Raw genomic sequence first — 72,089 nt, 5'->3', positions numbered from 1 at the left:
TTGGTGAATTGATGAAACCCTAAGTGCTAACCTAGTTATCAAGTAATCATGAGATAGGTAGCACATTTCAAGTGGTGAAGCAAATGAAGATCATAACATGATGATGATGCCATGATGATGATCAAGTGCTTGGACTTGGAAAGAAGAAAGAGAAAAACAAAAAAAAGCTCAAGGCAAAGGTATAAACCATAGGAGCTATTTTGTTTTGGTGATCAAGACACTTAGAGAGTGTGATCACATTTAGGTTTGATAGCCGTACTATTAAGAGGGGTGAAACTCGTATCGAAATGCGGTTATCAAAGTGCCACTAGATGCTCTAATTCATTGCATATGCATTTAGGATCTAGTGGAGAACTAACACCCTTGAAAATATTTGTGAAAATATGCTAACACATATGCACAAGGTGATACACTTGGTGGTTGGCACATTTGAGCAAGGGTGAAGAAGTTAGAGATGAAATGGTGTTGGTCGCAATGATGCTGGCATCGGTCAAAGGACCAGACGCTAGGTCACTCAGCGACCGAATGCTGAAGGGCTACGTCCGGTTGTGTTGTCGGTTGGCACAGTGATTAGGGTTAAGCACCGGACGCTGGGCTGTGTCCGGTCAAGCATGACCAGATGCGTCCGGTCGACCAAAACTTGTTTTGGGCCCTTACTATAAACGACCGGACGCTGAGGGTTCAGCGTCCGGTCAACTCGATCGGAGCGTCTGGTCAATATGTCAACCATTGAGATCAAACGTTCCCTGTTGAACGCAAGAGACACGTGGCCGCCATCGGGCGACTGGACGCTGAGGAGCAGCGTCCGGTCAGTTGGATCGGAGCGTCCGGTCACCCCGCATTATGCCCAGTGAAGGGGTATAACGACTCTATTTCATGGAGGCTTCTATTTAAGCCCCATGGCCAGTTGTAGCTCATACTCTTGGCCATTTTGCATTGACATAGCAACCTTGTGAGCTTAGCCAAAGCCCTCCCACTCATCTCCATCATTGATTCATCATCACAGTGAGATTGGGAGTGATCCAAGTGCATTGCTTGAGTGATTGCATCTAAAGGCACTTGGTGTTCGTGTTTCACTGTGGATTTCGCTTGTTACTCTTGGTGGTTGCCGCCACCTAGACGACTTGGAGCAGCAAGGATCGTTGAGTGGAGGGTGGTGATTGTCTCCGGCTCCGATCGGTGTGATTCTAAGGGGGTTCTTGACCTTTCCCCGATGGAGCGCCAAAAGGTACTCTAGTGGATTGCTCATGGCTTGTGTGATCCTCATCTTGTATTGGTTGTGCAGCACTATATTGAGGGTTTGGCGTGTGAAGCCAATTAGCGCGTGAACCTCAAAGTGAGTGAATCGCCACAACGAGGACTAGCTTGTCGGCAAGCAAGTGAACCTCGGTAAAAATCATTGTGTTCATCATTGATTCTGAGGTGATTGGTCTTCATTGTTATTCATCTTTGTGATTGATTGGTTCTTTCATCTACACGGCGGTATAACCTTCTTGATCACCCTCTTTACTTTACCGCAAACTAGTTGACAAGCTCTTTAGTGTAGCTAGTTGTGAGAGCTTGGTTGGTTGGTTGGTGTGGCTCTTTAGTTAGCCTTTGAGAGCACACTAACATAGAATAGTGTCATAACTTTTATGTGAATAGACACTATCTAAACTAGAATTATGGTAGGTGGCTTGTATTTTGAGTAGGCTAGCGCAACACTTGCTTCGCCTCATAATTGTCTAACCTTTTATTAAGTGTTGTTGTAGAAATTTTTATTAGGCTATTCACCCCCCCCCTCTAGCCATTAGGACCTTTCAAGTGGTATCAGAGCCGAGGTCACCGTTATTTGAGGCTTAACAACCTTCGCTGTTAAAATGGCTCAAATCAACAACACCAAGAAGCCACCCCAATTTGATGGCACAAATTATCCATATTGGAAGTCAAAGATGACCACACATATCAAGTCAATCAATAGAAGAGTGTGGAAGGTGGTAGAAACCAAAATTAAGATTGAAGATCTAGAGAATCCCACCGTGGTCGAAGAAGTGCTTCTCCAAAACAATGATATTGCTCTAAGTGCCATTCATGATGCAATTGATGAAAGAACATTTGAGCAAATCAAGAATATTGAGATGGCACATGAAGCTTAGAAGAAGTTGGAAGAATCATTTGAGGGCACTCAAGTCGTAAAGGGTGCTAAGGCATACATCCTCAAAGAAAAGTTTGCAAGCTTCAAGATGAAGGAGGATGAGTGTGCCAGAGATGTTCCATAGGCTTCATGTGCTTATTAATGATCTCAAAGCACTTGGAGAAGAGGTGAAGGACAAGGACTTCTCCCATAAGTTCTTAAGGTGCTTACCTTCAAGATTTGGCACATTGGTCACCATTCTAGTAAGAAGCGGTTTGGACACCATGACACCAAACTAAGCATTGGGAGATATAATGACCGATGATACTTATAGAGATGATGATGAGAAGGAAGAAAAGAAGGAGAAGAAAGATGACAAGAAGGATGATAAGAAGAAGAGCATGGCATTCAAAGCCACATCATCAAAGGGCAAAGCTAAGCAAGAGACATCAAGTGAAGAAGATGAATCTTGGGATGATGATGATGATGAGAAGATGGCTCTCTTTGTCAAGAGATTTGGCAAGTTTATGATGAAGAAGGGCTACCATGCTAGAAGGAAGAAGTCTTCATCCAAAAACAAAGAAGAGTTAAGAAGGTGCTTCAAGTGTGGAAGCAAAGATCATCTTGTTGCTCAAGGCCCATACGATAGTGACAATGATGATGACAATAAGAAGAACAAGAAGAAGGACAAGAAGGAAAAGAAAGAGAAGAAGGACAAGATGGCATTCAAGAAGAAGAAGGGTGGTTCATATGTAGTCACGTGGGATAGTGATCCTTCCTCAAGTGATGATGATGATGATAGTGATGATAACAAGACCACCAAGAAGAAGGTTCTTGCAAGCATTGCTATCAATGAGAAGCCTTCTCTCTTCGAATCTTCATCATGCTTCATGGCTAAGGCCACTAAGGTACAATCTTGTGATGATGAAAGTGATGAAGAACATGTTGACGATAATGAACATAAAAATGAAAATGATAGTGATAGTGATGATGATGAACCTACTAAGGATGAATTATTTGATATGCTAGAAGATGCTAAAGAACACTTTGACATTAAGAGAAGGGAATGCAAGAGCTTGAATAAGGAGGTAAAAGCCCTTAAGCAAGCCCTTGATGAGCTCAAAGCAACTCATGAGAAGCTAGAGGAAGCCCATGAGAAGCTTGGCAAAGCTCATAAAAAGCTTGAAAAAGCTCATTCTTCTTCGCTTCAAGAGCAAAATAAAAAGAAGCATGTTGAAACTTGCAATGTAGGTTTAACTTGTGATATAATTGATGAATCACTATCTATGCCTATCATTGTTGCTCCTACTAACCCTTCTTGTAGCACTTCCACTTCTACCTCATCTTGTAGTGATGGTCTCACTTGTGATACCTCACTAGTGGTTGAGAATGAGAACCTCAAGAAGGAGGTCAATAAGCTCACTCACACCTTAGCTAAAGCTTATGGTGGCAAGGACCGCTTGCTTATGTGCTTGGGTAGCAAAAGAGCTTCTCTCTACAAAGAGGGATTAGGCTATACCCCCAAGAAAGGCAAGGCGGCCTTTGCTCCTCACAAGACTAGTTTTATGAAGAACAATGGTTGGTTTTGCACTAGTTGCAAGCAAGTTGGTCACAAAGAGCATGAATGCAAAAACAAGAGCAAAAATGCTAATGTATCCTCCATTAAGCTTGATTCATGCTATATGCTTACTAAGGGCACAAATGGTGTGAAGGCTAAGTTCATTGGTAAACCATAGATGGGCTCAAAGAAGAAAGCCATTTGGGTACCAAAGAGCTTAGTGACTAACCTTCAAGGACCCAAGCAAGTTTGGGTACCTAAAAGGAATTGATCTTCTTTTATAGGTCAATTACAAAGCCAAAGGAAGGCATTGGGTTCTTGATAGTGGATGCACTCAACACATGACCAGTGATGCAAGAATGTTCAACTCAATCAACACCAATGGCAATGATGGTTATGATAGTATCACATTTGGTGACAATGGCAAAGGCAAAGTCAAAGGGCTTGGTAAGATTGCAATATCCAATGACATGAACATATCCAATGTGTTGCTAGTAGAGAGCCTAAATTTCAATTTGCTATCCGTGGCTCAATTATGTGATCTTGGATTCAAATGCATATTTGGGATAGATGATGTAGAGATCATAAGTGTAGATGGCTCTAATTTGATCTTCAAAGGCTTTAGATATGAGAATCTATACTTGGTTGATTTCAATGCTAGTGAAGCTAGATTATCTACATGCTTGTTCACTAAGTCTAGCATGGGTTGGTTATGGCATAGAAGGCTTGGTCATGTTGGAATGAAACAATTGAATAGATTGGTTAAGCATGACTTAGTTAAAGGCTTGAAAGATGTTGTGTTTGAAAAGGATAAGCTTTGTAGCTCTTGTCAAGCCAGCAAACAAGTTAGAAACACCCATCCTAAGAAAAGCATGATAAGCACTAGTAAAGCATTTGAGTTATTGCACATGGATTTGTTTGGGCCAACACAATACACTAGCATTGGTGGAAATAAATATGGATTTGTGATAGTGGATGACTACACTAGATACACATGGGTATTCTTTCTAGTGGATAAAAGTGATGTGTTTGCAACATTCAAATCATTTGTCAAGGGCATTCACAATGAGTTTGAAACAACCATCAAGAGAGTTAGAAGTGACAATTGTAGTGAGTTCAAGAACACTAGAATTGATGAGTTATGTGATGAATTTGGAATTAGACATCAATTCTTGGCCAAGTACACACCTCAATCAAATGGCCTTGTTGAGAGGAAGAATAGAACACTCATTAATATGGCAAGGTCTATGCTTAGTGAGTATAATGTGAGTCAATCCTTTTGGGCCGAAGCTTTCAACACGGCGTGCTATTGTAGCAATCGCCTCTATTGTCACCGATTGAAAGAGAAGACGCCATATGAGCTATTGAATGGTAGAAAGCCCAACATTGCATATTTTCGGGTCTTTGGTTGCAAATGCTATATCTTGAAGAAAGACACTAGATTGGGCAAGTTTGACAAGAAATGTGATGAAGGATTTCTACTTGGTTATTCCACTACAAGCAAAGCATATAGAGTTTGGAATTTGGATAGTGGTACTCTTGAGGAAGTTCATGATGTTGAATTTGATGAAACCAAGGGTTCACAAGTAGAGAATGAGAACTTGGAAGATGTTAGAGGCATTCAACTTTCAAATGCCATGAAGAACATGGATATTGGTGAATTGAGGCCTAGGCAAGTGAATGATGATGAAGATGATCAAGTGCAAGTGCTCTCTAACTCAAATGTGCAAGATGATACAAATCAAGTTAATGCAAGTGGCTCTCATGACAATGAACAAGATCAAGTGGCTAGTACATCATCTCAACCCAATGATCAAGCAAGTGCAAGCAATCAAGTTCCAATCCTCCAACCAACCAATGTTGCAAGAGATCATCCATTGAACACTATCATTGGTGATATTTCAAGAGGTGTACAAACAAGATCAAGATTGGCTTCATTTTGTGAGCATTTCTCATTTGTGTCATCCATTGAACCAAACAAGATAGATGAAGTATTGAAGGATGTTGATTGAGTGAATGCTATGCATAAAGAATTGAATAACTTCACAAGAAATCAAGTATGGGAGATGGTAGAAAGACCAAAGGGACACAATGTGATTGGAACCAAATGGGTCTTTAGAAATAAGCAAGATCAAGATGGGATAGTAGTAAGGAACAAAGCAAGATTGGTAGCACAAGGCTATACTCAAGTTGAAGGTCTTGACTTTGAAGAAACATATGCCCCGGTTGCTAGATTGGAAGCAATTAGAATCTTGCTTGCCTATGCTTGTGCCCACAACATCAAGCTCTATCAAATGGATGTTAAGAGTGCATTTCTAAATGGCTACATCAATGAAGAAGTATATATTGAGCAACCTCTCGGTTTTGAAGATGATAAGAAACACAACCATGTGTATAAGTTGAAGAAGGCATTGTATGGCTTGAAGCAAGCACCTATAGCATGGTATGAGAGATTGAGGGATTTCCTCCTCTCTAAAGGGTTCACAATGGGCAAGGTTGACACCACTCTTTTCATCAAGAAGATTGGAAAAGACATATTTGTATTATAAATCTATGTTGATGACATCATATTTGGATCAACAAATCAAGAATTTTGTGATGAGTTTGGAAAGATGATGGCTAATGAGTTTGAGATGTCCATGATTGGAGAATTAAGTTACTTCCTTGGTCTTCAAATCAAGCAATTGAAGAATGGTATATTTATGAGTCAAGGCAAGTACATCAAGGACATGATCAAGAAGTTTGGCATGATTGATAGCAAAGTCATTAGCACACCAATGGGAACCAATGACAACTTGGATAGTGATGCAAGTGGAAATATGGTGGATCAAAAGTTGTATCGGTCTATGATTGGAAGCCTACTCTATGTGACCGCATCAAGGCCGGATGTCGTATTTAGTGTATGCATGTGTGCAAGATTTCAAGCCTCACCGAGAGAAAGTTATTTGAAGGCTACAAAGAGGATATTGAGGTACTTGAAGCATACACCAAATGTTGGTTTGTGGTATCCCAAAGGAGCAAAGTTTGAGCTAGTTGGTTACTCCAACTCGGATTATGTGGGATGCAAGGTTGAAAGGAAGAGCACCTCAGGCACATGTCAATTGTTGGGAAGATCACTTGTTTTATGGTCATCAAAGAAGTAAAATAGTGTTGCATTATCAACCGCTGAAGCCAAATACATATCCACCGGTAGTTGTTGTACACAAATACTTTGGATGAAGGCCACTTTGTGTGACTTTGGAATCAAGTTCAAGAAAGTGCCATTGCTATGTGACAATGAGAGTGCAATCAAGCTAACCAACAATCTGGTTCAACATGCAAGAACAAAGCACATTGATGTCCGCCATCATTTGATAAGAGATCATCAACAAAAAGAGGACATTTGTATTGAGAGTGTAGGCACCGAAGATCAACTTGCCGATATATTCACCAAGCCATTGGATGAGAAAAGGTTTTGCAAGCTAAGGAATGAGTTGAACATATTGGATTTCTCAAATATGTGTTGATGCACCCTCTACTCATATGACATGCCTCTCCTTTGAGCAATCCAAGGTAAAAGTTGATTGACATGACATACATCTTTGCTAAGGACATGATTAGTGCATCTAGTCACATTTTTAATTTTATTAGGACCTTTCAAGTGGTTCTATTTTATTAGGCTCATTCATGAAAATCAAATGATTTTGATGTTTATATGATATCACTATTTCTTCTATGCTTGATTTGATCTAGTGATAGCATATGACATGTTTATGGGCTTGTAAACCTAGTGTTTAATCTAGAATATGAGCTCTAAGTGTTTAACTCAACATGGTACAAGATAACCCTTATTTGGAGGTGTGAAGAAGCTTGTCCTTGGATCAAACCGAGTTAAATATCTTTGGCAAATGATCTAGATTGGACTAAATTTGGGAAAATGATCCTCACCCCATTGATTGACATTGATAATCTCGACCCTACAAGTAATACTATCTATATTTTGAACCTTTGTGGTCATTAATGACAAAGGGGGAGAGAAACAAAGATAGTGGTAAAGATAGTGAAAAAGGGGGAGAAATATCATAAAGGGAGAGAAACATAAAGATATACTTGATGTATGAAATAGGGGGAGAAAAGTGAAAAAGGAAAGGGATAAATTAAAATTTTGAGCACACAAGTAGGGGGAGCAAGCTCATGAACTTGTATAGTGCATTTGAATGTGCATTTCATATGTTTGCTTGCATGGCACAAGTTTTAAAATTCAATATACATGCTTGTGTGGTGTATGCTAGTTGTCGGTTTAAATGATGAAATGTTTGAATGATGAAATGAAAACTAGCATACATAGGATATCTAGTGATTTCACTTCCAAATATTTCTAAAGTGGTATTAAGCTAACCATGGTGCTAAGGATGGTATATTGGTGCACTCCGATTGGTATCACGCTTCAAAGGTCCATCTTTTATACCTTAGCATCACGTGGTAGACATTGACTCCTATATTTCCTATCTAAGCATATGTACAAGCTATAATCCAAAGTCTTAGCACATATATAGGGGGAGCAATTGCTACCATTTGGGGTTCATGAAACTTGTCCATATCCTTTTACACATGGTAAATATGCTTGGACAAGCAACATGGATTCAATTGAATTTCAATTCATATCTTTGTGCAAGGGTTGTCATCAATTACGAAAAAGGGGGAGATTGAAAGCTCTAGTTTGGTTTTGGTGAATTGATGAAACCCTAAGTGCTAACCTAGTTATCAAGTGATCATGAGATAGGTAGCACATTCCAAGTGGTGAAGCAAATGAAGATCATAACATGATGATGATGCCATGATGATGATCAAGTGCTTGGACTTGGAAAGAAGAAAGTGAAAACAAAAAAAAGCTCAAGGTAAAGGTATAAACCATAGGAGCTATTTTGTTTTGGTGATCAAGACACTTAGAGAGTGTGATCACATTTACGTTTGATAGCCGTACTATTAAGAGGGATGAAACTCGTATCGGAATACGGTTATCAAAGTGCCACTAGATGCTCTAACTCATTGCATATGCATTTAGGATCTAGTGGAGAACTAACACCCTTGAAAATATTTGTGAAAATATGCTAACACATGTGCACAAGGTGATACACTTGGTGGTTGGCACATTTGAGCAAGGGTGAAGAAGTTAGAGGTGAAATGGTGTTGGTCGCAATGATGCTGGCGTCGGTCAAAGGATCAGACGCTGGGTCACTCAGTGACCGGACGCTGAAGGGCTATGTCTGGTCATGTTGTCGGTCTGCACAGTGATTAGGGTTAAGCACCGGACGCTGGGCTGTGTCCGGTCAAGCATGACCGGATATGTCTGGTCGGCAAAAACTTGTTTTGGACCCTTACTGTAAACGACCAAATGCTGAGGGTTCAGCGTCCGGTCAACTCTGTCGGAGCGTCTGGTCAACATGTCGATCGTTGAGAACAAACATTCCCTGTTGAACGCAAGAGACACGTGGCCACCATCGGGTGACTGGACGCTGAGGAGCAGCGTCCGGTCACCCCACATTATGCCCAGTGAAGGGGTATAACGGCTCTATTTCGCGGAGGCTTCTATTTAAGCCCCATGGATAGTTGAAGCTCATACTCTTGGTCATTTTGCATTGACATAGCAACCTTGTGAGCTTAGCCAAAGCCCTCCCACTCATCTCCATCATTGATTCATCATCACAGTGAGATTGGGAGTGATCCAAGCGCATTGCTTGAGTGATTGCATCTAAAGGCACTTGGTGTTTATGTTTCACTGTGGATTTCGCTTGTTACTCTTGGTGGTTGCCGCCACCTAGATGGCTTAGAGCAGCGAGGATCATTGAGCGGAGGGTGGTGATTATCTCTGGCTCCGATCATTGTGATTGTGAGGGGTTCTTGACCTTTCCCCGGTGGAGCGCCAAAAGGTACTCTAGTGGATTGCTCATAGCTTGTGTGATCCTCATCTTGTGTTGGTTGTGCGGCACCATATTGAGGGTTTGGCATGTGAAGCTAATTAGCATGTGAACCTCCAAGTGAGTGAATCACCACAACGAGGACTAGCTTGCCGGCAAGCAAGTGAACCTCGGTAAAAATCATTGTGTTCATCATTGATTCCGAGGTGATTGGTCTTCATTGTTATTCATCTTTGTGATTGATTGGTTCTTTCATCTACACGGTGGTATAACCTTCTTGATCACCCTCTTTACTTTACCGCAGACTAGTTGACAAGCTCTTTAGTGTAGCTAGTTGTGAGAGCTTGGTTGGTTGGTTGGTGTGGCTCTTTAGTTAGCCTTTGAGAGCACACTAACATAGAATAGTGTCATAACTTTTATGTGAATAGACACTATCTAAACTAGAATTGTGGTAGGTGGCTTGCATTTTGAGTAGGCTAGCACAACACTTGCTTCACCTCATAATTGTCTAACCTTTTGTTAAGTGTTGTTGTAGAAATTTTTATTAGGCTATTCACCCTCCTCTAGCCATTAGGATCTTTCAGATGGTTTCCCTAAACCTGAGGAGTGCATCATGATCTTCGACGGGTCATCCCTCCTGCATCGTGAGACTGGGACGCTACCCGCTCATCCTTGACCCCATCGTCCACAAGAAGCACCTCACCAAGGTGCTGATGGATGGGGGCAGCGGCCTCAACATCCTATATGTCAACACCCTCGATGCCATGCGCATCCCCTGATCGGAGCTCCGCCTGGTGGGCTCCCCCTTCCATGGGGTAATCCTGGGAGCGTAGGCATACCCGCTCAGACAAATTGATCTGCCTATCACATTCGGTGGCCGGGCCAACTTCCGCTCGGAGGTCCTCACCTTCGAAGTGGTAGACTTTCCGGGGTACTACCATGCCATCTTGGGGCGGCCATGCTACGCAAGATTCATGGCGATCCCCAACTACACCTACCTCAAGCTAAAGATGTTGGGACCAAACGGTGTCATCACCATGAGTAGCGCCTTCTCACACGCCTTTGAGTGCGACCGCGAGCACTATGAGCTCGCCACCGCGGTCATCAACTCATCCGAGCTCCTGCAGCTCGGGGAGTCGCCAACCCCAATAGTCCTAGACTGCAATAAACCAACCTCCTCAATAGCCTTCCGCTCGCTCGAGGAAACCAAAGCGGTGGGTGTCGACCCCACCAACCTAGCCAAGACGGTGCGAATCGGGACCCAGCTCCTAGCCCAATAGGAATGCGAGCTTGTTGACTTCCTGTGCGACAATCATGATGTCTTCACATGATAGCCTTCTGACATGCTGAGGATACCACGGGAAGTCACTGAGAACGCACTACACCTTATCCTGGGCTCAAGGCCCACCAAGCAACGCCTGCGTCGTTTCAACAACGAGAGGCGCAGGGCCATAGGCGAAGAGATTGCTAAGCTCCTGGCAGCCGGATTCATCAGGGAGGTTTTCCACTCTGACTGGCTTGCCAATCCCATCCTTGTAAAAAAGAAGACCAAGAACTAGAGAATGTGCGTCGATTACACCGGACTTAATAAAGCGTGTCCAAAGGATCACTTTCCTTTACCACCCATAGACCAGATAATTGACTCCACCTCGGGTTGCGAGATCCTCTCCTTTCTGGATGCCAGGCTATCACCAGATCGCGATGAAAGATTCTGATCAGCTCGTGACCTTGTTTATCACCCCATATGGTTCGTACTGCTACGTGACCATGCCTTTTGGTCTGAAGAATGCTATCGCCACCTACCAAAGGTGCATGCAGCAATGCTTTGCCGACCAAATCGACCTACCTAAATGGCCTGATCAGGCTGAACTGCTGAAACCAACAATTGCTATCTATGTTGATGACATAGTGGTCAAAACGGCTCAAGCTTGCGACCTGATCGAAAACTTGGCCCCAACGTTCGCGAACCTTCGAAGGTTCAACATCAAGCTAAACCCCGAAAAATGTGTTTTTGGGGTTCCAAGGGGAAAGCTGCTTGGATACATCATATCCGAGCGCGGCATCGAGGCCAACCCCGAAAAGATCGCAGCCATCTCCAACATGGGCCCCATATGCAATGTAAAAGGCATACAAAGGCTCACCGGCTGCCTAGCGGCCCTTAGTCGCTTCATCTCTCGGCTCGACGAACGGGGGATGCCACTTTATAAGCTCCTCAAAAAGATGGATGCCTTTGTCTAGACTAAGGAAGCCTAGCAGGCTCTCGAAAGCCTCAAAACATCCCTGACATCAGCCTCAATCCTCGTCGCTCCCGAATAGGGAGAACCCCTCCTCCTTTATGTCACGGCAAGTAACCACGTGGTGAGTGCTGCCCTGGTTGTCGAAAGGGAGGAATCAGGACACCAGCTCAAGGTACAGCGACCCATATACTTCATTGGAGAAGTACTTACTGACCCCAAGGTTCGGTACCCCTAGGTGCAGAAACTCCTATACGCCGTGCTAATGGCCACTAGGAAGCTCCTACACTACTTCACCGACCACGAAGTCATAGTCATCACTTCATACCCACTCGGAGACATCATCCACAACCACGACACCACGGGATGAATCTCTAAGTGGGCCCTTGAACTCATGGGCCATGACATTAGGTATACCCCCCGCACCACAATTAAGTCTTAGGCTCTCACAGATTTTGTCGCCGAATGGACGGAGGTCCAGCTACTGGCCCCGGACATCTCCCACGAGTACTAGATAATGTACTTCGACAGGTCTGTAATGGCACCCGGCTCAAGGGCTGGAGTGGTTCTGATCTCCCCAAATGGGAGTAGGCTTCGCTACGCCATCTGCCTCCACTTTTTGGCTTCAAACAATGCCATGGAATACGAGGCCCTTATCAACGGACTATGCATCGCCATCGAGCTCGGTGCTACGCGACTCTATGTCCACGGCAACTTGGAACTAGTTGTTGATTACGTCATGAAGGAGTCCTCTTGCAAAAGCCCCCTCATGATAGCATAATGCCAAGAGGTGCATAAGCTTGAGGACAAATTCTAGGGAATCGAACTACATCATGTCCCTCGAAGGGACAACGACGCTGCCGATTTCCTCGCAAAACTAGCCACCAAGCGGGATCCATCCTCGGGCGGAGTCTTCATCAACGACGTCCACAAGCCATCCACCCACATCCTAGGAGGTCCAACCTAGACACACCTCAACAGCCAGCCAGCGCTCGGGGGCTCCAATCCCAGTACCTCTATAACGACATCACCCACAGATGTCGCCGTATTGGCACTCGATCAAACTGATTGGCGAGTACCACTATACACCTACCTCCTCGAGGAGGTACTCACACCTGAAAGGACTGAAGCCTAATGAATCGCTCAACACACCAAGACCTTCATCATGCTCGGTGATGAACTCTACAAACGAAGTCCGTTAGGAGTGCTCATGAAGTGCGTTCCCGCTAGCCGAGGAAAACAGATCCTCCTCAAGGTCCATGCCAAGATCTACGGGCATCATACGGCCCCAAGGTCCCTGGTTGGAAAAACCTTTTGCTAAGGTTTTTACTGGCCCACCACACTACGAGATGCAGAGGAGGTTATCCGTAGGTGCGAAGGATGCCAGTTCTACGCTCGGCAAACCCATTTATCGGCGCAAGAGCTCCAAACCATCCCAATCACCTGGCCATTCGCGGTCTGAGGCCTCAACATGGTAGGACCCATCAAGAAAGGCCCAGGTGGCTTTACTCACCTACTCGTAGCAATCAACAAGTTTACCAAATGGATAAAGGCCAAGCCCATCACCAATCTTCGCTTAGAAGAGGCGGTCAAATTCTTCCTTGACATCATCTATCGATTTGGCGTTCCTAACTATATTATCACTGACCACGGGACTAACTTCACCGGGAAGAAGTTCCTAGACTTCAGCAATGGATACGCCATCAGAATTGATTGGGCTTTGGTCAGACATCCATGAACTAATGGTTAGGTCGAACGTGCCAACGGCATGGTCCTCCAAGGACTCAAGTCGCGTATCTTCGACCAACTCAACAAACACGCCGGGAGATGGGTTGCAGAGGTCCCAGTGATCCTCTAGAGCCTAAGAATGACCCCAAACTAATCCATGAGATTCACACCTTTCTTCCTGGCCTACGGAGCGGAAGCCGTGTTGCCCTTCGACCTCGACCATGGCGCACCAAGAGTAAAAGCTTTCAACCACGACCGAGCCGTGGAGGCTCAACAAGACACAGTCGACCTGCTCAAAGAGGCCCGCAAGACAACCGTCATCCGCTCCACTCACTATCAACAAACCCTCCGTAGGTACCATGAAAGGAAGATCAGAGGAAGGATTCTCGAAGTCGGCGATCTCGTGCTCCAAAGGACCCAATCGATGAAGGAAAAACACAAGCTCTCTCCACCCTAGGAAGGACCCTATATGGTAACTGAAGTAATCCGACCGAGCACCTACCGACTGGAGGACAACAATGGCAATGTTCTCAACAACACTTGGAATAACGAACAGCTATGTCATTTTCCCCTTAAATTTGGTCTAAACACTTTCAGTTAAAAGCACATGCTCCTTTAAGAGTGTCCCTGCCCAAACACTTTCAACCCGGGTCACTCGGGGGCTCCATAAGTGTACAAATATTGAGTATTACCTCTCTTTCTCTTTACTATCACATGGCATACAACTTTCTCCTCGAACGGAAACACATTCCATTCCTTTAACTACCCTACATAACCCTGTTCTTACTCCCAAACCGAACACGCCCCACCTTTCCCTATGGGTACGAGCAACCGAACCTCGTGGGCCACGCCCCAGGTGAAAGGATTAAGATGCCCAAGAGGGGGGGGTGAATTGGGCTAATTCTAAATTTTCTTGCAATAATCAAATCCTATGGTTAGCCCAATTAACCCCTTGTGCCTAGAAAAGTGTTTCCTATAAACTAACGCACAACAGACTAGTAACCTATGTTCCAAACTTACTCTAGCATGGCAATTCTATGAATGTAAAGACAAGTATTGAATTGCTCAAAGTAAATAGAGAGAGGAATGCGGCGATGTTTTGCCGAGGTATCGGAGAGTTGCCACTCCCCACTAGTCCTCATTGGAGCACCCGCGCAAGGGTGTAGCTCCCCCTTGATCCGCGCAGGGATCAAGTGCTCTCTACAGGTTGATTCTTCGACACTCCATCGTGGTGAATCACCCAAAACCGCTCACAACTTGAGTTGGGTCACCCACAAGCTCCGTCGGGTGATCACCAAGCTCCCAATCACCACCAAGCCATCTAGGTGATGGCGATCACCAAGAGTAACAAGCACAAACTCTCACTTGACCACGTGAAGCCTAATGAGAAGATGGATGCACACTTGTCTACTCTTGATTCACTAATGAGGCTACTCTCTTGGATTCTCAAATCTCAATCACCTCACTAGGACCTTGCTGTTCTTGACACTCACAAACGTGTTTCTCAGCTATTGGAATGAGCAAAAGTAACTCTACACACGAGTAGAGCTTCTATTTATAAGGCAGCCTAAAAAACGAACCGTTATGAGCTTCTACGGGGTGACCGGATGCTCTGGTCATACTGACCGGACGCTTTGGTCAGTTCAACCCATGAACCAGTGAAAATGTGTTGACCGGACGCTGGCAGGGTCTAGTCACCACAGACCAGACACGTCCAGTCACAGATTCCCTTCTCTAGAACCTTACTGGAGTCAACCGGATGCTGCCTCTCAGCGTCCGGTCACTTGACCTCTCCAGCGTCCGATCGCACCGAACACAATCTGCTTGATCAAATGAACTGACCAGACCCTGTGGCCAGCGTTCGGTCACACTGGGGCCAGCGTCCGGTCAGCATTTGACCCTCCATTCACTTCCAACTCTTGATCATATGTGAATGAAGTTTGCTCCAAAGGATCTTAGGCATTCGTAGGAGCTACCTAGAGCTAGTTTTAATAAGTGTGCACCACACCTAACTCACTAGACTCACCTAGGTCAAGCTACCCGTCCATACCCCCCTTAATAGTATAGCCAAAGTAAAAACAAAGTCCTAAACTACTCTAAGTGTCTCTCCAACTCCAATCGACACTTAGAACTAGTCATCCTTAGCCTTATCGTCCATCCTTTGAAAACTGAAACAATTTCCATCGTAGGGGCATGACAGCCTTGATTGCCCAATTGATCTCCATTACCATGACCTAACTTAATTGCCTCCGCAAAACACACGTTAGTCATAGTAATCTTATATCGTCATTAATCACCGAAACCCAACTAGGGGCCTAGATGCTTTCAATCTCCCCCTTTTTGGTGATTGATGACAATACCACCTCGAGTATGTGAAAGAGTGAGGTTTTTGATGGGCTTGGTTCATATAAGCTTTTGTCGATAAGAACAAAAGTGTTAGTCTTACTCAAAGGATATGAATTAAGCATGAGTACGAGTAACAAAGCTCATTTGCATCAGAGTATAAACGTGGAAGCAAAGGCAAATGAGCATAACACAAGTGATATGACATATAAATAATGTAAAGTAGAGAGCACACATGTCATATATCACAATCATGTAGATATCACTATCACATAGATATAATAATATGCATGAAAATAACACACAAATGCATAATAGTAATAGTGTATCACACAGATAAAACTCCAAATGTATATAATAAGCTAATACTAGATAACTAGCTCCCCCTAAATGTCGCTCCCCCTGAGTCTACATACTCGAACCCTCTCCCCTTTGGCATCAAACACCAAAACCTAAGGGTCGGTCAGTGGGGCTGCAGCGGACGAGCCGGGCGCTAAAGTACGTGGAGCAAGATGAAACTGGGTGCCATCATCATCTGACCCTAAGCTCTGTACTGACTAACCCTCTATAGCAGGAAGAGTCACTAAAGCAGTCTGGGTCTGAGCTAGGGCAGGTGCTGCCTATGATGCTGCTAGGACATCTATCATAGGATCTAATGAGGCGACAGACGAGGGGAGCCTCTGAGTAGTCATGACAACTAGAGCTACTGTAGAAGGACCGGCGGCATGCATATGAGGCGGTGTAGGCATGCCGATCAACTTGCTGAAGGATGCTCCAAGACTCCTGGAGACTGACGTGTCAGGCACAAAAAGCGAGGAAGATTGATCCGGTGAGAAGCCCATATGATATGGAGTGAACTGCGGGGCTACCACTGGTGAGGACAACCACTGGGACACCTAAACTATGGGTGAAGCAAAAGGAGCTAGAGGCTGTCCCTGACTCTGAAGCCCACTGGGCTGTACAGCTGGAGTCGTGGTGGTGGTGGCAGGCTGAGCAAGCTGAGGTGAAAGCTATGGCTGTGGGGCCCCAAGGGCTATTACTACATGCTGCATAAATCCCATGAGCTGCTGCTGCATATGTATCTGCTGCTGATGCATCTACTGCTGCTGCTGCTAAAGGAGCTGCTGCTACTACTAGAACTCGTCCTGACGAGCCTAAAGCTGTGCGAAGTTGGCAGCGGTCTCCTGAGCCTGTCGTGCCTGATCCTGCTGCATCCGCTCAAGAATAGCAATCAAGGCAGGGTCGGTCTACGGTGCAGGAGGAGCTGAGCTAGAACTGCCGGCCTCTGCATCATGTCTGCGTGGAGGCATCTGAGGAATCGGCAGATAGTCATCATCCAAGCTGTCACTAGACTCTGTCGCCTCCTGCTGTGCCTCAAGTTGCTCCTCCTCAGTAGCGGCTATGCCTCTGATGATCTCATCTTGCTGAGCTGCTGACTCTAGAACATCTGGACGATGGCTGGGCTAAGCGGGTGCCTATGGTGTGCTGTGCCTGATCCTCTATGCCATGTTATAAGTTGGAAACTTAGTGGTGGCACCCTTATACTCTACAACCATCTTAGGGGTCCTAACCTACATAGACTTGAGCATCAAGAATGTGATCCAATGTGCATAAGGAAGCTGCCTATGACCCTTGAAGCCCTCAGCAATAGTATCCTCCATCTCTGATAGAAGGAGGTCCCAAATGTCGAACACGGTCTGCTGCATTAGGGCATTAAGGAGCCAGAGCTGTAGGCGAGTCAGGCCCTCTCTGTATCCCAACCTAGGAAGTAGTGTCCTCCTGATAATGGCCTCTAGCATATGAGCTGTAGGAGTCAGGCCACTGGGGTTCCTCCTCGACCCCTCACCAAAGGGCTCCTTGAAGCAATGTCGCACAAGAGCAGTAGGGGGCACTAAACCTCCATGAGGACGCCTGGGAGGCTCCTGCTGTCCATAACATACCTCATGCAACTTGACAGGCTGATCCTGTAGCCTCAGTATCTCTCAGGCCCTAAAACTCATCACCCTATAGTCTCTGCCATTGAATGCAAAGTGTATGAAGTTGTGCTGCGGGTAAACGTAGAGCGAAGCATAAAACTGCCGAACCCAAGATAGCACATACAGTCTAGTCCGACCAATCAGATCTGACAACCCCAACAAATATGACAAGTAGGGGTGCATATGCTCTCCGGCTGCTGCCACAATAGACTCTATACTGCATACCCGCTGAGATCTAAATAATGCCCCACTGTTGAGATAAGTGTTGTAGAAATCCTCCTGCAGTGGCATATAGAAACCCTCAGTTGCTCTCTCATCCCTCCTCAGAGGGAACCACACCTCAAACTCAACAAACCTCAGCTGGCGAACCTGTCTGGCTGTGGCGGCCCTCAAGTCAAGATGTACTACTAGAGGCGGACCCTGTGGTCTAGGCGGTGGGCATTAACCCCTGCGCTGCGTAGCTAGCCTTAGTGGAACTGTAGCACTGGTACGACTAGAGCGGCGTAGCTAGGGTGCCGGCTCGGTCTCCTCGGCCTGCTGACCCTCCTGAGTCTCCTGAGCTGGCTGAGGCTCTGCTGGTGGGGGCTACTGCTGTGGCTCCTGCTGAGACTCCCCTTGACGCTGAGGTTCCTCAATAGCTAGATGATGTCTTACCATCATAACAGTCCCAGGTGGACTACCATGAAGTCGCTCAATCTCCCTCAGTCTGCCCTATGCGTTTGGTGCCAGCTGATCTGCTATGACAACTCCACTGTGGGCACCTCCTCTCTCAGTAGGCTCTGCGGCCTCAGCGACTACTGCTGCTCTCATTGTCTCTGCGTTGGGGTACTTGCGCTTCTTGGATGTCACCTGCTTCATTGCCTTGCCTTTTGATCCTACAGGCTAGCGAGGCGGGGGCCTTCGATCATCATCTCTTGGACCACCACCAACATTCTTGGTGTGAGCCATCTGAACTAACAAGAAGATGAACTGCCGCTGACGAAGATCAATTGTCAAACTAACACTCCCAAGGGTTGGCCTTGATTCGTACTCACGAGCTTGGCTTCGAGTTGTCTGACAACTGCCACAAGAACCTCAACGGCACTGACTCGCTGTATGATAGAATAGATGGATATACGAATAAATATAATACATCTAATAGATGCGAAAGACCTAGGAAGCAAGCAATGTAGGTGCGAAATTGAAGCGACGGGCTTTCTACCTAATGAACCGGCGATCCGAGAGAAGAAGAGACGTGTCACGTGGGGGAAACCTCGGAACCGGCTAGGGCTAGGGTTGCGAAGAACTGCGATGAACCGGCAGCCCTAGATTATATGAAATCAGTGATTTGCAATGGATTTAGGTTACAAGCAAGGCAAATTGAAACCAAGGATTAGGTCTTACCAACCAACGAGGAGGCAAGGGCTAGGGTGCAAGAACTGCTGCTGCGATGGCGCTTGGAGGCTGGCCCGAGCACTGTGGCCAATTAGCGCGGTGAAGGCGGCACGCTGGCTGGTGGCGCCGGGCGCACGGGCTTGGCTACGGCGGTGCAAAGGTCGCGGGAGGCGCTCGGCCATGGAGCAGGGGCGAGCGTGGGCAGACTTCGATGACAATGAAGCTCGGCGGCGTGGAAGAGCTGTGGTGGCGCGGTGGCTAGGGCACGGGCTAGGTCACGGCGAGATGCGGGGCAAAGGGTACGGCAGATGTGATTAAATAGGTCCCCCAACGTGACAGGAAAGGAAACAGAAAAAAGTCCTGATGCCGCACGAGATCCACTGACCGGACGCTCCGGTGGTAGCGACCGGACGCTACCACCCAACGTCCGGTCGATTCCAGAGAGGTACAGTTCCTCTGGAATCGTGACCGGACGCGTCCGGTGGTCCATGACCAGACGTAGGCAGGGTCCGATCAGTACAGCCTGTTCCTTCTTCAAATGACTGGACGCTGGATCCCTTCCTGACCGAACGCACAAATGCAGCGTCCGATCACTCCTTTAGCAGTAGTTCACCTCCTGTGAACTGACCGGACGCTGGACAGTAGCGTCCGGTGCAGCGTCCGGTGGTCCTTTTCCAGCAAATCTTCAAAGTTCCTTCGCGCTGCCTATTCCTAATCAAGTTCCAACTTGAATAAGATCCAAATAAGCACCAATTGGGACTGATGTGAGTGACCTCTCTCAAACCCTCATATTTTTCAAAATATTTTGCCTTAGGCTATAATTCTTTTTAAGAAAATAGGCAATAAGAAGGCAAATGGAACAAAACGACAAAACAACATTCATGCATATGCAATACTTGTATGTAAATCTAGTTGCTTGTCAAGTTTGATCCAAGGTTAAGCTTCTTCACACGCTTTTCGGCGGTTATCTTAACCATGTTAGACAAGCCCTATATGCATTGCCAAAAATTAAACATGTTGTATATTACAATGAATGCAAGAGACAACACAAGCTTAATTTTTAGTGAAGTTGCTAAAGTCAAGTACATTGAGCTCATTCCGCAATCTACAAAATGTAGCCTCATCCAGTGGTTTAGTGAAGATATCCGCTAATTGATCTTCGGTTCTTACACCTTCTAGTGATATATCATTTTTAGCAACATGATCGCTTAGAAAGTGATGGTGGATATCTATGTGCTTGGTGTGAGAGTGTTGAACCGGATTATTTGCATGTTTTACCGCACTTTCATTATCGCACAAAAGAGGTACCTTTTTTAGAACTACACCATAGTCTAGCAAAGTTTGTTTCATGTATAAAATTTGTGCACAACAAGCACCCGCGGTAATGTATTCCGCTTCGGCGGTGGACAAAGCCACACTATTTTGTTTCTTGGAGGACCAAGACACAAGTGATCTACGAAGCAAATGACACCCTCCGGATGTGCTTTTTCTATCAACTTTGCATCTGGCATAATCCGAATCAAAATAACCAGCTAATTTAAATATAGCTCCTTTGGGATACCAAAGGCCAATGCTTGGTGTGTGCTTAAGATACCTAAGGATTCTTTTTATGGCAATTAAATGTGTTTCCTTAGGATTAGCTTGAAATCTAGCACACATACACACACGAAACATGATGTCGGGCCTAGATGTGGTTAAATATAACAAGCTACCAATCATGGAACGGTAGAGTTTGATCAACCGGGTTACCTCCCTCATCTAGGTCGAGATGTCCATTGGTAGGCATTGGTGTCTTGATTGGCTTACATTCATCCATCTTGAACCTCTTGAGAAGATCTTTTGTGTATTTTTCTTGAGAGATGAAGATGCCTTCTTTCATTTGCTTGACTTGAAAACCAAGAAAGAATGTAAGCTCACCAATCATGGACATCTCAAACTCCTTCAACATCAATTCACCAAATTCTTTGCATGAGTCTTCATTTGATGATCCAAAGATGATATCATCAACATATACTTGACAAATGAAGATATGCCCATCGAGCTTCTTGGTGAATAGTGTGGTGTCGACCTTCCCAATGGTGAATCCCTTCTCAATGAGGAAGTCCCGAAGGTGCTCATACCAAGCTCTTAGGGCTTGCTTAAGCCCATATAGTGCCTTGGACAACCTATAAACATGATTAGGATATCTAGGGTCTTCAAACCCGAGAGGTTGATCAACATAGACTAGTTCATTAATAAAGCCATTTAAAAATGCACTTTTCACATCCATTTGATATAGTTTCATTTCATGATGTGATGCATATGCAAGTAGGATACGGATGGCTTCTAATCTTGCAACCAGTGCAAAGGTCTCTCCAAAATCCAAACCTTCAACTTGAGAGAACCCCTTTGCCACTAGTCTTGCCTTGTTCCTCACAACAACACCTTGATCATCTTGCTTGTTGCGGAACGCCCATTTTGTTCCAATGACTCTTGCACCTTTTGGTCGCTCTTCAAGAGTCTAAACTTCATTGCGAGTGAAGTTGTTCAACTCTTCATGCATGGCATTGATCCAATCTGGATCTTTGAGAGCTTCTTCTACCTTGGTAGGCTTATAGCAAGAGACAAAAGAGTGATAAGCAATAAATGAAGCAAGTTTTTTAGATCGAGTCATTACACCCTTTGATGGACTCCCTATGATGAGATCTTGTGGATGATCTTATAGGAGAGGTGTATTTCTTCTATTGACCACTTGAGGAGGAGATTGTGGAGCATCAACATCTTATGCTTGTACCACCATTTGCTCATGGGAGATATGAGTATCTTTATTTTCTACTCTTCCATCTTTTTCACCATCTTGTGGCACACTTGATGAAGAAGGTTGATCAATGACTTGTACATCATCTTCATCATCTTTTGGCTTGATGTCTCCCACCAGAATGTTCTTCATAGCCTCCCTCAATGGTTCATCACCTACATTATCAAGATTCTCATGTGCTCCTTGGGAGCCGTTAGATTCATCAAATTCTACATCATATGTTTCTTCAACCAAGCCGGTGGCATGATTAAATACTCTATATGCTTTGGACTTTGATGAGTAACCAACAAGAAAACCAATATCACAACGTCTTTGGAACTTCCCTAGGTGTTGCCGCTTCTTGTAGATGTAGCATTTGCAACCAAACACTCTAAAGAAGGAGACGTCCGGCTTCTTCCCATTGAGCAACTCATAAGGTGTCTTGCCAAGAAACTTTTGAAGGAATAGGCGGTTGGATGCATAACATGCGGTGTTGATTGCTTCGGCCCATAGAGCTTTGGGGGTGTTGTACTCATCAAGCATAGTCCTTGTAAGAGTAATCAAAGTCCGGTTCTTCCTCTCAACTATACCAATTTGTTGAGGAGTATAAGTTACGGAGACTTTATGTTTGATTATAACTTCATCACAATAAGCTTCAATGTTTGTGTTGTCAAAATTCTTTTTCGTTGTCACTTCTTATCTTCTTGAGCTTCACTTTAAATTCATTTTGAGCTCTCTTGGCAAACTTCTTGATGCAAGATGCAACTTCAGATTTGTCATGAAGGAAGAATACCCATGTATACCTTGAATAGTCATCAACAATCACAAGACAATAGAGATTTCCTCCCAAACTCTTGTATGTTGTTGGTCCAAATAAATCCATGTGTAGGAGTTCTAGCACTCTTGTAGTTGACATGAAAGCTTTGGTTGGATGAGTATTTGCAACTTGCTTGCTGGCTTGACATGCACTACAAAGCTTATCCTTTTCAAACTTCACATCCTTCAATCCTCTTACCAAATCATTCTTCATAAGCTTCTTGAGTGAGCTCATCCCAACATGAGCAAGTCTTCTATGCCATAGCCACCCAAGTGTTGTTTTGGTGAATAGGCAAGTTTTCAAGTTTGCATCTTCGGAGGTGAAGTCCACTAGATATAGGTTGTTGTATCTAAAACCATTGAATATCACTTGATTGTCATCTACCTTGGATACAACAACCTCCTTCTCGGTGAACAAGCATTGGAAGCCAAGATCACACAATTGCCCAATGGATAGCAAGTTGAAGCTCAATGAAGCAACATAGAGCACATTGGAGATGGAATGATCATTTGATATTGCCACTTTGCCCAATCCTTTAACCTTGCCCTTTGAGTTATCTCCAAATGTTATTTTCTCTTGTCCATCTACCTCTTCATCTAGTGAGGTGAACATACGAGGATCACCGGTCATATGTTGAGTGCAACCACTATCAATAACCCAATGACTTCCACCGGTCTTGTAGTTCACCTACACACAAGAGATTCAAGCTTTAGGAATCCAAACTTGTTGAGGGCCCTTCACCTTCTCAACAAGTGACTTAGCCACCCAAATCTTCTTAGGCCTATTCTTGTTAGGGGGTCCTAAGAACATGACTTTCATCTTTCCACTAGAGTCCTTTCTAAGCATGTAGTGAGCATTGAAGGCAAAGGGTCTAGCATACTTGGGCAAGGGTTGTGGCGGTGGAGTTTGACACTCATGAGCAAAGTGGCCTTCTTGTCCACACTCAAAACATCTCTTTGGCTTTGGCTTTGGCTTTGATTGTTGTTGTTGAACTTGAGCCTTCTTCTTCTCTATACTTGCCACATATCCAATGCCACTTCTATCTATCTTCACGACGGTGTTCATGAGTAGCTCACTTTGGAGATACTTGCCTCTAGCAAACTTGCTCAATCCAATCTTGAGATGCTCTTTCTCCAACTTGAGCTTCTTATTTTCTTCCTTTAGAGCATCATCTTTCTTCTCTTCCTTGAGCTTCTTGTTTTCTTCTTTGAGCTTCTCATTCTCAAGAATCATCTCTTTGTCATGATCAAGAGTTTCTAGCACAATGGTGTTGTGGCTTTTCATTTCTTCAAGATCTTTCTTGAACTTCTCATTTGTGTTCTTGAGCTTGACATATTCATCATAGTCATTGCACTCAACAACTTGCTTGCCTTTGCCACTAGATCCTTGCTCAATGCTCTCATCAATCAAATCATCACATGATGTAGCTATATCAATTTTAACAACATGGTTAGTAGCATCATGTGGCTCATTTGGTAAGAATTCTTGAGCAATAATAAGAGTATCATGATTGATCTTAAGAGTTGTATACTCATCTTTTAGCTTGTTGTGGCTAGTGATGAGCTCATTGTACACCCACTCAAGTTTATCATGTTTATCTTTAAGCTCTTTCTTAGAAGATTTGAGCTCCTTGAGTTTGGATGATATAGCATCACTAGTTTCTCTAAGCTCATCATTAGCATTTTCCAATGTATCGCACTTAGCTAAGAGTGAATCTTTTTTAGCATCAAGCTTTTCATTTGTAGCTCTACTCTTTCTAATGATCTTAGTGTATTTTCTTAGTATTTTGACAAGATCATCATATGTAGGTGAATCATCATCATTGCTATCGCTATCATCATCACTAGCTTACTCATCATCACTACTATCATCATTTTTAGTTACCTTGCGTTCACCCTTGGCCATAAGGCATAGGTGTGTAGAGGATGATGGCGATGGTGGCGGTGAAGATGCAAGATCAATAGCAATGGCGGCCACCTTCTCATTGTCACTATCATCATCGGATGATCCACTTGATGAATCAATGTCCGTGAGCCAATCACCGACAATGTAGGCCTTTCCACTCTTCTTCTTCTTGTAGAAGTCCTTCTTTTTGCCATCTCTTTTCTTGTATGGCTTGTTCTTTTTCTTCTCATCTTCATCCTCATTGCTTGAGTCATCTTTCTTGCCCTTGTTCTTGTTCTTGAACTTGTCTTTCTTGGGCTTTGTGCATTGATGAGCTAGATGGCCAAGTTCGCCACAATTGTAGCAATCCATCTCGGAGATTGGCTTTCTTCTTAAGCTAGTGAAGAACTTCTTCTTGCCATCAAACTTGATGCCACTCTTGTTTAGCTTCTTTAGCATTTTGGCGGTCTTCTTCACCATGAGAGCAAGACTTTCTTCATCATCTTCTTCATCACTTGAGCTCTCATACTCAAGTCTTGCTTTGCCCTTATCTTGGCTAGCTTTGAATACTAAGTTCTTCTCTTTCTTCTTTGTAGAGGATGAGCCATCTTGTGGTGTGATGTGCATGTACATCTTATGAGCATTGATCTTTCCCAAGATTTGTGTCGGTGTAGCGGTGGAAAGATCACCTTGATGTAGCACGGTCACAATGTGCCCATATTTGTCAATGGGGAGGACACTCAAGATCTTTCTCACAACGTCGAATGGTGATATTTGAGTAAGTCCAAGCCCATTGACTTCCTCTACAAGAATATTTAAATGAGAATACATCTCATTAGCACTTTCTTTGAGAAGCATTTCAAATGAATTTAGCTTTTTAACTCTCACTTGACCATGCGAAACCTAATGAGAAGATGGATGCACACTTGTCTACTCTTGATTCACTAATGAGGCTACTCTCTTAGATTCTCAAATCTCAATCACCTCACTAGGACCTTGCTCTTCTTGGCACTCACAAACGTGTTTCTCAGCTGTTGGAATGAGCAAAAGTAACTCCACACACGAGTAGAGCTTCTATTTATAAGGCAGCCTGAAAAACGAACCATTATGAGCTTATGCGGGGTGACCGGATGCTCCGGTCAGTTCAACCTGCGAACCAGTGAAAATGTGTTGACCGGACGCTGGCAGGGTACGGTCACCACTGACCGGACGCGTCCGGTCGCATTAAACCCTTACTGGAACCTTACTGTACTCGACCGGACGCTGAACCCCCAGGGTCCGGTCAGTACTGACCGGACGCATCCGGTCACTTGACCTCTCAGCGTCCGGTCACTTGACCTCTCCAGCGTCCGGTCGCACCGAACGCAATCTGCTTGATCAAATCAACTGACTAAACCCTGTAGCCAGCGTCCGACCGCACCGAGGCTAGCGTCCGGTCAGCGTTTGACCCTCCATTCACTTCCAACTCTTGATCATATGTGAATGAAGTTTGCTCTAAAGGACCTTAGGCATTCATAGGAGCTACCTAGAGCTAGTTTTAACAAGTGTGCACCACACCTAACTCACTAGACTCACCTAGGTCAAGCTACCCATCCATACCCCCCTTAATAGTACGACCAAAGTAAAAACAAAGTCATAAACTACTCTAAGTGTCTCTCCAACTCCAATCGACACTTAGAACTAGTCATCCTTAGCCTTGTCGTCCATCCTTTGAAAACCGAAATGATTTCCATCGTAGGGGCATGACAACCTTGATTGCCCAATTGATCTCCATTACCATGACCTAACTTAATTGCCTCTGCAAAATACATGTTAGTTATAGTAATCTTGTATTGTCATTAATCACCAAAACCCAACTAGGGGCCAAGATGCTTTCACCGGGTTCCCAAGAACGCACCCTACAGGACAAACGGGCAGGTACGAGAAAGAAAGGATAAAAACAAAGGTTATGCTAGGACAAAAACAAGGAAACAGATTTGGTGGTTTCGTCACAGGGGCAGTACGGTTGTATTCATTGATACAAAGAAACTATTTACACGGGGACTTACCCACAAAACTTAACTATTACATTTTCTACTATTACAAATACTACTACGGCCATCTCTCTCTCTTTTCCATTTAAATGCAGATGAGACGTACCAGGAACCAAAGCGCCACCACCAAAAACAAAATCTCTACCAAAAGAGACCACCGGACCTCCCTGAGTCGATCGAATCACTCAGGAGGGACACCGGGCGACAAGTAAGGAGCAAAGGGATGCCTCATGTAGGCCATGCCGACTCTGTCTCGAACGACGAGCATGGGTCTCGGTCGGACATTTTCGACTGAAGCTCTCCGAGCCCCGTCACTCTAGTCATCAAGGTAAACATTACCAAAACCCCCTCTATTTCTTTACAAATCATTCATACATCCATACGCGCATTCATCTCATACGCCTAAACCCCCCAGATAGTAAGGGCATAAACCGCCTAGGGGCTCGGAAACTAAGCATCGCACGTGCAGCAAAATGCACCACAATGCTCTGTGTTGCGTCACGAAGCGGTGGTTTGCCTCATTCGACATGAGCAACCAAATAGAGCCAGGGGAGAAAACCATAGATGAGCACCGTGCGGCCCTAGCCCGGTCCGACAGACCAGGTCATCTCAACCTTCTCGTTTGATCCTAAACCTCTCGCTAGGCCCACAAAATCTTCATCGAAGGGGAGGCCATTAGGCCACCCGGGTCAGTCTCCGGAACGACCTAGGCATCTGTCGGATTGCAGGTAAAGGAGTAGTGGAATGTCACAAGAGGGCTATGCCGACCCCATCACGAATGACGGACCTAGATTCCACTTGATCACACCGTTAGCGAGCTCACCGAGCTAGTCTTTGAGCCCGAGTGATCGGGACAGGCGACGAAACTCAGCCCCTCTAGTTGTGAGTAACCGGATGGGGTAACACACAATACTCACATCAACCCCCACGAAGGCCCGATAGGGCTCGAGGGCTCAAGAAAAACACCAAGGACAGCAACCTCGAACTCGCTAGATCAACAACTACGACTCGCCCGATCCCATGGCGAGCACCGACGCCAGGATCCACGAGCACCGTCTCGTCTGATCTTTAACTTAACTAACAACATCTTCGTAATGGCTTCACTTTCGACTGTGCTCCAATGAAATCTTGGGACCATGACCCTGAACTTGCGTCGACAGGATCGGCGACATCTGGCTACGGCTCTTGGGACCGTGACCCCAAACTCGCGTCGATAGGATTGGCGACGTCCGGCTATGGTTCTTGGGGCCGCGACTCCGAACTCGCGTCGACAGGATCAGCAACATCCGGCTACGGCTCTTGGGACCACGACTCCGAACTCGTGTAACGGCTTCATTAACTGAAACTAACAAAAAACTAACTCTCTCGATCCACGGCGCGCACCGATGCCTGGGTCTACTCGCGACTCCACCTCGCCTGATCCCACGGCGCACACCGACGCCTGGGTCTACTCGCGACTCCACCTCACCCGATCCCACAGTGCGCATCGACGCCAAAGATCAGTGAGCTCTACCGCATCCAAACTAAGCTATCTCCATTTACGGCGCGCACCGACGCCAGGTTTTGTCTCAAACTAAACTTCCTCGCCCGATCCCCAGCGCGCACCGACGCCGAGATCAGTAAGTTCTGTCTCAATCCAATCCCCGCACCTCAAAATGCCTCGACTGCACAACGATGCCATGGTTAAGCAAAAATCCATCTCAGACTAAAAACACACACACACACGCTCCAAGCACCCCCAGACGGTTCTGCCCGAATCGCCCGGGGGCTCGGGGGCTACACCCGCGGGTGCGCTCGCGCGCACCCGCCGAACAAAAACCTTCCCCGCTGGCAACACAGAAAACCCCCCAGTCGGTTCTGCCCGAACCACCCGGGGGCTCGGGGGCTACACCCGCGGGTGCGCTCGCGCGTACCCGCCGGCAAGACAAAAATCCCCCGGATGATTCTGCTCAAATCGCCCGAGGGCTTGGGGGCTCCTGTCGGGTTCATAAACCCGGGGTCCCTCGGGGACCGGCTTCCACGCCAGGGCTCGGCCCAAGAAAACAGCATATAGTTCATGGGCCGGCCCAAGAGTCTAAAACACAACGGGCCGGAAGGACAGTCCGGTCGCCGTCCGAAAGGTCTGCCCGAAAGAACAAGCGCCCGCTCGTCAAACTTCTTCGGCCTACCTCTCCGACCGGAGCACTCGCTTCAGGCACCAGCCGCCTCCGGGCGGTCTCTCCGATCGGAAGGCCTGGCCCCAAACACTGCTTCCTACTCCGACCTCACGACTCCGACCGAGGACCTGTAGGAAGCTTGCTTACCACTTTTCTCCGACTGGCACGGCCAGGGCCGACTGGGGCCATCCGACCGGAGACGTCTGCTTGGAAGGGACCAGGGGCGAACGGAGGAGGCAGTGCACAAAGTCAAAACACTATACTGGGACCATACCCTGTACGCCTGCGGGAACAGTGCTCCACAACCGCCCTGACACAAACAATATTGTAGGCGCCGACATTTGTGTCTACAATATTGTAGGCGCCACCGAGCTCCCATACGGCAAAAAGCCCCCCATGCCTCTGGGCATCGATAGTGGGCGCCAGGATTCACCATACCTGGTGCACGCGGTAGGGGCTCCTCACATAACAATGGTATTTTGCATGTACCGACATCCACCCTTCCTGAAGAAGCCAACACAACCTTCCATGTGCATCTGACATTCTACAACAACATCAACAGTATTGTGGGCGTCTACCATCATCGCTACCCTCGTCGGCGTGGGCAACAAGGCTTAGAAACATCCATACTCTCTCCCTCTCACCTGTAATGCCATCCCCTTTATCTATAAAAGGGGATGCGCTCCCTCTAACAAAAGAGGCCGACTTCTTCAAGTTCAGACTCACTAGATCGATAGCTCACAACCTCTCAAGCACACGCTTGGACTTCTAGCTCATAGCGGAGTTCCGGTCGCCCTCGGCCCTACCGGTCGGACCCGACCGGGCTTCTTGAGCACCCCTCCTTTCTCCTTCTCGTTTGTAACCCCACTACAGACTTCGAGCACCTGGGCTCGGGAACAAAGTCGTCGACCGACTCAAACTGGACGTAGGGCACGTTGCCTGAACCAGTATAAATCCTGTGTCATTGAGTGCTAGGCCACCTCCGATCACAACGTACAGCAAAACTACAAATATTTACTAGTTGGTCACTTTCTGTACCGATAAATATATTTTTCCGTAGTGTCATACTGATACGAGTGGATTACGTATTTTTGCATTTTTTATTGAGCAAAACAATTTTTAAAAAATATACTAATGGTTCCACAAAATAAAATATGCAGAAAACCTTCAAGACGTAACATATGTTACATCACTTTTAGGTTATAGTTCTGGTCGAAACGAACCTAACAAAATTTGAATCATAATTTTTGGATCCAATTTTGATTTTATATGAATTTTATAAGTTTTAGTCAATTTGTACATTCTTTGGGAAAAGACAAGAAGCTAACAAAACACTTTGCATTGGAAGCCGTGAAGTCTACGTAAATCTTGTGATCAAGTTTCACTATTCATTTGATGTTTATATTTCCAATTCTTGCTATCAACTCCTTGCTAAATTAGATCACGAACTCAGGTACTCTCGGAACGGCTGGTATGGCCGGCCGAGACAGACCTCGCCGCCACCGTGCCTCTGGACGGCTGCCTCACTCTCCCCCACTTCAGCTCCTCTTCTATCGCATAGATAGGCAGAGGATGGAGAATAGACAACGCCCACACGAGATCCGTTCATCCGTAGTTGATTTCTCGAAGCATGGGTTGAAGCCGGCATGTCGCGAGACGACGCCCCCATCCCATCTGCTGCTCGCGAGGCAAGTTTTCTGCAAATTTTGTCAGATGCAAACGGCTCAAAGAGCTCCGTGGTACGTGCCCTTAGCATTCCCTGACTGCACACGGGTGTGCTTGCTTAAGCTGTGAGCTATGAAAAAATTATCGTGAACTTTTGGACCGTGAAAAAGCTGAAAACTGTGATTGAAAGAGCGGCGAAACGGATAGACACTGCATTAAGTGTCAGCGGTCCTACGTGACATCTATGACCGTGCATAAATGTATGTATTTTGACCCGTATTTGCGGATTTGTTTTCATAAGGAAAACAAAAGTTATGAAGTTGCGACGACATCATCATGGCGTCACCTTCTTGTTTGGCCGAAACGGCCATATCCATATCCTCCTCGCGAGCGTCTTGCTGCCATTGTTGTGCTTGTGTTACACCTTTGTCAGTACCTGTTCAACTTGAAGCCAGTATGACAGGAGCTACGCTCAAGGGGCCTCCGGCCTCGCCGTTCAGGTCATGACGCTCGGCCCAACAAAAGATGTGTCGTCCTACTGGTGTTTGGCTCGTTTTTTCTAGTCGGAGCAGTATTTTTCTCTCATAAAATTTCAGCATAAACAGTGTTTCCAGCATTAACAGTGCCATATTTCATCCCGGCCGAACACTCCGCTAGAATAGAAATAATAAATGGTAATAGTACGTGACATATTTTTTTTTCATATTAGCTGGAATTATCGAAGCTGCGCTCTACTTTTCTACATGGACATGGTGCAGTATTCTCGAGCCAATGGTGACATGGTGCACGTCGAGCATCCCGTCCACTCGCGGGCCAGACGTGATGGGCTCCAATCGTAACATGCCGCTGATCTTATGCCGTGTCCACGCCGACATGCGCCCATCCCGTAATCAAGTCCTAGTCTATTGTGCCGGGCCGACACGGACACAACTGGCGTCGGGCCATGTTGGCCAACAGTAGAGGGCTTCAATCCAGTGCACTGGGCACAGCCTATTGGGCCATCTCTCTGTTTAGGTTCTCCTCAAAAAAATATCTCTCTGTTTAGGGTGGGGCTAAATCTGGACCATTCCTTTTGGATCCAACACCCTCCCTAGTGAACTCCGCCGGTGGATTGTATAATGAAATATGGGAATGAGATTACCCTGACTGGGCTCTCGGCTCATGTATTTATACTCAAACATGGTGTACAGATTACATGTGCAGATTACATGCTGATCTCAACAGATCATGTCGCGATACACGGGATACATACGCTTGCCTTACAAGCTAAATTACAACAGCCGTATCCTATCATATCAACAGAAGATATCCTATCATCTAACACCCTCCCTCAATCTCAGCCACTAACAAGGTTGAGATTGAATCTAAACTCCTTCAATTTGGATGCCGTGATAGGCTTTGTGAATCCATCTGCCAATTGATCATCGGTATTTATGAACCTGATGTCCAAGAGCTTCTGTGCTACCCTTTCATGCACAAAATGAAAATCTATTTCGATGTGCTTTGTTCTTGCGTGAAAAACCGGGTTAGTGTCGATACGGGACCCACAGGATACCCCGCAAGGGAGAGAGAAGATCTAGTTCAACTAGGATTCTTCCCATGTAAATCTTAGTAGTAAAACTAGCAAGTAATCCTACTAGGAAATCTCATTGTAAACCGACTAGGACTCTGGCCTCCTGACTATATAAAGGAGGGCAATGCTCCTGTCAAAGAGGGAGAACAGAGCAGATCATAATCAATCCGACGCAAAGGCTAAGGCCGACTGGACGTAAGGTTATTACTTGATCTACGATCGAGGGCCTGAACCAGGATAAATCGGCTGTCTCTTGCGTAAACCATCGAGTTCGGCATATGCCGAAGCCCGAACATACTGCCCCGGGTACCCCCGTGGTAGGCTATCGGTGGTAAAACATCGACAGCTGGCGCACCAGGTAGGGGCTTTCGGCAACTTTGCTTCCGAGAGCTCGATGGACCTCGACAACATAATTTTCCCGACGGGATAAACTTTCATCTTCGGCTCATGGATCTGCGAGGCAGACAACAACGGCAAGCTTCAAAGCCATCTCCTCGAAGATCCAGATCATCTAAAAGAAGTTCCTATTTCAACAACTGCAACAGATCAGCTCACCAGAAGATTCGCGCAGCTCATAGTATCCGAGTCAAATCGGATTTCACGACCACTCGTATCCGATTCGAATTCAAGCTCCAAGGCGAAGTTTTATCCGAGTGCTTTCAAGAAACCGAGTTCTTTTTTGACAAGATTCCAGAACACAACCCAAAACAACTCGGATTACCCCCAGAATTCTCTCAAGAAGTCGAGTTCTTTTCCATTTGGGCTCGACAACATGACAAAATCCTATCAGGGACAGGTCGAAAGATTTTTCAATCCAAGATTCAGGATACCACTGACAGGAGCTTAGGAGGGTCTCGTGCTAACGATAACATCGTAGGACTGTATCATCCACTGGCCGGATTCCGTTCCTGAGGGTAGCGGAACCCAACTAGTCGGCACAACAACAATAGCTATTTTACCTTACCAAGAAGGAGCCTCGATCTACGACACCGAGGCATCCACTAAAGTTATCAGCGACTCCGACAGCATGAAAACTAACGCCAATAACAGAACGACTCATGCACGAGAAGTGCTCATGGTTCGACGACCGTGGTCACCATTAAATCCTCCGGAAGCACCCGATGTCAGATCATCAGATGAATCAGAATCCAACATATCACCCTTTGCCCAGGGCTACGACGGAGAAACAGATAGTCAGAGACAAGCTAGAGAAAGAAAAAACAAGTTGAAGCAAGGGCGCCAACACCGTGCTAGGCAGCGCAGGGAAGCTTGGATCAGATACGAGTCAGAATTGGCTGAGTATGACAAAAGAAAATCGCAACGAGAAGTCGAAGGAAGACGCACGGCGAACACGCCTTACGATAAGATTCGAGAAGCATTAGAAGAACTCGGAGCAACTTCGCATCCTGGTGAGAAGTATGAACAGCTCCAGGACTTGCTCCGATCGACAATCCCGAGAACGTATGAAGAGAAAGCTCGATCAAGACTACCCGCCAGATCAACAACCCACCGGCAAGAAGATCAAAATCAAAGGAAATCCGCTTTCGAAAGACTTGGGCCGGGTGGAAGCCATGACGGAGGAAGTAGGAAGGAACATAACCAAGGCCACCGATTTGAACAACTAAGGAAGACTAGGAGCAGGGTACCTACCCAGACAACCTCGCAAGATTGTTCCCATCAGAACAACAGTTGGCCAGAGGAAGGCGCCGAATCTGAATTCAAAGAAACCAAGGCACACGACAGGTTCCCCTGCTTCGCGAACAGGCTCGCATTGGTGCGATTACCTCACAAATTCAAACCGTCTAATCACTCCAAGTATGATGGCAAAACTAAACCAAAGCAATGGCTCAGAATATATTCACAATCAATTGAACTAGCCGGAGGAGACGACGATATCAAAACCCTTTTCTTCCCCATGGCACTGGAGGCCATGCCCCTCCAATGGTTCGATAAACTAAATCCAGGATCTATCAGAAATTGGGAGGATTTGCAAAGAGCTTTTTATGAGAATTTCGCAGGAATCATTACACACCCAATCACTCATGCAGAACTAAAAGGACTCAAGCAAAAGGGAGGTGAAAGTCTTAGAAACTACTATCGACGATTCGGCGAACTACGAGCTCAAGTGCATGACATAACCGAACGAGAAGTAATTGAAGCTTTCTCTCACGGAATCATGGCTAGATGGCAATTTCAAGACTTCTGCAAAGAAAATCCGAGAAACAATGAAGAATTTAGACGTACAGTAGAAAAGATGATTACTGCAGAAGAAAAAACATGAGAGAGGTTCCCGGACAGAAGCAACCAAGACAACCCGGACAAGCAAAATCACCGAAATAGCAGACATCAAGAAAGAAAACGTAGACCAGACAATACTGTGGCAATGGCCGACAAATCAAAGAAGTTTCCCAAACCCAGAAGATATGATGACATTGAAAACATACGTTGCCCATTGCACCCTAGTGGGAGGCACATCATCGGAAATTGCTACACTTTCAATGATCGATACACAAGAAAAGATAGTAAGGAAAACACCAAAGAGGACAATCAGAAAAGAGAAGAAGACAACCACGAGGACAAAGGATTCCAAAAACCCAGGGGAACGGTAGCAGTGATTTTCTCAGGGGCTCCGGATTGCAGAAGCAAACATCAAGAAAAACTAGCCCTGCGGACCATTATGACAGCAGAACTGGCTACACCAAGATACCTCAATTGGTCGCAGTATCCTATCCAATTTACCAGAGAAGACCAATGGACTAGCGTGGGAAACACAGGCCATTATCCACTGGTTCTAGATCCGACTATTGCTGGTATGACCGTCACCAAAGTACTAATCGATGGAGGAGCTGGACTTAACATCATCTTTTCAGAAACTCTAAGGAAAATGGGACTACAACTCGCCGGGATGATTACGCCAACAAGCACACCTTTTTACAGAATAGTACCCGGTAAAGCAGTCATGCCACTCGGACAAATTACTTTACCTGTTACCTTTGGAACTCCTTCAAACTACCGAACATAGTTTATCAAATTTGAAGTCGCCGACTTCGATTCATCATATCATCAATCCTCGGACGTCCAGCACTGGCCAAATTCATGGCAATACCACATTATCCGTACTTACTGCTTAAGATGCCAGGACCCAACGGTATCCTTTCTCTTCGAAGCGATTTAAAGCGCGCTTTTGACTGCGACGTTCAGGCGATCCAAATTGCAGCTAAAGCGCAAGCCGACAATGGAAGAAAAGAAATAGCCGCAATCGCTGCAGAAACAAGCCAAGAAGAATTAGAAATACCGGCTAAAAAGCCCAGCATCATCGCACCACCAAAAGAAGCCGACGTCAAGCAAATCGACTTAGGCACAGGCGATACCTCCAAGACAGCAACTATCAGTGCTCACCTCTCGGCAAAATAGGAACTCGCGCTCACCAACTTTCTTCGGGACAACAAAGATATCTTCGCTTGGAAGCCAGCCGACATGCCAGAAGTCCCAAGGGAGTTGGCTGAGCACAGAATTGATGTTAACAAAAGCTCCAAACCTATAAAACAACGGCTACGACGATTCTCACCCGACAAGAAGGCAGCAATTAAAAAGGAAATAACAAAACTGATGGTAGCCGGATTCATCAAGGAGATCCTTCATCCAGATTGGCTAGCAAACCCGGTCCTTGTACAGAAGAAAAACACGGACGAGTGGTGTATGTGCGTCGATTACACAGATCTCAACAAACATTGCCCAAAAGATCCGTTCGGGCTACCACGCATTGACCAGATAGTTGACTCGACAGCAGGATCTACGCTATTATCTTTTCTCGATTGCTATTCAGGATATCACCAGATCGCACTAAAAGAAGAAGACCAGAGCAAGACATCTTTCATCACCCCGTTTGGTGCCTACTGCTACAAGACCATGTCATTTGGACTAAAGAACGCTGGCGCCACGTACCAAAGAGCTATCCAGACTTGCCTTGGGAATCAAATCGGTGAAAATGTGGAGGCATACGTGGACGATGTGGTGGTGAAAACAAAGAACCCCGACACTCTAATTGAAGATTTAAAGCAAACCTTCGAAAACTTGAAGAAATGGAGATGGAAATTGAACCCAAATAAATGTGTATTTGGAGTTTCTTCAGGACAACTACTCGGATTTTTGGTCAGTCAGCGCGGGATCGAAGCCAGCACCAAGCAAATTCGAGCTATAACAGAAATGGGCCCACCTAGAAGTGTCAAAGATGTGCAGAAACTAACAGGATGCATGGCGGCCCTCAACCATTTCATATCAAGACTCGGCGAAAAGGGGTTACCTTTCTTTAAACTACTAAAGAAGACAGACAAGTTCGAGTGGTCAATAGAGGCCGACGAAGCTTTCAAAAAACTTAAAGAATACCTCACTTCATCGCCTATCCTGACACCTCCAAAGAAAGATGAAGATATGATGCTATATATTGCGGCGACTCCTACCGTAATCAGCACAGCAATAGTCATAGAAAGAGAAGAACAAGGGCGCGTGTATAAAGTGCAACGTCCCGTATACTACATCAGTGAAGTACTGTCAGAATCCAAAATCCGGTACCCGCATGTACAAAAACTACTCTACGCTCTACTCATTACCTCACGGAAGCTTCGCCACTATTTCGAAAGCCACAAGATTACCGTGGTGACAGATTTTCCACTCGGAGACATCCTACACAATAAAGATGCCACGGGGCGCATATCCAAGTGGGCAGTTGAAATTGGAGCTCTTGACATCAATTTCACCCCACGGAAAGCAATCAAATCTCAAGCCCTCACCGATTTCGTGTCCGAATGGACAGAGATTCAACAGCCTTTATCAGATATAATCCTTGACCACTGGAAGATGTACTTTGACGGATCACTCAAACTAGGTGGGGCCGGTGCAGGCGTTCTCCTCATTTCTCCAGAAGGAAAACAACTCAAGTACGTCCTTTAGATATTATGGCAAGCTACAAATAACGAAGCAGAATATGAAGCCCTCATCCATGGGCTACGAGTGGCGATTACCCTCGGAATAAAAAGATTACTCGTATACGGCGATTCAGCAGTGGTCATCAACCAAGTCAACAAAGATTAGGATTGCACCAAAGAAAACATGGGTGCTTATTGTGCTGAAATATGGAAACTTGAAAAACATTTCCAAGGATTAGAAATTTTACACGTCCTACATGATTCCAACATTGCAGCAGATGTCCTTGCCAAGCTCGGATCAGACAGAGCAAAAGTTCCACCCGGCGTATTCATAGAAGAGCTATCAGTTCCCTCTATCAAACAACCCGGTGAAACAACACATGAAATTCAGGCTAAAGGCGTTCAGATCTTGATAATCAACACTTCATGGACCCAAGTTTTCATTGACTATATCAAAGAAAATAAACTGCTAGCAGATAAAGCAAAGGCCACACAAGTTGTTCACAGAAGCAAAAACTACGTTCTAGTAGGGGATAAACTCTACAGAAGAGCAGCATCATCAGGAGTACTACTAAAATGTGTCTCATTTAAAGAAGGCAAAGAAATCCTAGATGAAATACACTCAGGTTGCTGTGGAAATCATGCTGCTTCAAGGACACTGGTTGGCAAAGCATTTTGCACCGGATTCTACTGGCCAACCGCTTTGAAAGATGCAGAAGAGCTTGTCAAAAAATGCAAAGGTTGCCAAATGTTTGCAAGACAAGCCCATGTACCAGCTCACAATCTTATCTGCATCCCACCCGCTTGGCCTTTTTCCTGCTGGGGGCTAGATCAAGTAGGACCCCTGAAAAAAGCAAAAGGCGACTTCGAGTACATCTTCGTAGCAATCGACAAATTCACCAAGTGGATTGAATACAAACCACTCGCGAAGTACAGCGCAACCAAAGCAGTCGAGTTCATCCAAGACATTATGCACCGCTTCGGCATGCCCAATCAAATCATCACAGATCTAGGCTCCCCTTTCACAGCTACAGAATTCAAGGGCTAGGCACAAGACTGTGGTTTCAGTATAGACAATGCGTCTGTTGCACATCCAGAGGCCAACGGACAAGTAGAAAGGGCTAATGGACTCATACTAGCCGGATTAAAGCCAAGATTATACGAAGAACTAGTGGACTATGGGTCCAAATGGATTGAAGAATTACCGAAAGTAGTATGGGGACTACGAACTCAAATAAGCAGAGCAACAGGCTACTCACCTTTCTTCCTAGTTTATGGGTCAGAGGCCGTGCTGCCCGCCGACTTGATCTAGACATCCCCAAAGATAGAGCAATATGATGAAGGAGAAGCGGAACACACAAGAAGATTAGAACTCGACAGCTCAGAAGAAATCAGAGTAAACGTTACCCTCCAATCAGCCAGATACCTACAAGGTTTAAGACGGCATTACAACAAGAGTACCCAACCTCGATCACTACAAGTCGGAGACTTAGTACTAAGAAGGATACAGAAGACTGACGGACGACATAAGCTACTCGGTCCATGGGAAGGTCCCTTCATTGTCACAAAAGTCACCGGACCAGGCACATACAAGTTAATAACCGAAGATGGAAAAGAAGTCAGCAATACATGGCACATCAGTCAGCTAAGAAGATTCTACGCGTAGAAACAACTCAAGAAAAAATAGATATGCAAGCCACAAGGGACCAACGTTCACAATCGACGAAAAGCAATACTCTTCAACAACATATGTAGTAGTTTATACTCATGATCAATAAAGATGGCATTCATCCACAGCATGTCTTGTCATGACCTTCAACGAGTTGTTTTCACGAAACAAAAAGCAAAATGGCTGAAAACATGCCTGAGCATCCCGGCCGAGAGCAAAATAGCTGAAAAAACGCTTGAGCCCGCCGATGAGGGTAGCTAAAAGCTAACACCCGAAACAAAAAAGCAAAATGGCTGAAAACATGCCTGAGCATCCCGGCCGAGAGCAAAATAGCTAAAAAAACGCTTGAGCCCGCCGATGAGGGTAGCTAAAAGCTAACACCCGAAACAAAAAAGCAAAATGGCTGAAAACATGCCTGAGCATCCCGGCCGAGAGCAAAATAGCTAAAAAACGTTTGAGCCCACCGATGAGGGTAGCTAAAAGCTAACACCCGAAACAAAAAAGCAAAATGGCTGAAAACATGCCTGAGCATCCCGGCCGAGAGCAAAATAGCTGAAAAAACGCTTGAGCCCGCCGATGAGGGTAGCTAAAAGCTAACACCCGAAACAAAAAAGCAAAATGGCTAAAAACATGCCTGAGCATCCCGGCCAAGAGCAAAATAGCTGAAAAAACGCTTGAGCTCGCCGATGAGGGTAGCTAAAAGCTAACACCCGAAACAAAAAGCAAAATGGCTGAGTCGGCCGAAATTTAACTTCAAAAGACCCTCCAGCACTTTGTTCCGAAAAGCAAGAGGCTCGGGGGCTACATCCAGATAGGAATACTTTTTCCTCAAAAAAGCACAAGCGCCATTCAAGAAAGCACTCGGATGCTGAAGTTTGTCAAGGCAACATTCTATACCGAGTCGTTTTACATAGCGCAGGCGAAAGGTTGTTAACGCAAAGATCTACATCTAACAAGTCATAGCACGGACAAAGCACTCGACGGATCACAAAGGAGGAAGAAAAGAAAAATACTCGACAAATCAAGGGGTCTCGTCAGAATAACGCACAGAGTTGTTTTGCGGAGCAGAGACAGGAATAGGATAAAGTACTCAGCAAGTCAAGTAACTTCAACCGCACCCAGGCAAAGAATACATCAACAAAAATAAAGAATCTTCATTTAAAAAGGAGTGTAATATTACAAGGGGATGCTCAATCGAGTCAGGCGTTGTCATCAGAAAGGGAAATGTCAATATTTAGACTGTCTACAACCCTACTGGCTAGACCTTCGACCTCAGACTCCATCCTCTCAACGGCGTCAAGATATTCTTGGCTTTCAGCTTCTTCTGCTATCTTGGAGAGAGGCACCTCTGGAGCAAGGACCCTGGACCTGGGCCAGCACATTCTTGGTACATACTTGGGCACACCTCTTCACGAACTCTTGGAAACGAGTCGGAATCCGGGGAATGAACTGCGCCCAAGATTAGCCCGTCATCCGCTGGAGTCCGGAGGACATCGGCTACTGAACTGAAAAGATTTCCACAAAACATTCCAATTCTCAGTAGCCGTCGCCAGCTTCCCGAACAAGCCTTCAATAGTTTTTTGGGCCTGCACAAGATCTCTGTCAGCTCCACGCCTAATCAGCTTAGCAAGGGCGAGTTCTTCCTTCAGCATGAGTAATTACCTCCTCAGCTCTATTATGACTAGAACGGACAAGGGCCCTCATTTCATCAATACTCTCCGAGAGCTTCTGCTTCTCAACTCGGAGAGCTAGACAGGACACCCAAGAACAAGTCAGCGGAAAAAGAAGTCAAAATACAAGAAGAAACAGGCAGAACCCGCGGCACCTTTGCATTCATTCTTCGCAGACTCCACCGCAGCATCTCTCTGTTTCTCCGTCTCCACTACCCGGACGCGAAGGGCTTTCTCCTCCTTTTGGTGCATTTGACGCTCCGTCTCCAACTCAGCCCGGAGGAGGTCAAGATCGGCTTTCAGAGCGTCCACCTCCGAAGACAACTTCCTCTCATTTTCAGATGAGAAAAAGAAGCCAGAATGATCACGAGAGAAAGACTGAGCAAAAAGAGGCAAAGAGAAACAAGGCGTAAGGATAGAAGAAAAACAAGCATGCAAAAGAGGAGTGGCAGTAAAATCTACCTGGAGCTTTTCACCAAAAGAAGTCGCGAGGGTCGACAAGCTCCCCCAGGCTGCGGTCAGCTCCGATAACCGATGAGTGGCATCGAACTGTTGCACCACGTCACCGGAAAAGGAGGGGCCGCCGGAAGCAAGAGAAGGGGAAGGAGAGGCCGGCTGGGGCGAAGAAGGAACGACCAAAGCAACCTCCAGGGAAGCCGGAGCCAAACCCTCAGAAGGACCCGGCGCGACGGCCACAGTTACCTCCGGAGCGACCGAGTCCGCAACTCCGCCAGGTAGCTCTGAAGCCCCCGTGGCGACTTCATCAACAGAATGTTGTGAGTCTTGAGGCTCGGAACTCGTTGGCACGGCGGGAGGCAAAGAAGAAGTCGATGAAGAAATTAGAGAAGACAAAACACTGAAAAGTGATAAAAGGAAGCATCAATAAAAACCAGAGGAAGGAAGATAAAAGCCAAAAAGATAAAGCTAGAATCTACTCACCCGATTACTTTTTTCTTCGCGAAGCCAAGAGAAAGCCTCGCAGGGGGAACCACGACGGTGAAGACATCCCCGCCACCCGGCGACGGGAGCGGGACAACCGACAACGGAGCCGCGGAAGAAGCCAGGGCTAGAGCCGTGGAAGAACTCCGCACCGGAGGAGCAGTACAGCTCGAGACAGAGGCAACCAAAGAACTCGACACCAGAGCGTCAGAAGAAGTCAGCGCGGGAGCCTCGGAAGAACTCACACCCGACCTTCGATTACTTCAAAAAGTTCAAGACTAAAATTCAAAACAAAGAGGAGAAATTCAATGCAACAAGAATATGAAAAACAACTCACCGCCGCATGATGAGGGGGACTTCATCATCCTCTTCTTCCTCAGCCAACGAAACCAGAGCACCTGCTGAAAAGGAGATGAAAAGTACTCGATTCAAGAGAGAAACATGAAAATAAAAGAACAAAGAGTATTAAATGTGCTCACCTAAGAGCATGCTAGCAACAACTGGAGTACCTAAGGGAGTACTTGGTTTGCGAGGCCTCTTGGAGATAGGCAAGCCAGATGAAGACCCGTCCATTCGGCCCCCTCTTCGGGACACTGCGAGGACCGCGAGGGACTAGACGAGGAACATATTCTTCATATACATCAACAAATCTGAAAGAAACCCCAGGAAGGGCTGTAAAGGTTTGAGACTTACTAATTGCAGAAGTACCAGCTAGACGATCCCCAGTCTTCGCCACGGCAGGGAGAACATCAGGGGGATCGGATCGACAAAGTTCCGCCCAAGCTCCTGCGAAAAAAGATAAAACACCGAGACAAGGAAAAGCTAAGCAAGAACGGATGCAGCAAGAGTACATAAAGAACTCAAACAAAAAGATAGACAACTCACAGCTAGGGGCGGGTTGATGGCCGAGAACTCAGAGACGGCAGGAGGAATGACGCTCACTCCTTTCAGCATCTTCTGGAGGCGCTTGAGTACCTCCTCACTGGTCAGCTCAAGAGCTGGGACCATGCGTGAAGGATCCTCGGCCCCAGAATACTCAAAGCCGAGATGCTCCCGCTCTTTCAAAGGCTGAACCCGGCGACAAAGGAAGCTTGAAACAATACCAAAGCCGGTCAAACCCTGCTGTTTCAGCATGCTAATCCTATTAAGGAGTGGCTGGATCGCTTGAATCTCAGCAGGTGACTCAAGCTTCATGTCCCATCGGTCATTCACCACAGGACCAGATCCGGAGTGAACGACAAGAGAAGGGATCAAATTGGCAGCGTAGAACCACTCGGCACGCCAATATTTGACAGAATCAACCAGGTCATAATCAAAAAACTTAATTTTGAGACCCTGGCGAAACTGAATCCCGCAACCCGCCGAGGGGCGCTGGTTTCTTCACGGCGGGGTTGAGGTTTCAGATGAAAGAAAAAGCGAAAAAGAGATAGAGAAGGAGGGATCCCAAGGAAGGCTTCACAAAGGTGAACAAAAACAGAAAGATGGAGAACGGCATTGGGGGTTAGATGGTTCAGACTAACCCCGAAATAACCAAGAAACTGATGAAGGAAGGCGGAAGCAGGAAGACAAAGTCCAGCGCCGACAAAGGAAACAAAAAGGACAATCTCACCAGGACCCGGAGCCGGAACCCGATGCTCGCCCGGAACTCTCCATTCAGCGATGACTTTGCTTTGGATCAAGCCATCGCTAACGAGCTCGCGCAGCTGGTCTTCGCTTGTTGTTGGAGCCGGCCAAACCTTCTGAGCTACCCTCATGGCCACGAACTCCTGGTTTTCAATCAAAGACAGGGATGACTCCTCGTCCACGAAGGTTGCCTGAGACTTGCTTGCATTTTTCTTCTTTCCCATGAACTGGCGGAAGCAAAAAAGGCACTAAGGAAGATGAAGCTAGAATGATGGTGCTCGGGTGATGGCGACAACGACGGCGGCGGATTTCTGAGAGCTAGGGTTTAAAGGCAAGAGCTGGGCGACAAGGGAAAGGAAGATAAAAGGTCTTTAAATAGATTTTTCAGTGATACAAACGGCCCACAAAGCCCGTTAAAACACAATGTGGGAACGCAACGGTCCATTTACCGACGCAGCTAAAACAATGGAGGGCACGAATCCTCACAAACGGTACAAACCAACGGGCAGATTTTAGACTTATCCATCCAACGCCACGGCAGGGTTATCAGATTGATACAAGAACAACCCGTCAAACCAAGAAGAAAGAAAGAAGAAAGAAAGGGCTACCTCACGAGGAACAGAAGAACCCGGTTATGTAAGAAAGAACTCGGTAGTCTCACGAACAACAGGGATCACAACAGAAAAGTCAAAGACAACTCAGAAGACAAGATTCGTTACATTACAAGCGACTTCAAAAATAGAAGATACAAATCTTACAAGACCCAACGAACTCGGCACCACGAAAAGCAAAGTAGCAAAGAGGAACATGGACATGACTAGGCTCTAGAACGACTACGTGTCCCAAATTGCTACTCGGAAGGACAAACCGCCATCAGTTACACTGTTTTCTTCAAAGGACGAACGCAGTGCATCCAAGGCGGAAATCGACAGCACGGCAGGGCAACATGGAGCATAGAAGGCCGGTAGGCATCTGTCTACCCAAGACCGATGTGATGCTGGATATGGTGTTGATCTGCACCGGACGGTCTCAAGACAGGCGATGAGGATCAACCCAGAACTGCCGGATGAAGGAACGAAGCCCACATCACAAGACTTCCTCCAACTACCACCATGTACATCCTGGCACAGATGCTGTTGCGGGATTAGCCTACCTCTAATCCCTATCACAAGACTTCCTCCAGCTACGACAAGACACACAGGAACTACAAAACAAGCCCGGGGGCTGCTCTACTTCACAAACTACCATGTTCATGACCACCAAGGTTTCAATAGAATATCCAATGAATGAAAAACAAGCACTCCGGGACAGTATTTATAGACCAAAGGATCAGCGCACATGGACTAGGAGTACCAACGAAATAAGCCTAACAAAGGACACAGTGAAAAAACAGGACTCAATAATAGATGACTCAGGCGAGAGGAAGCAGTACTCGAAGACGGGCATATTCGGAAGAATATACCAGCACAGTACAAACCCGTGAACAAAAGGCATTTACACTCAACCACCACCATACAACTACATCTGGCAACAGTAGACCATCAAAGAATACGTCAGGACCCTCGCATCCGATTTCTTCCTGAACAAACAACACGGATATACGCTCGGAGGCTCGACCAGCACCATAGCCTAATCAACACTAGCTAGGGAACCCGGTTTTCATTTCAACTACTTCCGGAGGCTCGGAACCAAAGACAAAGGACCAAGAAACAAGAAACTCAGACTACAACAAACGACGATACATCAAGACTCTTCATCCGACTTCTTTTCTAAAGAGAAGAACTTAGAGAAAGCGCAGAGCTGCGGGATAAACCCAAAAGCACGAGGCTCGTACACTCAGTGAGTGCAATTTCACCAAAAAGGAACCCAGACATAAGCTCGGAGGCTGCATGCTGCAAAACTACTTGGATGATGGTTTAATTCCAAGACTAAAAGGCCGCTTCGGAGGATGCCGCGAGACTTCTCGGACGATGGTTTAATCCAAGTCTTGGGGACTACTTCAGAACACAATTTTCAAACAACATAAAGGATCAAGACCCTCTAACTTTTGGTCCAAATAGCAAGAGGCTCGGGGGCTACACTCAGTGAGTGCCCTTTTTCTTCGAAAAAGCGCACGTCACCAAAAGACTTCTCAACACAGACCCATTTCAGACATTACGACAAAACGAACCCGAACGAGCCATATTCGAGTTCTTTTTTATAAAACTTCAACAAACAATCGGAACAACTTCAAGACAAGATCCTCCAGCTCCTTGTTCCAAATAGCAAGAGGCTCGGGGACTACAACTAGATGGATGTATTTTTTCTTCAGAAAAGCACTCACCACTCAAAGATCCTAAGAAGCGCTACAAGGTTTCACTCCAGAAAGCACTCGGATGACATCTTATTCCTACTCAACAAGACTTGAAGGGGCAGAGCGAGACTTTTAGAGTTCAACCATGAAGTGCTCGGGGGCTTATCGATACGGGACCCACAGGATACCCCGCAAGGGAGAGAGAAGATCTAGTTCAACTAGGATTCTTCCCATGTAAATCTTAGTAGTAGAACTATCAAGTAATCCTACTAGGAAATCTCATTGTAAACCGACTAGGACTCTGGCCTCCTGACTATATAAAGGAGGGCAATGCTCCTGTCAAAGAGGGAGAACAGAGCAGATCATAATCAATCCGACGCAAAGGCTAAGGCCGACTGGACGTAAGGTTATTACTCGATCTACGATCGAGGGCCTGAACCAGGATAAATCGGCTGTCTCTTGCGTAAACCATCGAGTTCGGCATACGTCGAAGCCCAAACATACTGCCCCGGGTACCCCCGTGGCAGGCTATCGGTGGTAAAACATCGATAGCTAGCTGACAGATACTTAGCTCCTATGTTGTCACACCACAACCGAGCAACTGGAGAGTGTGGTATTCCAATTTCTATCAACAATCTCTGAATCCACATCATTTCAGCTGTTGCATTGGCCAAAGCTTTATATTCTGCCTCAGTGCTAGACCGTGACACAGTAGGTTGTTTCCTAGCACTCCAAGATATAAGATTCAGACCAAGGAACACTACAAACCCTCCAGTTGATCTCCTATCATCCACACAACCTGCCCAGTCAGCATCAGAAAATGCACTGACAAGAGTTGAGTTTGATTTCCTGATCTTTAGACCCATGGTCAAAGTTCCTTTCACATACTGTAGGATTCTTTTCATCGCACTCCAATGTGTTGTAGTTGGTGAATGAAGAAACTAGCATACTTTGTTAACTGGGATAGACAAATCAGGCCTAGTGAGTGTCAGGTACTGGAGTGCTCCAACAACGCTCCTGTACCTTGTTGAATCTTCTTCACCGAGACTAGTCCCTTCTGTGATGCTGAGCTTTTCTGAAGTAGAGATGGGTGTATCCACCGGCTTGCAGTGACCCATATTCGTCCGCTTCACAACATCAATGGCATACCTCTGTTGCGACAATATTAAGCCATCCACCCTCTCTTCACTTCTATGCCAAGGAAATAGTGAAGATCTCCTAGATCCTTCAAAGCAAACTCCTTTTCCAGATCCATGAGCAGATCCTTTGTAGCATTTGGTGAAGAACTTGCTACAATGATATCATCGACATATACCAACACAAACATAGTAATTTGCCCTTTATTGTAATAAAACAAGGAAGTATCACCTTTCGATGGTGTGAAGCCCAACTGAATCAACTTGCCACATAGACGTGCATACCAAGCACGTGGTGCTTGTTTGAGACCATATAGTGCCTTATCCAATTTGCAAACATAATTTGGAAACCTCTTGCTTCATACCCCGGAGGTTGGCGCATATATACTTCTTCTTCGAGCACGTCGTGAAGGAAGGCATTCTGAACATCAAGTTGTCGTAGAGACCAACCTTTGGAAACTGCCACTGACAAAATAAGTCGAATGGTTGCAGCCTTGACTACTAGACTAAAGGTATCTTCATAGTCTATCCCATATCACTGCCTGTATCCTTTGGCGACAAGCCATGCTTTGTACCGATCAACAGTACCATTAGCTTTCCTATTAACTTTATAAACCCACTTGCATCCTATAATATTCTTGCCTTTGGGCGGTGGAACCAGGTGCCAAGTCTGATTGTTCATCAAAGCAGTATGCTCTTTATCCATGGCCAAAACCCATCGTGCATCTCCTAAAGCAGCCTTCACATTCTTGGGCTCCTCTGGCTCAGCGGAGCTGTGAAGCCCCCACCGGATAGTGCCATCTGAACAAACTTTTGGCTTGGTGATCCCGTGCTGAAGATGCGTGCCATGCCGATGCGGAGGAGGCGGAGGAGGTGTAGGTGGTGTAGTCGCAGTAGCCGGCACGGGGAAGAGCTCAGGCGCACCCGCCACAGCGGATCCAGGAGACAAATCTCCTGGAGGCGACAAATCCAGTGTGAGAGGCGACGGTGATGAAGACTACAGCCCGACGTTCGTCGATGTAGAGGATCCAGGGCCCGACAGCGCAGGACCGGAGCACCCCGACCCCAAAGATGATCCCACCACCGACCGGTACGAGGAGTAGGAGAATCACCTCCTGATCCCGTGCCCCCATTGTCATTATGCGATGATGAAGAGGGGTACATGAAATGACCCCCAGAATGCGCCGTTTCTCCATCATTTTGCGCTAGGTTTGTTACTATTTCATCCACAGCAGTAGAGGAGCTTGCCACAGCGTTAGCAGGGTCAGAATTAATCAAACATTGATCAAGCAAATTTGTGTCCCCAAGGTCCGACGATGGGTTTTGGAGAATATTGGGAAGAAGTGAAAACTCAGCACGAAGACGAGCTCCTGCATTGGGATGAAGTTGAGCGAAAGGATACACCATCTCATCAAACACCACATCACGGGAAATATATATGCGACCTGTCGAGGGATCAAGACATTTGAACCCCTTGTGTAGATTGCTATACCCAAGGAAAACACAACATTTTGACCGGAATTGTACTTTCTTGGTGTTGTAAGGCCAAAGATTTGGCCAAACAACACACCCAAAAGTTCAAAGAAAAGTGTAATCTGGAGGTGAACCGAGGAGGCGCTCATGTGGTGTGTCATTACTCATTGGCAATGACCTTGGATGGAAGACGGTTGATGAGAAAAACAGCTATTAAGAACGCTTCATCCCAATATTTTAGTGGCATGGATGCATGTGCAAGAAGGGACAAACCAACCTCGATAATGTGGCGATGTTTATGTTCAGCGGATCCATTTTGTTGGTGTGCGTGTGGACAAGATACATGGTGAGCTATGCCTAGGCATTTGAAGGAGTTAAGGGACTGATATTCCCCTCCCCAGTCCGATTGAACTGCAAGAATCTTATGATCAAATTGACGCTCAACCATGTTCTGAAAATCACGAAAACATTGAAAGACTTCAGACTTATAATGCAACAAATAGATCCACGTGAACTTACTATAATCATCGATAAAGCTGACATAATAAGAACGCCGACCCACAGAAGTTGGTGCCGGTCCCCATACATCAGTGAAAACAAGCTCAAAAGGTTTAAACGAAACACTGTTTGACTTAGGATAAGGTAATTGATGGCTCTTTCCCATCTGACACGCATCACAAATCACACCATTGCTCGAACTACTAGAAAGAGAAAGCTTATGATTACTAATAATCTGCTGAACGACAGGAGCAAAGGCATGACCAAGTTGGCTATGCCACAAGGAGGTAGTAGGCTTGAAGACACCAAGCACTTATTTATTCGGTGGAGATGGTGTGTGCAATTGAGGCTTCAACGGATAGAGACCACCCTCACATCGCCCTTCGAGGAGTGTTCTCCTCGTCACCTGTTCTTTAAGAGAAAAATGCTTGGGATGAAGTTCAAGGAATGCATTGTTATCTTTAACAAGACGATGGACTGAAAGAAGACTTTTATTGGCACTAGGGACATGGAGAACATTATTTAGATGAATATCATGAACTGGGGATTGCAAAATGCTATGACCAATGTGATCAATTTTCATACCTGCCCCGCTGGCCGTGTGTACCTGCTCTCCTCCACGATACCTGTTGTGGAAGGAAAGCTTCTCCAGTTCACCGGTTATGTGATCTGTGGCTCCAGAATCCACATACCAGTTGGTGTCCACTCCATAGGGCGTCGTGGTCGCCGACGATGCACTCTTTTGCGGCGGTCCAGTGAATGTGGCGTCGAAACGCTTGAAGTAGCGTACCATAGTATGACCCTCCTTGCCACAGAGTTGGCAGAAGACGCCGGACACAAAATTGCGACCACCACCGCCTCCGCCACCATTTCCACGACCACCATTGCCACGGCCACCACCGCCGCGGCGAAAACCCACGCGACCACCATCACCGCGGCCACGGGACTGGTTGGGGTTGGAATTGTTCCCCCCACGGCCACCCTTGGTGGCCACATTGACAGAGGATTGAGAACCTCCGCCATGTATCTCCTTGCGCTGCTCGTAGCTGATGAGTTGCGCATACAGTTCGACGACGGAGATCGGTTCGACTCGCGCCGCCACCGCAGACACAATGGAGTCGAAGTCATCACCAAGGCCCATGAGGATGAACGAGACCAGCTCCTCGTCCTCCATCTTGCGGCCCGCCGCAGCCATCTCGTCGGCGAGGCCCTTCATCTTGACGAAGTAATCCGCCACAGACGACGTCCCCTTGTTCGCCGTGGCCAGGGCCATGCGCGTAGACATCACGCGCGCCTGAGACTGCGAGGCATGAAGATCTTGTATCCCGGCCCACAGTTCCGCCGCGGTGGTCGCCGTCGCGACCTGGCCGAAGACCTCCTTGGAGAGGGAGGAGAAGAGGTAACTGAGGACAATTTGGTCCTGAGAGACCCACTTCTCATACGCCGGATTTGGCTGCGGTTCCAGCTCCTTGCCATCGGTGAGCTTCTTGCCATCGGTGGGGGAGGATGAGTCCCCCTCAAGGAACTCAGGCGGGGGTGCGGCCGTGCTCTTGATGTAGCCGGCGAGACGAGCCCCCTTCAACGCAGACGACACCTGGGCATGCCACATGTTGTAGTTGCCACGAGTGAGCTTCTCCGAGACGACGGGGAGAAGGCCGAAGGCAAGCGGCGCATTGGCGGCGGATGGTTCCGCCATTGGATCTTATTCCGTGAGGAAAAAAAGGCTAGCTGATACCATATAATGAAATATGGGAATGAGATTACCCTGACTGGGCTCTCGGCTCATGTATTTATACTCAAACATGGTGTACAATAGATTACATGCTGATCTCAACAGATCATGCCGTGATACATGGGATACATATGCTTGCCTTACAAGCTAAGTTACAACAGCCGTATCCTACCATATCAACAGAAGATATCCTATCATCTAACAGATTGTTCAAAAAGGCATTCCTGACTGTCGGCAGTTTCCAATGCCTGGCAAATGACCCAGCAACCAGCATCAGTCCAAACCGTGACCACTTGCAGACATCAGTTATCTTGTCCATTTGTCCTCCAAGGACGAAGGCCATGTACACCCTCCAGTCACAAAAACGTTCAGATAAAGAATGTCGTTTGCTTGCCGAGCATGTCCTGGACAGAAATACTATTTCATGAGCATGAAGTTCTTGTACTGCTATGCAGAGGTAAGTTGTTACAAAGCCAAGCCGTGCAGCATTCGTTACCTGCAGAATGCAGGACTGGTGGTGTTTCAAATTGATCCATTCCATGGATTATTCAGATCCAGCTACCTCACTTAGTTGTCCAGCAGCCATCGTAATCATACCAGTTGTTGGTATTTCTATTTCTCACCCGTCCACATCAAAGCTAGGGCATGTTGTGTTCTGTAATGTCGGTTATCATGAACCAATGGAAATTGCAAGGCTACAAGACTTTCTCTCTCCATTACAAGACGTTTTGGCTTTTTAGATACATAATTTTTGCTATGATATCTAAATATACGCTATGTTTAGATGAAAAAGCTAAAACGCCTAATAATTTAAACGGAAGGAGCACCAGAAACTTGGTTACTTTTATTATCTATCTCATATTATTGCCGTAAAATTTGAAAAATGAAAAGAATCAGGAAACATGTCATACACGGTGCATCTGTACTCCAGCCATTTCAGCTGGGAACATATCTATACCGGCACGGTTTATACAAATCTTTCAATGAACAGACTAAATAGCTTTACTTTACCCATAACTTAATTGTGACCTGAGAACCGGAACATATCTTATCTATTGCCCGAAACACTCCTCATATCTCTAGCCGCAGCAGCTGCAGCGGTGTTACATACAGTTTAGCTATCTCAATTATGACTTGAGAATCGGGGGTTCAGCATACGGGCCATTCAACCAGCCATCAGCGACCTTCCTGTATGCAGCTTCAGTCATGTGGATGCCGTCCCAGCTCACGTACGACGACGGGTTGGAGCACACACTTGCGCCCTGCTCGCCACACTTCTTCTTCAGGTTAAAGTTGTAGTTGCCCTGCCCTCCTGCGCCGCAGCATGCTTGCAAAGCCGTGCTGAAACCTGCGGTAGCTCAGAATGTTCATTTCATGGAACGAAAAAAAAATCAGAACCATAAAATCAAATTGCAGGCAAACGATGGTTTTCAATCTGCAAATCACATGTTTTCTCTGAAGGTTTCATGATAAGAATGCAGTCTGAAACTCTTTGAACCCAACAAGATATACTGGAGAAGCATAACAGGCGACAGCGATAGGGAGAACTCACCAAATTTTCCAGGGCTGACGACAAACTGCATTGCAGCCTTGAAGTAATCCCCATACATGATTTTTGTCTTGGGGTACTTCTTCTGAAGCTCATCAAGCTGCTGCTTCAGCTCCCTGTTGTGGTGGAAGGCGAGGCGGTTGTACCTCCGAAGGCACCCAGTGCGGGCGTTGTAGTCTGCTTTGCTGCTGGTGTTGTACAACGTCAGGTACACCGGGAAGCAACCAATTGGGAGAACGCCGGGCACCAACAAGTCTGTTGCCCCAAGCTCGATCAATTTCTGAAACAGAAACATTTTCTTAAAGTTTGCAGAATGTGACTGAAAATTAGGGAAATACAATTAAAAACATATGTTGTGGAACTAGCTGCACTCGTAAGTATGGGCAATTCAACGTAACAGATGTATGAAACCGTTATGCTAGTTAGAGATGCACCACCACCATCACCAGTGTCATCGAATAAATCTATCATGTCGTCTTGAAATTTGTGAAAACAAACCATTGTTTACAACTGTGTCATGTGACGGCCATTTCATGATGGGCATGCGCATAGCAAATGATTCCTTGTTATCTTTACCCACCGTACCTTTTACATGCCCATTCTCTCTTCATTGTGCAATCATGTTCTACCTGAAGTCCCCATCCTTGCATCACATGGGGCTGCACTAAACAACAATCTGATGGACTGTGCAGAAGCTCAATTCAGCATGCAAAGTACAGAACCATGCCATCACAAATTTCAGGTGTAATTGATTTATGTGAAAACAACATTTTTTTTACATTCTAAAACAGTTGAGCTATAGTGACTTCACATTAAGGGCCTAGTCAAAAGATTCTTCTGTTTACGAAGGCATCATATCTGTCACATGTTCACCCCTATTATAGTGGTTACAAAGATTGACAACCCCAGTTGATCAGTTAAATAATATCCCATTTAGATCTACAGATCCGAGTCAAGAAAATGTGCAATCTATATGTGAATGCTTTTGCCTAGGCCTCGTTTAGATTGCAAATTTTTGCAATCTGGACACTGTAGCACGTTTCGTTTGTATTTGACAAACTTTGTCCGATCATAGACTAACTAGGCTCAAAAGATTCGTCTCGTGATTTACAACCAAACTGTGCAATTAGTTATTTTTTTTACCTACATTTAATGCTCTATGCATGCGTCCAAAAATTGATGTGATGGAGAGAGAGTGAAAAAACTTGGAATTTGGAGGTGATCTAAACAAGGCCCTAGTAGGTAAACTACTCATTCCTCTCACTGTACCCCCCCCCCCCCCCCCCCCCCTTCCTTCAAAAATTAAACCCACATAATTCAAAGGTATTTAATGAACAATTTCCACATCTAAAACTCATAGCACACTATGTATCAGGCTTGCAATGTCATGTTTCTTCTTTTTTGTTCCATAATCTCCAGGTACGAAGATGAGTGTGGCCTGAAATCAGCTGTACCATACACTTTGTATCTCCCTGGTGAACTGAATCGCCAACCAAGCCACTTTTTACTACTTCAGCAATGTATATGCAGAATGGTGTATGATGCAATGTAAGGATCATCATCTACTCTAGGCTGGTTAGAGAACTTTAGACTCATAATTCAGGAATGCTACCTCAACGCCGTTGGCGATGGCCTTTGTAACAAGGGGCACATAAGTCTTGATTTCAGAAAACCGGACACCAGAAAACAGAGGCGCATTGTAGTCATTGCCCCCAAACTCCCCGACCACAAACAGGGACTTGCTGAAGTAATCCTTGCAGTCTGCAATTAACACATAACCAATCACCAATGAAGCGTAATCCACTAAAATTTCAAGAATATTCAATGCAGGTGAACTGGCGTGGGACCTTGCTCCGATTTGCAGAGAGACGGCTTCATGTCCTGGAGCCAGCCGATCTGGGTGTTGATGGAGCCGGTGTTCCAGATGCGCTGGTCGATGCCGTGCGCCTTGAAGAAGGAGTACTCCAGCGCCGTCGCGCCGGTGATGGCGAAGTTGGCGCCCTTCTTGAAGTCCTTGCCCTTGGCCTGTGACGGCGGTGGCAGTGGCAGCCCGAAATGCTCGGCTGCAGAATTGGCCAAAGATTCCCATCAGAAAAGGGAGACGAGAATTCACATGACATCATCCAAAGCTACTGCACAAATGTACAGAAGGTCATGATTCACAAGGCAGCAATGCTGCTATCAGTGAGGAACACATTGCCAATTGAAAGGTTGTAGTATGGAACATATTTCCGGTCCGATCTATCTTTCCTAAAAGAAAAAGAAAAAGGGACTTTGATTGACATCAATCCTCTGCTAACTCTAGCAGAGCCGAGACAGCAATAATTCACAGCGCGGCAAAGCAGAGGCCCTTTTACCAGCAGTTTTCTACCGCTCGTTTTCATCTTTTATAAAGAAAGGTCGAAAAAATCACCCCTTTTGACCTCGCCCTCACCTGATTAAAAGGTTAGCATCACAGAGACATGAAGAACTGAGAGCAAAGAAATAGCACTTTTATCAACAAATTTTAGTAATCGCCTCATCTTTTATTCCTTTTTTGCAAAAAGAGAGAAGTTATTTATTTGACTAGATTTTAGCTTTGCTCCACCAAACTTTATTAAAAACAAAGAATAGGGGAACGGAGTATGGAGCAAGGGAGATTGAATACTGAACAGGTCAATTTCATCTTGACCACCGAAGTCAGAGCAAGGTCTCTCTTGACACTCAAATCAACACTTTTGGCAACACAGACATTTGAATTAGATATTCCAGAGTCCACAAATATAAGTAGAGTAGTTAGCAAAAAAGTATTCACAGAAGTAAAATAAAAAAAATAGATGCTGGTGTTGCAAAAAAACTAGAACTGTACGGTACAGTACCGAGGAAGTCGACGACGAGGCGTCCATTGGAGCAGCGGCCGGTGGGCTTGCCGAAGAAGGTCATCCCGTAGGGCGGGCGCGCAGTGGTGAGCGCCTTGGGAGTGCCGTCGACGATGAGGTTGCCGGCGTCGGAGAGCGAGTCCCCGAAGCTGAAGATGGCCGTGTACGACTTCTTCTTGCTCCTGGCCGCGGCGCAGGTAGCCGGCAGCGCCGCCACGAGCGCGGCGACGAGCAGGAGGAGGAGCACGCCCCGGCGGCGCTGCGGCGCGTGGGCGACGGCCATTGTGGTTGCGGGTGTCGGCAGCAGGCAGCTTCCCGGACCGACGCGTATGTGCGGTAAGAGAGAGGAGAGAGTGAGGGGAACCGGGGGCAAAGTTCTTCGCTTGTGTGGCGCGTTGCTCTGCTCTGCTTTTGCTTTATATAAACTGCGGCTGCGGGAGTGAACAGAGTGTGAGAGTGAATGAGATGCCCGGTGTGGCCTGTGCTGGATGGATGCTTGCGCCTTGCAGAGCTTTGCAGGTGCTGCAGTGCCGCGCGGCGCAGGGCTGAGGTGTGGCCGCCGCCGGCACTGTTTTGGGACGACGTTTGACGATGACCCCGTGTAGTTCTAAGCCTGCCCTACAGCGGTAACTACTCTGTAATAGCGTTGGTTCTAGCTATAATAACCAGTTAAGGCTGTGTTTGGACCCGTATATAATAGTTATCTGCTAATACTTATCTCTTCTGGATCCAAACAGATGTAGCTAATAAAATAGCTATTTGTTAGCTGGACTTTTAAATGATAATTATCTCACTAGTTTGACCAAATCAGATAATAATAGCTAATAGTTATATTAGTAGCATTTTATTAGCGATGACCCTCCAGCTAATATTTAGCTAGCTAATATTAAATATGAGCTATTAGCCTCTTGACTATTAGTAGATAATAAATTCAAACAGTGTCTAAGAGCCAGGTCCAAGTCTAACCAGCTAATTGTTAGCTACTAAAGTTACCAGAGTGGAATTAAACGGGTCTAATAAATAGAGCAGCTAACTATTAGTTAGATACACAACTAGTGATATTTTAACTAGTTGCTCCAACTTAGCTAATAGTACAAAAGACGATTTTACCCCTACCTCACGTGACATTGACCTCGAACAGGGTCTCTTCGTTGGCGGCTCCTCCATGCTAGTGACTTTGGAGGAGCGAGTGAAAGAAAGAGGCACGTCATTCTCGTAGGGAAGGACAATTGCGACAGACGAGAAAGGGTGGCATTTTTGATAAAAGTACAATTCATCCACCTGTTAGTTGGTGGGATCTAAATGATTCATAACTAGAACCTATTTAGATTGATAGAGCTAATAGTTACCTCTTTCGTCCCAAAAACAAGTATACTTTTAGCATTCAAAATTTATCCCATAATAAGTATGTTTTTCATAGGCTAAATGGTGTTCTCTTTGCGTGCACGCTGGGCTTTGGCCCCGTTCCGTGTCCTTCTGGAGCCCCATGATTTCAGACGACCCTAGAATGACTTCGCTAAACCCTTCGACGACGGCTAGCTTCTTGTCCTTAGCTTGGCCCTTCGAAGGTGTCCTAAGGATATCTTCGCGGGAGACCAAGATCGCCTAAGTTTTTCCTGGAAGAACAAGCATCATCAGTTAGATAGCAGTTGGGTCAAAGTCGATGCAAGGCGGGGACCCCTTGGGGGGATACGGCCAGCTAATTTTAGCTTAGAGATATTAAGCAACTAATTATTAGCTACTAGCAGATCTAAACAGGACCTAACAAAAAACTGCAACGGTTGTACAAGTGTTCAATGTTTGGCTGGATCTTTGATGAAGAAAAAAATGGTGAGTAAACACAGTAGAAACTTCTGTAGTTATCATCGACCAATGGATGAAATCACCGAAACTAACATTTTGACCATGTGCGTACTAATTATCATTTCGACAACGTTCAGGATAGATTAAGCGTACGTGTGGTGTGGATTTATTAATCCAACGAACTCATGGAGTATTAAATATAGACTAATTACGAAACTAATTGCACAGCTTGCGACTAATTTATGAGACGAATCTTTTAAGCCTAATTAGTCTATGATTTGACAATATAGTGCTACAGTACCATATGCTAATGATTGATTAATTAGGCTTAATAAATTCGTCTCGTGGAGTACTGATGGATTCTATAATTTATTTTTTTTTGCTCCGTTCGGCTTGCTGAATTTGGTTGAAAAACACTGTTGTTGCTGAATTGTTGTGAGAGAAAAATACTGTTCCGACTAAAAATACAAGCCGAATATATGGTAAGCTGAACAGGGTTTTTATTAGTATCCAAACACCTCATATAAAATCCTCACGTAACACCTTCCAAATTTTAATCATCAAACACCCCCCCCCCCCTAAAGCAATTTCACACGGAGTTGGAGCAGGGCAGCGTGGCGTGGTACTGGCAGACGACAGGAGTAGTACGTTTGGGGTGGATCCCCGATCATAACGAGATGTTGTTCCTCTTCTCTGTGATCCTGCATCATTATCAAGTGGATCTACGCGCGGGTTCAACTCCGACTGGGCCCGCCTCTTTTTTTTTCCAACTTTGCGAGCTCCAGCTCCCGACGCATTTCTTTCTTCGATCGCCTGCCCTGGCTCTGCCTGGTCGTTCAACCGTCCATTCATTTTCCCTCCCCGCGAACTCTTTTTATTTAATTTCTACTAGACACTACTCGAAATGGAAACATCTCTGCCGGTGCTATTAAGAAATACCCACAGAAAATTTTGAAATCACTTTTCTTGATAATGCATCCACAGAAAAAAATTTCTGTAGTTTTTTTTTTGACGGGGAATTGGAAACCCAACAATACTTGATGGAAACTGTCTGTTTCCTTGATTCCAATGACGTAAAGATGGAAATCAACATAAATCAGTTTTTTTTTTTTTTAAAAGAGACTGTATGGAAATTGGCGAAGGATTTTAGCATTATACCGTGGATGACTGGATCTCATCATTGTGCAACTAGGGGAGCCAAGAAAGGTGGCACGCCATCAGTGTGGCATCTCCTCAGTCATCATTGTGTGTACGAAGCGCACTGAAGGATAGCATGGATCTTGTAGCAGTAGAAAAAGGATGTATGCGGTCTCGAGGTCAACGGATGCTCCAGTCCGGTGTCCCCATGCTTGTTTGTCCGTCGCAACGATCCGGAGGGACGTGCACGGTGGCTACAGCTGTTAAAGGCGTCGCGGTTGTTGAGCCATAACTATTGGTTAGTTGGTCACGTACGTAGGTACAGTGCCCAACAGCCAATGTACCACTACTACTCTTGTGTACAGAGCCTTGCAATGGAGACAAGAGATTACAGAGGATAACTGAACGAGTAGTACACATGGGCGTTAAAAAATGTACTCCAGCGTCCTTTGTACTAGTAGCAGAGTACTTTGTGTGTTTTATAATGTGCATTAACTTGTTATGGCACGGGATTAAATGCGTATCCTGTTTAGGGCCGTGAATTGCAGTAGGTGCAGAGTAAGAAAAGTTACTGTATGTCACAATATTTATTTGCCGCTTAGCTCCTCGCATGCAACGCTCCTTGGGACGTCTATCGGGCTCAAATCCACCGTCGATGGGGGCATCCAGGAAAATTTTGACAGGAAAGATATACAAGTCAGAGGTAGCGCGACATAAAAGAAGGGGTTGATGCATCAGAGATGTTGAGTCGCCTTGCACTTGCACGGGAGAAACAAGCAATAGGATATGGATATGAATGAACTCAACAGGAGCTGCGGGGATTAATACTCTGCATGTGCGGTCAACCAAAATTGCAAGCTTATCAATGCTGGGAGGACGGAGGACGGAGGAGAGGAGAACATGAACATGCATTGGCTGCCAACGCTCTGACAGCAATCACAATACTCCACGGCATGCCACATGCACTGACTACTCAGCACTCGGTTAAACTGGGAGACAAAGATCACTGTGCAAAGTATCTCTCTCTCTCTTTTTTTTTTCTATGTACTGGCAGGTATTTCGAAAACACACACATATATATATAGTATAATCCTCAATGTCTGAAGCTCAACGGCTAGTGTTAAGTGGAGTATTGTTTTTTAAGGAACCACTCATATATATTAAACACAACACAAGGCGGCCAACGTGAGGGTAACTAAGATAACCAGAGCACAAGGCAAATTTGCAAGGCACTTGTTGAAATGGCAGCAACAAGCAACGAAAGCAGAGTCATCTGCCTCGGCCAGAACTAGCAAAGAATGCGTTGATGAGTGGATGGATCGGGCACGCAGGTTAGGTGACGAGCGAGAACGAGCAAACGCACGACGCACACGCACCAGCCTGGAGCAGAGTGCAGGGGCAAGCTAGCTCTAGCTGCAGTAGATATCGCCTGTCGGGATGCAGAAAGAAGGGTCCATTTCCATTTCGTCTAGCTAGGGTGTGGGGGTGTGGGCCTCGAGCAGAGCACCACCCAAAAGGCAAAAGCTGCGAATAATGCGACCCAGTAGGTGAGGCAAATCTATCAAGCTGCAGCCACCGTCCGTGGCCCCTTGGAAACTTCCAAGACCATGGATGTGCTTGCAAAAAAAAAAAAGTTGAAAGACTAGTGATGGAGAGGGATTCAAATGTGAAAGACAAACAAAACAAACAAGGGATGCCAACAAACTAAGATATTACCTTTGTTCCAAACTATACTTCACGTCGGTTTTCTTCTAAGTTAAATTTCCCTAAATTTAACTGAATTTATAGGAAAAATGCCAAACGTATAAAGCATACAATTATATTTATTAAATTTTCGTCATGAGAATAATGTTTTGATAATGGCCCCGTTCGCTGGTCTGAATCTTGGCTGAAAAACACTGTTTCTGGCTGAATTGTTGTGAGAGAAAAACACTGTTCCAGCTGAAAAAACAAGCCGAATATGGGGTAAGCCGAACAGGGCCAATACCATTAGTCAAGTTACAAGATCATTGTTTCGTTAAGCACTAGCATTAGTTACCCAATGCATATCCCATAGGTGACAAGGTATAAGTCCAATTCTAGAAAATCCTTAGTTCAAGGAGACACATGTAGATGAATTAAGTGTATTAAGGTTAATAGAAAACAAGGATGATCCCATGCTAATAGAAAACAAGGATGATCCCATGCTATCTTGCCTTGATCAAAGTGTTCCTATTGATCCTGCTCGTCAAAGTAGTACTCTTGATCACCAACGAATTGCTCATCGTCTATACTCGATCAACACAACAACATACAAGCATCCAAAAACAATCATGCACTGCAAACAAAGGCTATCAATTAGAACAGTACACCAATAGCATAGAATCAAGATGAAAAGTTTTTAAAATGAATCTACGTCTTGCTATGAACACACAGACGCGAAGATCATAAAAATCAGAGCAATAACGAAGAAGTTATGAATTAAACATGATTTCTTTTAATAAACTAATAGATTAAAACTAATCTCAAATTTCAAAAGTTGAAATCATGTTTAACAGTAGCTCGAACATGTAGATTACACAATTGCAAATCTAACATAACTTGAACGGATCAAAACGGAGTAAAACAAAATTTTTATAAGCAAAACAAAATCAGTGGCAAACTGTAAATAAAGAAAACGTATTTTGAATCTAACAGAGGGAAACTACACTTTCAGAAAAAGAAAACATATTCCGAGAATACGTCTTAGACCGCGGGTTCATATCTAGAAAAGTGGAGGAGTCTTTAGCAAAATTACCTGACGAAGGGGTATGGTGCGATCTGAGCGGTTGGATTTGATTTGGACGGATCGGATTAGATCGAAGAGGAGAGAGAGAGAGAGCAACCGGCTGGAGAAGAAAGCTGGCGCGGCGGCTGCCATTGCCGATGGCGAAGAAGCTCGCCAGCGATCTTGAAACCGGCCCTAGAGACCTCGGTTTGACTCGGGAAAAGCACGGGAAGAAAGAGGGAAAGACGGCGAACTCACCACGGCAAATCACAGCGGCGAGGCAAATGGAGGCAATGCGCGGCTCGGGACAGTGGACGGCGATGATCTGCAATGTCGGCGACGTGAGGTGAGCGATCCAAAATGAGTTAAAGAGAAAGAAGGGGCTTGGCGGCTTCGTAAGCCTGACGCGAAGCTCGGCGAAAAGCTTACGGCTGCGTTGAAGCGGCGGAATCGCAAGGCGAGTTTGATGGCAGTGGGTTAGGGCTTGCTATGGTGCCGCAAGCTCGAATTGATGTTGCACGAGCTAGGGTTCGAGATGAGGGCGACATAGAATGGACGCTCGGCTTATATAAGGGGGCTCGACGTGGGGCGCATGCCAAATCACGAAGAAATCGGGAGAGGCGGCAGATTTCATCGAGAGAAGTCTGGCTCGAACACGAGCTGTAGGTGAGGGATGATGCTAACAGAGTGGGCCCACCTATCGATGACTCAAGGCACGGGCCAGAGCTGTCGGCCAAGGGAGGAAGGGGGTGATGGGCACCTGCGTGGGTGTTTAGCCCTAGTTCGGCTGCCCTGCTGGGAGCAGGATTGGAGGGAGTGGAGATAGGCCTGCGGGGGAGGCAAGGCCAAGCGGGCCAAAAGCCGAGAGAGAGGAAGGGAGAGGTAAAATTCCTTTTCTTTTTCTTAAACACATTTACAAAACCAAATTCAAATCAAATTTAAATTCTTTTAAAATTTTGATCAATCCCAATCATCACAAAATAAATATGTAGCAGTATGTATGCACAAACATGTAGCTAGACCTTATAGTTGATTTTAATTTAACAAAAGTTATTGTTTCTCTAAGGTCAAGTGCTCACAAAATGCATAAATAAATCAAATTAACCTATTTTGAAATGATGCAAATTTTAGGGTGTTACAAGTACACTTCACAATCAAATTGTCTTGTTGAGAGGAAAAATAGAACACTTATTGACATGGCAAGGTCTATGCTTAGTGAGTACAATATGAGTCAATCTTTTTGGGTCGAAGCTATCAACACGGCTTGCTATTGTAGCAACCGCTTATATTGTCACCCATTGAAAGAGAAGATACCTTATGAGCTCTTGAATGGTAGAAAGCCCAACATTGCATATTTTCAGGTTTTTTGTTGCAAATACTACATATTGAAGAAAGACACTAGATTGGACAAGTTTGACAAGAAATGTGATAAAGGATTTATGTTACTCCACTACAAGCAAAGCAAATAGAGTTTGCAATTGGCTAGTGGTACTCTTGAGGAGTTACATGATGTTGAATTTGGTGAAACCAAGGGTTCCCAAGATAAAGATGGGAACTTGGAAGATGTTAGAGGCATTCAACTATCAAATGCCATGAAGAACATGGATGTTGGTGACATTAGGCCAAGACAAGTGATAGATGAAGAAGATGACAATGCTCAAGTGCTCTCTAACTCAAATGTACAAATTGATACAAATCAAGCTAGTTCATCATCTCAAGTGCAAGATCAACAAGTGGCTAGTACATCATCTCAACCGAATACAAGTAATCAAGTGCAAGTACTCCAACCAACAAATATTACAAGGGATCATCCATTGGACACTATTATTTGTGATATTTCTAGAGATGTACAAACAAGATCAAGATTGGCATCATTTTGTGTGCATTTTTCATTTGTGTCATCCATTGAACCAAAGAAGATAGAAGAAGCCTTGAAGGATATTGATTGGGTCAATGCTATACATGAAGAGTTGACTAGAAATCAAGTATGAGATTTAGTTGAGAGGCCAAAGGGACACAATGTGATTGGAACCAAATGGATCTTTTGCAACAAGCAAGATCAACATGTTATAGTAGTGCGAAACAAAGAAAAATTGGTAGCACAAGATTACACTCAAGTGGAAGGTCTTGACTTTGGTAAAACATATGCCCCGGTTGCAAGATTGGAAGCAATTAGAATCTATTTAGCCTATGCTTGTGCTCATAACATCAAGCTCTATCAAATGGATGTAAAGAGTACATTTCTCAATGGCTACACCAATGAAAAAAAGTATATGTTGAGCAACATCCTGGTTTTGAATGTGACAAGAAGCCCAACCATGTGTACAAGTTGAAGAAGGCTTTGTATGGTTTGAAGCAAGCCCTAGAGCATGGTATGAGAGGTTGAGGGACTTCCTACTCTCTAAAGGGTTCATTATGGGAAAGGTTAACACCACTCTATGTAGATGACATTATCTTTGGATCAACCAATCAAGACTTTTATGAAGAGTTTGGAAAGATAATGGCTAATGAGTTTGAGATATCCATGATTGGAGAGCTTAGTTATTTTCTTGGTCTTCAAATAAAGCAATTGAAGAATGGTATATTTGTGAGTCAAGGCAAGCACATCAAAGACATGCTCAAGAAGCTTGGAATGGTTGATGCCAAGTCAATTAGTACACCCATGGGAACAAATGGCAACTTGGATAGTGATGCAAGTAGAAACTTGGTGGATCAAAAGTTGTATCAATTTATGATTAGAAGCCTACTCTATGTAACCGCATCAAGGCCGGATGTCATGTTTAGTGTGTGTATGTATGCAAGATTTCAAGCCTCACCAAGAGAAAGTCATTTAAAGGCTACAGAGAGAATATTGAGGTACTTGAAGCATACACAAAATATTGGTTTGTGGTATCCCAAAGGAGCAAAGTTTGAGTTAGTTGGATATTCGGACTCTGATTATGTGGGATGCAAGGTTGAAAGGAAGAGCACTTCGGGTACTTGTCAATTGTTGGAAAGATCACTTATTTCATGGTCATCAAAGAAGCAAAATAGTGTTGCATTATCAACCACTGAAGCCGAATACATATCCACCGGTAGTTGTTGTGCACAAATTCTTTAGATAAATGCCACCTTGAATGACTTTAGAATCAAGTTCAAGAAAGTGTCATTGCTATGTGACAATGAGAGTGCAATCAAGCTAACCAACAATCTGGTTCAACATGCAAGAACAAAGCACATTGATGTTAGCTACCATTTCATTAGAGATCATAAATAAAAATGGACATTTCAATTAACAGTGTGGGCACCGAAGACCAACTTGTCAACATATTCACCAAGCCACTTGATGAGAAGAGGTTTTGTAAGCTAAGAAATGAGTTGAACATATTGGATTTCTCAAATATGTGTTGATGCACCTCCACTTATATGACATGCCTCTCCTTTGAGCAATCCAAGGTAAAATTGATTGACATGGCATACATCCTTTGCTAAGGACTTGTTTAGTACATCTAGTCATTCCTCATGTTTTATAAGCTCATTCATAAAAATCAAATGAATTTGATGCTTGTATGGTACCACTATTGCTTCTATGCTTGACTTGATCTAGTGGTAGCATATAATATATTTATGGTCTTGTGAACCTAGTGTTTAATCTAGAAAATGAGCTATAAGTGTTTAACTCAACATGGTCAAGATAACCCTTGAAACAAGGTGTGAAGAAGCTTGTCTTTGGATCAAACCGAGTTAAATATCTTTTGCAAGTGATCTAGATTGAATCAAATTTGGGAAAATGATCTTCACCCCATTGATTGACATTGATAATCTTAACCTATCTAAAATTTGAACCTTTGTGGTCATTGATGACAAAGGGGGAGAAGTAATTCCCAAAGATAAAGAGAGAAAGATATGGAGAGAAGATAAGATAAAGATAGTGGGAGAGAAATGATAAAGGAAGGGGATCAATTAAAATTTGAGCACACAAGTAGGGAGAGCAATCTCATAAACTTGATTGATGCATTTGAATGTGCATTTCATAAATTTGCTTGCATGGCACAAGTTTTAAACTAAAATTCCATGCTTGTTGCTTGCATGGCACAAGTTTTAAACTAAAATTCCATGCTTGTGTGGTGTATGCTAGTTGTAAGATTGATTGATGAAATGAAAAACTAGCATGCATAGGATGATAGTTAGATATGTCTTGCTTATTTTCAAGTTTTCAAGCGGTTCTAGAGCCTTGCATGTAATGTTGATCTCACAAGGTATCTAGTTCTTTGTCTTTGCAAATGGTATCTAACTAACAATGGTGCTAAGGATGGTATTGTTGGTGCACTCCGATTGGTATCACGCTTCAAAGGTCCATCTCTTATACCTTAGCATCATTTGGTAGATATTACTCTCCCACAACTCTAATCTATACATATGTGCAAGCTTTAATCCAAACTCTTAGTACATATGTAGGGGGAGCAAATGCTACCAATTCAGGTTCATGAAACTTGTCCAAATCCATTGCACATGGAAAAAATGCTTGGGCAAGCAACATGGATTCAAAATTGATTTTATTTCATATCTTTGTAGAGGTTGTCATCAATTACCAAAAAGGGAGAGATTGAAAGCTCTAGTTTGGTTTTGGATAATTAATGAAACCTAGTTGGACTAATCTTTGCATCTAAGTGTGTGATTAGATAAGATGGTCCAATCCAAGTGGTGGAGCAAGTTGAAGTCCATGATGATGGGGATGGACATATGATGATGATGATCATGCTCTAAACTTGGAAAAAAAGACAAATCAAAATCAAAATGGGCTCAAGGCAAAGGTATTTTTGATGGGGCCATTTTGTTTTGCCACTCAAGACACCAAGTGGGTGTGAGTGGTTTTAGGATTGATATCCATACTATCAAGAGGGGAGAATCTCGGTTGAAACGGTTGTCAAGTGCAACTAGGTGAAGTGATTCATGCATATGCATTAGGACCTAGTGTGCTAACATATCAATCCTTGAAAATATATTGTGAAAATGCTAACTCAAGTGCTAAATGTGTTTTGGTATTTGTGGTGGAGATAGCTTTTAAAAAGGGTTTAAAAGGAAAGGAAAAAGAAAAAGGATTAGAAAAAGAGTGAGGAGTTGGGCTACTTAGGAGTAGGGGCGCTGGGCTGGCCTATTGCATCCTTGGCGGTCAACCAACTGCCGGAGCTAGGACACGGCCTTAGGGGCTTAGACCCAGGCACGTGGTCCCTCCATACCCGTGGCACTCAGTTCGACCTGCTCGGCAACTGAAGACCGAGTGGCCCGTGTGCTTAGGACCATAGCGAGTCTAACGGGGCTATTCGTATGTTCTAGCGGGCCGAGGCAGTAGCAGGTTCGAAGCCACGTTCGTGGGTCCATTGTGCAAGTAGACACTACTTGCGGGGTACCTAGGGCGTTGTGAGTTCGGTCGGAGGTAGGTAGCAGCGTTGCGTAGCGGCAGAGGCTGCGGCAGCGCTCGTGCATGGCACAACGGCATAAGGCGCCGTGAATTCGGTTTCGCGACACGGCACAAACAGGCAGGCGTGCGAGATCATGATAGCTCTGGACTCGCGTGGTCGGTCCTTCAGACCATGAGCGCTGAGGAGCTCGGATAGATATGGGCGAGAGTCTGGATAAGCGACTTGGCACGGCAGGAGTTGCAAGCGAGCATTGGTTTTGTTGGACCCTGTGACTTTGCTCTTCTGGTCTGGGAGACGCGGGTCTAGTTCTGACTCGCACATGTAGGAAAGGAGTGGAGCGATGCGTGGTGCTCACGGGTTCACAGGAGAGGAGTCCAGACCCTGTGGAGTTGATCCAGAATCTAGGTCTGGACCGGTTCCGAAATCCGGGTCTGGAGGAGTTTTCCCTCTCTAGGAGCTCTCTGTGTTGGTCCGGACCTAGAGTTGAGTTGGTTCGGATTAGGGTCCCATTCCATGTAAACAACACGATAAAATAGTGACCATTGGGATCTAAGGGTTGTGGTTAAACATGGGGACATGTGGTGCAATCCGAGGGTCCGGACCTTCACTGTAGATGGTCTAGAACCCGGGTCCAGACCCTGGGTCCGGACCTCCCCAAGGGCATAATGGCTATAACTTTTCGGGGGCTCTATAAATAGAGCTTTAACATGTTTGGCTAACTCTCTTGGTCATTCTTACATGTGATAGCATCCTTTGAGCTGAGCCAAACCTCTCCCACTCATTCTCTTGCTTGATTGTGCATCCTAAGTGAGTTGGGGGTGATCCAAAGTGCATTAGCTTGAGTGATTGTATCTAGTGGCACTTGAGGATCATTTCGATGAGGTTTTCTTGTTACTCTTGGCATTTGCTGATGCCTAGATGGCTTGGAGCAGCAGAGAGGTTGTGGCAAGAGTTGGTGATTATTCTTGGCCACCTCCTGGTGATTTGTGAGGGGTTCTTGTGCCTTCCCCGGCAGAGCACCAAAGGCAACTCTAGTGGATTGCGTGTGATTTGTGTGATCCCCATCTTGTGTTGGTTGTATGACACCTAGTTGTGGGTTAGGTGTGTGATGTCTATTAGCGCGTGAACCTCCAAGTGGGTGAATCGCCACAATGGGGACTAGCTTGCCGGCAAGCAAGTGAACCTCGGAGAAAAATCATTGTGTTATCTTGTCTCCAAGAAGATCATTGGTATTCTTTGTGATTGACTGTATACCTCTTACCACGGTGGTATAAACCTTACTACCCCTCTTGCATTTACTTTGCTAGTGTAGCTAAGCTCTTTAGTGTAACTAGTTTTGAGAGCTAGCTTGTGTCTTGTTAGTGGTTAGTGAGGCTCTTTAGTTAGTCTTTGAGAGCTCACTAACTTACACTACTACAGAAATGTTTTTAGGGGCGGTTCATAACCCTTTGTAGGGGCGGTTTGGCTAGCCGCCCCTACTAAACCGTCTCTACAAATCATGCATTTATAGGGGTGGTTTTTAGGCCTCCCCTACAAATCGATTTGTAGGGGACCAACCGCCCCTACAAATCGATTTGTAGGGGTGGCTATAGTACCAGCTGCCCCTATAATATCTACTTATAGGGGCGGTTCAGTCTAGAACCTCCCCTACAGTATGTCCCCCCCCAAATTTAAATTTACAATTCAAATTCGACCAGAACACTGTTTGTTTCCGCATATTCCATCCAGCGTTCGCGTTGCTGAACGCCCCACGACCAATGTTCCAAACCGCCTTCGTGTTGCCAAATGCCCCACGACCAACGTTCTGAACCACGTTCGCGTTGTCGAATGCCCCGCGACCAGCGTTCCGATCCCCTTAGACTACAATCACAAGAGTATTATATAAACTACAATTACAAGTCCAATTCACAAGAATATATACAATCCATCATTAAATAGACATAATTCACAAGGTAAAACCAATTTCAAATTCCATATACATTGTTATCAACGTCCTATAGCTAGCCTTTCAGTCTCACAAAAATGTTCGTACTGAGGATTTCTACCTAAGTCAGACTCCCGATCATGGTAGGCGCCTTTAACGTGTGCAATCTGGTCCAATATGAAGTTGCAAAGGTCGCCGATGAGCTCTAAGAGTTGGTCATCCTTGTTTGGGTCTCTTTTCATTTCTTTCTCTTCTTTCCACTACAAGAGAACAAGTTTTAGTTTAGTATTTCATACCATGTATGAAGTTTTTATACTACGGGTGAAGAGGTTCAAACTTACCCTTAAGGGGTGTCTCCTATAGGCACCGGTGTTACTCATCATAGAACATATATAGTATCCATAATGTATACTCCCAGGCTTTTGCTTGGGGCACTATGTGTTTTGCATATGAAAATGTTAAGTAATGCTTTTGACAGCCATGTAATGGAGTACTGAAGAAGTAAGTTACACTTACCGCACATAGTGTTTTTATAGCTAGCTTTTCTTTCCTTGTTGGATCATGCCTTCCGTGATGGTTAGTGACATAGAACCTAAATGTCTTGTTCGAATTATTTTAGCAAATACAACTTGTTAGTATCCAAAAGTGAACGTTACAAGTATGTATACAAACATATAAGCTAATGAGGATTGTCGATATGTATACGTCTTGAGAATCGATATGAAGTCTTTGTATATCACCGGGTCCCTATCTATTGAATCAAAGACCCATGCCATGCTCCTCCCGACATCGACGGCTATTTAAATCTAGTGGTTGCTGCATAGATTTAATCATAGAATTAGATAAGCTCTTTTGCATCGAATAAAATATATCGAACAAAGCTTTGAGTATAGAGTTGAACTTACTTGAAGTTGTATGGTGGCCATATAGTAGAGTACTGTTGGAGAATTTTGAAAGCCAGGGCAATGTATGCCGCAACCTTAAGGGACTCTTCCCTTAGTTTTGTCGTACGGATGTGCTCTTTCTCCTGAAGAGTCTTTGCAGCAGCTAGCTCTTTGGCATCCAGTTTTCACTATTTAGGGTAATTAAAATTTGTTTGGGCTATAGCTTGAGGATCTATATACCTGACTTTTACACTTGGCATTTGTTTGACAATGTGCACTTACATTCTACAAATCACGACGGGGGTTAGTTACAATAAAATTCAAAGATTACATCCATATCATATTAGGAGGACAAGGACTTACAGACACAATGTGCGAATTAGATTTATCTCCATTGCTCCCAGGTGAAAGCATGTCTACATGTCATTGATGTCAAAGACAATTTTCCCCACTGGGCTTCCAAATATGCCGGTGGGGAAGCATGCTTGTATGAGGTCTATGCTCGTTGGGAAAACACGCAAGTACCAATCATGGAACCTTCTCATTCCAAGTGGTAGGCACTGGATGTCCCGGTTTGGTAGGAAGGGCTTGCCTCTTTCATATGTTTTCGGGCAATCCTTTGACCTTTTGATGGCATCAACATTTGGATACTACTTTGTAATTTGGTGGAGTTTGCTAGTGACGGCCTCCTCAAAACCCCGTGATGGGACTTTTTTAACTTGGTTCTCAGGCTTGAACTGGTCATGGGAATACCACTTGGACACCGACGAGGCGTCTTTCATCAGAACATAAACTGACCTTATGGTGATTGGATGCTTCTTTCAAAGATCCCTATCAGGCACGTCCTCATCTTCTTGTGCATCACCTTCTTCAGGAGACACTCGTTGTTCATGTATTAGCTGTGCTTGTTGAGAAGACAGTGGCATCTCATCATACACTTGCTCAGTACGAGCTGGAGAAGGTTGTGGCATCTCATCAGTCACATGCTCGCTAGGAGGCGGGGAAGAATGTGGCATCTTAGGAATGTTGTGGTCATGAGATGATGAAAATATCTCCTCGATCTCAACAACTCACTCCAAATTTGGGAGAGGGGGATGCGGCGAAGAAGCAGTCAATATGATATCCCGTTTGTGCCAGAGGATGAACTGTCTCATAACGTCTCCGAGTAACACCAGCCCCTCGGGAGTTGCGTAGTCTATCCTCCACTGCATGAACTCGGGCTTCACGATATGCACCTCAACCCTAGTGTAGTCTGGTGGTATCTTATTATTGTGGTGTAAGCCACCGGGAGGATGTGCCACACCCATTGCCACCTCCATTACAGTGTTCTGCCGGCCGCTGAGAAACACCAAGGTGCAACTAGTTGGTTCCTGTATGCGATCGATGGGGGTTGTGGCTGCAGTGGAACCTTGGCTGCTAGAAACTTTCAGAGGGCTGTCAACTAATGCCAGTTCTCCTGGCGGCGTCATTAATATCCATGGTTCCGTAGACAGTCCTTGCTCCTCGAACGCCTTCACAACTAGAGCCTTCACTTGTAGCTCAAGCTTAGTCTCCCGATCTCTGCCATGTTTCTTGTACATCTGCCTTTCCTCTTTGAATCCTTGCTTCTAGGTCGTCCTTTTCCCTAGCCCCCTAGTACGGCCTGTGTGCTCCTTGTTTCCCAAGCCAAGGCTAAGCTCATCTCTCACTTTGGAAGGATTGAATGAGCCCTTCTCCTTGTCTTCAGCATATTTCAGTATCCTTGATACTGCCTCTTGGGTCTCTGGCTTATCAAACTTAAGATTACCGCTGGATGATTTTGTACTCGCATATATCCAATTCCTTAAGCGTACCTTCAAATTCATCACATCGATATTCCCAGCAGTTGTGGCCTCTTCGTCCATCTTCCTAAACTGCTCTTCCTTGGCATTGTAGCCACCAGGGCCTAGATGATGGTGGTGTTTGTTCCTCTTCACTAGTTCGATGTTACGGGCACTAAGCTCCAATGCCTCTGGTGAAGTCTTCTGAGCCACGAGCTCCTCCCATTGAATAGGAGTTATGTTGTCAAACTCGTTGAAGGGAGTTAACCCCTTTTGGATATACTTCTTGTTTAGCTCCAACCTCCAACGTCAGAATGACTCTCCCATCATCCTAAAAGCATTTTTTACCAGTTCATGCTTACTCTCCGGAAATCTAAAATTGAGCTTCAGCTGCCTATCCCATAGTTCATCCTTTTGTTCTCTGGTACCTCTTTCTAGTTAGGGATTGCTGGGTTCAATTTATCTCTTACTAGAGCCCCGATCGCATTACAGAATCGTCCTCTTAATTTCTTCGGCTCAAGGATCTCCCCTGCTGGCCTGACCTCTGTTATCATATAACATGCCTTATTTGGATATTGATTTGCTTTTCTATCCCATCGTTTCTTCTTAGGCTTGGTAGTCATGGTTGTGTCTTGAGGTTGTGGCGTAGGGGCATCATGATCTGTCTCTGTGGCTGTTGCCTCTGCTCTCCTTTCCTCTACTCCGTCTTGTTTAGCGAGACGTCGCGGACGTCGACGATGTCTTTTTTGAGTTTCAGGAGGGACCTATATATATGACAGGTCAAAGTGTTAGCAGAGGTAACACATCCAAAGCTTTAGTAAAATTTACAAGCTAAGGCTTTTCCCTACCTCCTCGTTCGGGTCAAAATCCTTGTCCAAATATTCCTCCGTTGGCCTTCTTCTGGCTTCACTTGGGAAAGGATCCTCGAGACTTACATATCCCTCTTCTAAATCCTCATCATCATCATCATCAACTTCTTCGCCTTCAACAGCCACTCCTACTCTTCCTTCTGCTCCCCCTTCCTCCTCGTCACACTGCTCCTGAGTAAGCATCACTTCTATATCCTTTTCTACCTCGTTATCGAACTGCTCCTGAGTAAGCTGGTCCCCTAGTGCTTGCTCCTCATAGGTTGGCTGCCCATCATGCTTGGGGCATCGGGCTGCACTGTCTGGTGTCCGCAACATTATTTCATGCTTTGTTCTAATAGATGCAAGAAAGTGTGCTTTGGGTACGCGAGAAGGTATAAGAAATAAAAAAGGTCTATAAACCAAAGTAGTCCTATAAAACAACAATATATAAAAAAAATAAGTAGTAGCAGTAGTAGAGGCCTCAAAACATGTCAATCATCATCTGATCTTGAACTCAGAGCATCAATGCATCATAACAGATAAGAGAGGAGAAGGTAATGTAGGGGCGGCTGCTAATGATGTTAAGTTCCTCACAAGTTCTTGATCATCAGCTCATATTCCATATAATGTATGGACTTAGACAATCTCATCATCAGCAAAACAAAGGAGAGGAGAGGAGAGGGTAGATTTGGCAAAAAAAGCAATAACTGCTTAACAAACATAGAGGAAAAGGTGTAAAAAAAGCAGCAGCTGCTTCCCAAACATAGAGGATAGGAGTTGACTGCTGCCACGTGGTTGGAAGACCCCTGCAGATCAAAATCTGGTAACTTAGATGTGGTAAATAATGGATTAGAGTAGAGGAGGAGTAATAGTAGAGGAGTAGAGTAGAGGAGTAGAGAAGTGTAGCAGCCAGTAGTTAAGAGCAGCAACCACTTAGATATAGTAGTAGTCATAGATAGAGTAGTATAAGTGAGCCACTTAGTAGTATAGAGAAGTGAGTAGAGTAGTAGCCAGCAGCTAGGGAAGAGAGTAGAGTAGCAGCCAGCTAGTAGTA

General features: G+C 45.3%; 1 protein-coding gene and 1 non-coding gene across 2 annotated transcripts; both read right to left on the bottom strand.

Moving 5' to 3' along the window:
• Positions 1-49,391: 49,391 nt before the first annotated feature.
• On the bottom strand, positions 49,392-49,530 carry LOC136530150 (small nucleolar RNA Z247). The gene has a single exon (XR_010777644.1). It is a non-coding gene; the product is annotated as a small nucleolar RNA Z247 (small nucleolar RNA).
• Positions 49,531-51,107: 1,577 nt separating this feature from the next.
• LOC136527549 (GDSL esterase/lipase At5g45910-like) lies at positions 51,108-54,899 on the bottom strand. Its single transcript, XM_066520322.1, has 5 exons — positions 54,493-54,899; positions 53,482-53,697; positions 53,247-53,395; positions 51,638-51,914; positions 51,108-51,433 (listed from the first exon to the last, which is right to left on the bottom strand). The coding sequence occupies exons 1-5, from the start codon at positions 54,773-54,775 to the stop codon at positions 51,213-51,215; spliced, it is 1,146 nt and encodes a 381-aa protein (XP_066376419.1). The 5' UTR covers positions 54,776-54,899; the 3' UTR covers positions 51,108-51,212.
• Between the last annotated feature and the right edge of the window lie 17,190 nt (positions 54,900-72,089).

The sequence above is a fragment of the Miscanthus floridulus genome, chromosome 19 (genome assembly GCF_019320115.1).
Source record: "Miscanthus floridulus cultivar M001 chromosome 19, ASM1932011v1, whole genome shotgun sequence".
NCBI lineage: Eukaryota > Viridiplantae > Streptophyta > Magnoliopsida > Poales > Poaceae > Miscanthus > Miscanthus floridulus.
Note: the sequence above shows the minus strand (reverse complement) of the source record. Positions and strands in the feature narration are given on the sequence as shown.

Coding starts and splice junctions, on each gene's coding strand:
- LOC136527549 (XM_066520322.1), bottom strand. CDS start 54,775: ATGGCCGTCGCCCACGCGCCGCAGCGCCGCCGGGGCGTGCTCCTCCTC. Junction 51,915..53,246: donor CCATCGCCAACGGCGTTGAG/GTAGCATTCCTG, acceptor TTTCTGTTTCAG/AAATTGATCGAGCTTGGGGC. Junction 51,434..51,637: donor CGTCAGCCCTGGAAAATTTG/GTGAGTTCTCCC, acceptor GAGCTACCGCAG/GTTTCAGCACGGCTTTGCAA.